Source organism: Mauremys mutica, chromosome 13 (assembly GCF_020497125.1).
Source record: "Mauremys mutica isolate MM-2020 ecotype Southern chromosome 13, ASM2049712v1, whole genome shotgun sequence".
NCBI lineage: Eukaryota > Metazoa > Chordata > Testudines > Geoemydidae > Mauremys > Mauremys mutica.
The window spans coordinates 7,656,754-7,728,842 of NC_059084.1; the positions used below are offsets into that span (position 1 = coordinate 7,656,754).

At 45.0% G+C, this 72,089-nt stretch overlaps 1 protein-coding gene across 1 annotated transcript; it reads left to right on the forward strand.

The window, feature by feature from the left end:
- The first annotated feature begins 8,932 nt into the window (after positions 1-8,932).
- GATA5 (GATA binding protein 5) lies at positions 8,933-34,218 on the forward strand. The gene is made up of 7 exons (XM_044985884.1): positions 8,933-9,172; positions 10,749-11,474; positions 15,211-15,386; positions 28,775-28,900; positions 30,347-30,434; positions 31,309-31,433; positions 33,290-34,218. Exons 2-7 carry the CDS (start codon positions 10,949-10,951, stop codon positions 33,443-33,445), a joined length of 1,197 nt encoding a protein of 398 aa, XP_044841819.1. The 5' UTR covers positions 8,933-9,172; positions 10,749-10,948; the 3' UTR covers positions 33,446-34,218.
- Positions 34,219-72,089: the final 37,871 nt, after the last annotated feature.

The following is a 72,089-nucleotide window of genomic DNA, read 5'->3' on the forward strand; positions in this document are numbered from 1 at the left end:
TTCAGCTGCTTTATAGCTCAGTCCTCACACGTACCTCGTCCAGTCTCTGCTCTCCTCCATCCCACCAGGCTTCCTTCCCAGCAAGCCTTTGGTCTTGATTTTCTCTCCAGTGCTACCTGCGGAAATTAACCTCGCTTGTAGGTTGCATTAGGCACCTGAGATCGACACCCTGTGAAACAGACAAAGAATTCACTCTAAACAGGTAGAAAGGTAACTATTTCTCTGGGGCTTTACCCTGTTGGGAAAATGTTGGTTCCCTTTTCTTTAACTGGTATTTGATCACTGCTCGGGGGCTGGGGGAAAGGCACCTATTTTATCCTTTACAATTGTTTAAATGCTTTCCTGCACAAAAGAAAGGAGAAATAAGATCATGTAGGCTCCTTATCTCGTTGAAGGCCAACACAGCAAAAGAGAGGGCGCAGTTCGGAGTTTAGCAAGACTTGACTAACGAATGCTTGAAATGAAGTGTTTCCTGAAGCCATCTTTCCTGTTTGTTTCCCTTCCACTTAATGTAGACAGGAAGAGAAAAGCGAATCGAGGTACAGTGTGTCCCCTGGCTGTTGGTTTGAAAAGCCTGGGAACGGTTTTAAAAGTGTGCAGTCCTTTCCAGGAACCTGCAAAGCCTTTCAGTGTGGAGCGACAACATACTCCATGGGGCTAGTGTAGATCTGGATTTGAATTTGGGGTTGTTGTTTTTTTGTGGCATTAGGGAACCAGTAGGGAACCATTTGCGCTCTAGATAAAGCAGGCACTGATCTCGTCTCGTGGGAGGCACTCCCATTAGGATTGTTGTGTGTATTTTCAGCTCGGGACTCTCTTCCTACTGCTCCGTTTCTCGCTTGTTTAACAGACCAGCGGCTCGCAGTTCTGCACACGAGCCTTTCTGTTTAAAGTGAATTGTGATTCGGAGCGAATGCCGGGTTAGTCTCGCTCCGCGTTGAAGGATTTTCAGTTTCACAGGGGAGCTGCGTGGGATGAACCAGGATCGATCGGTAGGGCACATCACCTGATGTGCGTTGTTTTCCGCTCTGCTCAGCAATGGCTGATGCTGGCGCTGTAACCTCATTCCCAGGGCCTGTCTTGGATGCAGAAGAAAGATGGGGCTTGGGTTCGTGACTTAGTTTATTGGGGGCAACTTGTCTTATGAAAGGAGAATCTCCTTTGCATCTGCTCTTCTTTCAGCGCACGCCGCTCCAGCTTCACTTCCCACGCAGACTTGAAGCGAGATCAGAGAGTTTCACTCCTTAAAGTCTAAACACCAGGGGTGTTTCTTCCCCCCGCTTCTCTCTCCTATCGGTGAAAGGCTCCTGGTGTCTTTCCCTTTCACCGTAATTGGAAGGCATGTCCCCTGACCTCCCAGTTCCCACCAGCCTCCTCCTTCCAGTGACCTGCTCCTGTAGCGAATGCCTCCCATGTCTAGGGTCAGAAAATATCCTACAAATCAAACGGGAAGTGGGGGTGGGGGGGGGGATTAGGACAACCGGGTCTGGGGGCGCCACTCAGTCTGTCCCAGAGCCATGAAAAAAACCTCACCTGGACAGTTCAGCTCCTAAATCTCTCTCTCCGCTTCCCCGACACTAGTGGGGTTTGCATCCCAGCAGCTGTGAATTTCACTTCATGCTGGGGGTGGTGGGTTTTTTGCCGCAGCTAGACAATAATCCGCACGAGTTACTGGATGCTCTGCTAGCAGGGCGGCACTTTAAGGCGCTTGGGTTTGGGCACCCCCACCCCTCCTTTGGCGGCTATGATCGCTCTGCAAAAAGAGCGGAGCCGATCCTCAGCTGGTGTGAATTGACATTGACTTCAGCTCTGACCGTTCCCACCATCTCAGGAGCTGCCCTCGAAGGTATTTCTCAGCTACACCTAGCAAGTGTGACACGGGTCCGGGACTATCTCCGCCACCCGAGGCCCCGATCCTGCTCTCAGGAGAGAGAAGTCAGCCCAGATCCTCGTCGATCCCTGCATGACACTGGCTGGCCGGGGGAGTCCCCACAGGTATAAACAGCAGCCTGCCCCAGACCGCGACTGAAGTTTTCTCTCCTTTAACTTCCAGTGAGCTTCCACACGGTGACATCCCCGCTTCGCTCACCGCTTCCATAGCGGTGAACAGGGCGATGGTTTGCAGGACCAAGAGACCCGCTCTTAACCCCCCCCCCCCCATAAACCACATCCAGCCACACAACCTGCCTTCCCTGGACTCTGCCCTGCCCGATGGACCGGGGAGGACAAAGCCCGGCATTAGCGGGGTCGTTTCCCCCTCTCTCCCCTGACCTAGCACCGCAATGAAGACGTGGCTGCGAAGTGCAACAGCTCAGGGGACGCTGATGCGCGGAGCGGAACCACAGGCCCATTCCTGAGCCTGGAGCCCCTCCATGAGCGGGAAGGTGCCAGCTCTGCGGGGACATTGTCAGCAAGGACCCTGCCCTGGTACTGAACGGAACCCGAGCCGGATCCCCGCCAATCCGCTGTCGATCCCTTCCCCAGGAGCTTATAAGAATGTCTGGACAGGATCTAAACATCGGCTGTGCCCCATTCCCCCCCCCCCACACACACACTGTCAGCTACACCCTGGCACGGGGCGGGGGGGCTCTCCCTGGGCTCGCGTTGTGCGGGGTCCGCCGCGAACTCGGGGAAGGAGCCAGGCTGGAAATAGGATGGGAGAGTCCTCCCGCTCCATCCCTTCCTGGGGCAAAACTCCCATTGAGTGCCCGGGGGGGGGGGGGGTAGGCTCCAGCCCTGCGCCTTTCCACGCAGCCCTGCAAAGCACGTGCCCCTGGCAGATCTTGTACCCGTGGGGATGTGCCGGCACAGGAGAGGGAGAGAAGCCAATTGTCAGGCAACCCAGCGCCTCGCGTCTTTCCTGTGACAGGGGCAGCACCTGCCCGGCTCTCCGGGCCGCCGCTTGGCAGAGGGGTTGTGTTCGGGGGGGAGCACGTGTGGTCCCGGGCAGCAGCTCGGGAAAGCGCGTGGGTCTCAGACAAGCAAAGAACACGCGTGGGGTGGGGGGGTAGCCTGGCCTTGACTCGCCTCCTCGGGTCCAGAGTAGCGCGGAATGCGCCCGGGATGGCGCCCTGGGGTCCCCTTTGTCAGGAGTGGGTTTGAGTCTGACAGTTACGTTCATGTGAGTCGCTGCTTCTCCCGAAGCCTGGGCGGAAGCAGCGGGGTGCTGCAGAAATGCAGAGGCACAGAGAGCGGAGATTGTCTCTCCTTATGCCCTGTCCCTCTGGCCAGTCATTGTTTCTTCAGAGTCCTGTCTTCGTTTGGCACCGCTCCGTCAGATCCAGGGCAGCCTGCTGCAGCCATACAGAGCGATTGGGGGAACTGGGCTCCAGCGGCGAGGGTGGGGCGGAAATGGGGCTGGCGGCATCAGCCTGACCCCCTGGGTACGCTGCCTCGTTGTAGGGACCGGTCCCCCTAGGTTTCCCTAGGAGCGCCCGGTCTGGAATCTCTCTCTCCATCCAGGCACAGGAGTGTGAAACATCCTGAACTCTCTGTTAGCCTGGCCAAGGTCCGGTCCATATTCGCTCAGAGGACAGGGTCGATGCACGTGGGATTCAGCTGTCAGGCTGAACTTCACTCTCGAGATCCACAAACCAGCTGTTTGATCTCTCCCGTCAGGTGCCTTTCTGCGTTCTTACATTATTAACCATTGTGGTTACAAGACATCCCAGCGAAGGGACCCTGCATTGGCTGACACGTCTGTGCTAGCCCCTATGAGCTCTCCTCTTCCCAGATGTGCTGGCCCCTTGCACACCCCGAAATTCAGGATTGAGGGCTTCTGAGTTTGGTGCAAACGGGTTAGCTTGGAAACGGTACCGATTTCCGTTTAAACCCTCCATGGATTCGAGCCCAGACAGGCAAACCTGATCGGAAACAGTGAGGTCTGCGCTCCGAGAGGTTCTTGATTTTAGCTCCATTGAGATTTTGAGAGTGGTCCTGCCATCCCTCCCTAGCCTGAGTAACTCTTATTCCCGCAGATTGTTCCACGAGAGCCAGTGAGGTCAGTCTCATTAGTGAGGATGGCAAGATCCTAGACCCTGCAGAACTGTGTCTGGTCCAGCCCCGGGCTCTGTTCCCAGCACCTGAGCTCCTTCTAGCTTTCCATGCGCCCAGCTTCTCTTTTCTAGCGGGCCATTGTACAGTAAACCCCGTGAATCGAGTAAGCACAGGGGCCGGTGCTCTTTGCCTTGCAACACCCGAAAGCCTCAGCTCCTGGGAAGAGACAGGGACTCTGCGCCACATCTGAAGCATACGCTTGGGCTATGGACTGGGGGTCGCAGACGAATTCTGACATGGCTCCAGAATCCTCCCACTCCAGCAATATTTAGAGACTTTTTAAAAAGCCCCCCGGTAACCTCGGACAGATCCTGCAGCTCCTTGGCTGACTGTATGTCGCAGATCTGTCCTATCCCCGCGATTACGGACCAACTAGCAGAACACGATCTTTATTTGGTCAATATGAGCGCCACATGTCCCATAGCTCCTTTTGGAAGGGGGGGGGTTGGTTTTGTTTGTTTGTTTAAGTTTGATGAGTTTGAGACGTTTGCACTTTTCAAAAATCAGATGGTCCAGAAACATTTGCAAAGACCGGTTTCTAAAAGTACAATAACGCTTTAGACTTTAAAATCACAGCTGGCTTTTAAAGAGACACATGGACCGCACAGTATCAAAAATAGACTCGCTATATACCCACGTAAGGCGCACATATAAATCCATATCGATCACGTGTATATATGTAATATTTAAACACATACATACACAAACTTAAATCTTACTTACTATATAGACAAACATAGAGATATCATATGTGCGTTGCATACATAACACGCACACATACAGACACAAAGAATACCAACGCACTGTGTATACACACTTCTACCCAGGTAAATACATAATACGCGCACAGATACACAAACATAGTACGCGCACAGATACACAAACATAATACGCGCATATAGACAAACAATTCTAACACTGTGTATACACAGATATAAACATACATAATACGCGCACATCTACACGCAAACTTACTTAATACTAACACACTGTGCACTTACAGAGACGTATCCATACATAATACACACACATATACAAACTAAAAACTCTCCACAAATATATACACATCTGCATATACACATAGGTATATTATAAATATAATGTATGTCTGTGTAACATGCATATGTAACGTGCATATGCTCATTCATGTGAGTACTCCGCATGCATAGATGCGGTGATGTGTACATACGTAATGCACCGCTGATAAATGACACACTTTTGTAGCTTAAACTGTGTGAATGAATCTCTTTTCCTTTAGGATCGTATTAAACCACTGAAATTGCGAGCGTTTAGGAAAGGCTGATGGAAACAATTTGGGGTTTGCTAAGCAATTATTTCCCATAGCCATATTTTCTGCCTAGAAAGACATCGAGAGAGAACTTTTAACCTGTGGGTTTCTAGCTGGTGCTTTTTATAATTATTTGGTGCTTAAAGTGACCACAGTTTTAAGGGCACTGTGTTCCACTTAATACCAATTATGGGGAACCACCGTAGACCTGCTTCTGTCCATTGTAATGGCTACCAGTATGTCTACAACATAATGAATAAGGGTCCCAGAGCCCTTAAACATACACACACGAGCATTAGACCACTCTGGTTTATGGAAATATAACCTTCTTCTGCAACAATTCGAATTGTGGAAGCAAGGGTACATAAAGCCATCTACAAGGAATCTAATTAAAAGTACAGCAAGATTTAAGTATTAATCTACATACATAATATATGTCCACATGTGTGAATCTATGTGTGTGTGGGGGGGGTTATATGTGTGTGTTTGTCTGAGTTTAGAAAACTTTATGTAAGTTTCCTTTAGCGTAAAGATTATATATATATAACGTTTGTATTGTACATATTGACATCTCTCTCTCTCTAGATATCGATATAGAGAGATGTCAGTATGTACATACAAACTTTTATATATTATATATATATTACGATTAAATATATATATTATATTGTTTTAATATTATTTTACAATCATGCTTACCCTAAAAGAAATCTTTCAAAAAGATTTTAAATTAAAATATTATTAAATAATGTTTTTAGTTTTAATAGTAAAATCAGAAAATTGAAATATTTTCAGTTATCTTCAAATTCCCCAGTTTTCCCCAGTTTTGCCGTTAAGGCTAATGGAAAGGTATTTGCAAAGGGTTTCAAAGGTAGCTGCTGTGCATATGAGAAACACAGACTGAAGCTCTGAATCTTCTATACGTTTTTTTATTATTATTATTTCTTTTCTGTGTACAGAGAATATATTATAAGTGGTAAATTGCAGAATCTTATCTCAATCAGCTAGAATGTAACACGTAAATAAATACACAGGTTTCGCCAGTCACATCGTATTATTCCGTGGTAAATATTTCGCATTCTTATACAAATTCATTTTGAATCGGAGATTTTTTATGCCTCCAACATATTTTTTGTTACTGTAAAATATCCAAGCTTAAAGCACACAATAAACCAAACTGGAGAAGTAACATCCAGATCGCATTACTTCCCTGCTGTCTATTTGTGTCTCTTTTCTAATTATTAATACTAGCATGTTTTTTTTTAAAACCCGCCTACTATTTATTTTTTATTATAGGATGTTAGCAATAAATTCCAATGCAGGAACTGGACCGATTGCAATAGGGGGCCCGATCCTGCATGCAGTGGGGGCTTCCCACTGTGGTCAGTGGGCGTTTAGCCTGCGCAGAGATCGGGTCCCTAGTTTGTTAGGAAGCGGTAAAGAATGGGGTGTAGTGGGGGATACGGAATTAAACCCCGATTTTTGTTTCCATTTGCGCAAAGGGGGTTGGGCGAGAGAGTCAGACAGATTCTAATGGCGTTAGGACTCGCTGCCCAGCATGAGCTGGTGGGGGGGGGGGGGTGTCACGCCTTCTGGATTGCTGCGTTGAGCTGATGGCTAACTAAGGTGTAATTCCTTGTCCATGGAGGGGAAAGAATTTCACAGGTATTTCAAGGCAGTCGAAAATAATCAGAGACTTCTTGACTCCCGAGATTAATTTTGCCCGCTCGCTCAGGTAAAGCCGGCTGAGAATCTGCCCAGCGATGGAAACAGAAAAGAGACTTTTTATTGGTTCCGTTGAACCGATCTCTGCCAAAGGGCTTAAAATGTTGAATATAAAATCAAGTTTCATTTCCTGCCATCCTTTGCTTATTACATACGATCCGAATCAACTCCGGGATTGTCTCTCTTCGGGACAAAATCCAGGTGGTGGCTTTGAGCTGCTTTAATATACACCGTAATAATAAATAACTATCATAATTAAAATAGTTGTTAAGCAGGTACAAGCTATAACTTGGATTTATATTTATTTAAGAGCCTTGTTCCTTAAGAGAGAAAAATCTAGAATACTTTATAACTCCGTGTATTAAATAAAAGGTGGCTGCGAATCCTACTTGATACTACACTCCCAATAAACAGTTTTCTGATTTTGCTGGGTTTTTCCCTTACAATAATAGCTCCTTGCTCTTTTAACCTCATTCAAACAGTGACACCTTGAACCACAACCCCCTATGAAGAAGAGGGATGTTTTCAAGTATTGAGTAAACTCAGGTTAAAATTCTGGTTTTCGAAATTCTTTCATGCTAATAAGGATAATAATTAACAACCAGGGGCTTGTTACTTAGAGCTCAGTTCTCTCCTTGGTTACTCCTGGTCTTCGGTGAAGAGTTTACTGAACAGTTTGTTCTGTCGTTTATTGAAATTGTCAAGTTTTAGAAATACATTTAGGAACGACCCAGGGCCCTATCGGTTCTGTCAGCTTCACCCCAGAGGCGCGGCGAATAAAATATTGCTACATCTTCATCCGGATCTGGGATTTGTGAGGGTTTAGTTCAATCGTTGTTTTGAGTGATTCTGTTAACTGGTAGTCGGGTTCTCTCCCCCCTTTCTTTATTATGTTTTTTTTTTAATAGAAGTTGCTGTTAAGGCAGAAATCACTTCACAGCTTCCTATATTTCAGTGGAGAATTCTTAGCTCGGTAGGAAAGTTTTAGATGGTTTTCATACTTGATAAGATACAAAGTGACTCTTTAAAAAAGTGCTTTGATTTGGGGTGAGGGAAGGGAAAATAATCTCTCCTCTGACACTTTAAAATGAGGGCACCAGGACGGGAAACCTTGTGCATTTGATGATCGTTATTTCTGCGGGAAGCAGAAACTTCAAAACAGAGATACACCGTTTCAAAGTCATTCCCAGAGCCTGCGATCTTTACTGGCGCTAAAACCCGCGCGTATTTTAACTCTCATGTCTGAGAGCGGATACGTGTTGGCAAAACAGCTCCCTCGTTTTCAGGTCTGAAAAGTCTGAGTGTGGGAGGGGTTGTGAGGAAGAAGGTGGCTTGTCCTTATATTCAGCGCCAGGATCAAACAAACAAACTGCCCTCTAAGCTCCTGGCTTTGGGAGAGACCCAGGTGTAGTCAGCAGCGCGGAGAATTAGGCAAAGGCAGGATCTAGCTTTCTAAAACTTTCTGGTTCTTAATAAATACGAATAAAATAATACGAATAAAATAAAAAAATATATAATTAATTAATAGCACCATCGACTCCGACAGGGGATCGACCCCCCTCCCTATTCCACTAACAGTGCGGCAAAATCCCTGCCCACAACAGGGGCTCCCGTAAGAAATAAAAACCTCAGACCGATGCCCCTTGTGCAGCCCTGCGCGTTAAAGGGGCGATTCACGCCCCGGGAGTCTCTCGCTTCCCCCTCCCATGGAAAGTTTGGCGCTGGAGGTTGGTTTTGGGAGACACCCAATCCTTAGAGAACGCCACGGCCTACCTAGCCGGGGAGGGGGGGGGGGGGGGGTCACGTGATCCGGGCCATACAATTGCCCTGCTGTAAAGCGAAGGGAACCACTTTAACTCCGAGATTAGCAGCGAAAGGAGCCAGTTAACGCAGATAGGGGAGCTGGGTCAAACCCTATCAGAGCGATACCACTCCCTTCAAAGGGGAAGGCGGCGGGGGGATTAAAGTCACCGATTCTTTACTGGGGAAGGGGGGGGTTCAAATCAGTCCCTCTTTTTGCTGGAATTTCCCCGAGGATTTGGATTCAGCTGCTGCTGAATTCCCACCCAGCCATGCACGGTTTTGCTCCTTCCCCGCTGCACTGTAAGTACTTCTCGGCGAATTTATCTGCCAGCTGCCCTTATCTCGGAGATAATGCCGGGGAGTCGGGAGGTTTCCCGATGGGATTCTGTTAGCTTTGCGAGGCAGCTAGTGATATTGCTCCGTGATTTACGTGGTCTCTGATTTAAAAAAAAAATCCCATTTTCAGAGGGTCCTTTTATAGAGGAGCCAGATTAGGATTTTTTTTTCGCTTCTTATCAAGGAAGCAGCAGGATCCTGATGTGGAGAGGAGCCTTTCCTCCCACCCCTGCGCAACAGGCCGGGGGAATTAGCAACACGTTGAATTCTTCGCTTTGCTTTCTCGTTCCGAAAGATCTTTGTCATGCCCCCCTTTCTGTTGCTCCCGTGTGCAAGAGCTGATCGGGTTAGCTTCCCACCGAGGCCCATTACTTACAGCACAGCCACGATTGCTGAGTTGTTTTTAAAAAGACACCGAATTTGCTGACTTCTTAAAATCGCCGAGGAAGTTGTAGGGTTGTGTTGCGACTTATTATTGTGGCTCTTGAGTAGACTGATGGCTGAAAGCGAACAGTAATTTCTCTTCCTGGCAGGGTTAAACACAAATGACGTTATTTATATGGCAGGAAAGTCTTCTAGAAAAGTGCTGATTTTATGTGTTGTGTTTGTGTTCATTATAGAATTGAAAAAATATCTTTAAAAAAAAAAGAAACCAAGAATCAGCTACAGGACAATATTAAATGGTTAAAACGACTTCAGGGTTTTTATTTGTCCAAGTCGATGTTGTAAAGAAAAAGCAAATCGCATTAGAACTTGGCGAAATGTACATGGGAAGCAGAATATTTGTGAAGAAATCCTTTTAAAAAAACCTCTTAATAACAAAAGTTAAGCGCATTTGTTTAAAACACAGAAGTACCCCGTTTGAAATACTATTTTATTTTATGTAGCCTAAATGTAACTTTGGGACTCTTGAGTGGCGTCTCTATAGATAGACACTAAAGCAAAATCCACAATATATATTATTTAGTGCAAAGCCAATATTTATATAAGTAACACTATATATTTCAATACATATGATGCGAAATATACACAATAAATATAAACTATATACGTTGTATATGATCGTGCCTATGTATGTCATTGTATGTGTGGTATAATTATGTATGTTGTATATGATTGTGCCTATGTATATAATTGTATGTGTGGTATAATAAGATATGTTGGATATGTGTGTTGTATTATGCAATATAATAATACCCAATATAGTGAATTTTCTCTGTAGAGTGAATTGTTATGGATAATACTGGCAAACTGAATAACTAAAAGGGGAATCGGATCTGAACTAAACATCTGCAGCTGGCAATAATCCAAACCTTTAATTCTCACCCGGTGCTTCTTCCCATCCTAATTCTTTTCGTCGTATTTTGCCGCGATCGCCTTCACCGAAGACGTGTTAAAACATCCCTCCTCTTGCAGCGGTGTCCGTGTGGAAGGACAGGTGCAAGAGGCTGCTGCGAACCAACCCGGGGTTTGGTTTTTTTTACGATATAATAGTTGTGCCATAAAAAAAAGTTCATATCTCGCTGCTTTCATGTTTCAGGTGCCTGTAACTGTTACTGAGCCGAGCCCGAACATCTGGAGCCAGCTGCAGGGCAGCCCCGCTTCTCATGCCAAACTCCCAGCCCTTGACATAGGAATCTTTACGCTTCACCCCCACAGAAAACTTCTGCGCCACCTGAGCGGCTGCTTTTCCCGACCCACGGCTGCCCCGGGCCTCGGCCCCGCTTTGGAGGATATAAAATGTATCAGAGTTTAGCCCTCGCCCCCAACCATGGGCAATCGGCTTATTCCCACGACTCCAGCAATTTCCTGCACTCGTCGGCCAGCTCCCCGGTGTACGTGCCCACCCCCCGGGTGCCCTCCATGCTGCAGACCCTGCCTTACCTGCAAGGCTGCGAGACAGCCCACCAGAGCCACCCCCTGGGCAACCACCCGGGCTGGGCGCAGACCGGCGCCGAGGCCTCCGCCTTCAACCCCAGCAGCCCTCACCCGTCCTCGGGCTTCCCCTACTCGCACAGCCCGCCCGTCAGCAACAGCGCCGGCCGGGAGGGAGCCTACCAGAGCCCGCTGCTCCTGGGCAGCGGGGCCCGCGAGCAGTACGGCAACGCCCTGGTGCGCTCGGTCAATGGATCCTACTCCAGCCCCTACCCGGCCTACGTGAGCCCGGAGATGCCTCCCTCCTGGACCGCGGGGCACTTCGAAAGCAGCGTCCTGCACAGTCTCCAGAGCAGGCAGGCGGCCTTGCCGGGCAGGAGATCCACTTTCGGTAGGTGACCGCCCCGGGCCCCGCTGAGCCCCCTTCCCAGCCCCCCAGGAGCTCTCCCTTCCGGCGGCCCCGGGGTGGGTTTAGCTATTTTTTAAGATGCAAATGGTGTGTAAGGCACCCGCTTCTCCAGCTTCGGTGGGCAGCAGGAGCCGCTCCCGAAAGTGCTGCTAGGAGCCTCGTGGGACCCGAAAACTCACCCCAAAGAGCCCAGCGTGTTAATGCAGGGCCCGGTCCTTGTGCCCAAGCAGCGCCTGACTCTGCCCCGCTGGCATGAATGGGGCTATCTGAGGAGTCAGGTGATGGGAGCAATGAGGCAGGAGAATCTGACCCCTGAGTTTTAAGTGAACCTTAAGGAAAAGATGGTTCTCTAGAAAGACCTCCTGTGTCTTTAGCCCTAGGAAGGGTCCAGTGGTGGAAACAGCTGCCCCCTCCGCTCCCCAGGCCGGAGCTGGGTTGTTGCCACGTGAATGCCAGGGTCTAGATATATATGAAGGGGAAAGAAGACGTTTAGAAAGGAGAGTAGTTTCCCTGGAGGACAGAAAAAAATGGAGGTTGTTTAAACGCCTTGCCTTTTACCCCAAATGATCTCTCCTTTCTACCATATCGACTTCGTGCCTTCGCCTCAATACTTGCCCTTGTGTTTGAATTAGGAGGGCAGATTTATGGCTCCTTCCCTTTTAAGTAATTTATTGTGGTAAATTAGTTTATATTTGAACAGACTCTTGGTCTCCTAATTCGCCTTCACCCAAACAATTCCCCAACTGCATCAATCTGCTGCCTCTGGAGAGACGGTGAAATCTAGTCAGGCGTTGAACAATAAAACCCGCTTCAATTCGTTTTTATCCACACGGAGAGCCCTTTTAAATCAAGTTCCTAGCCAACTTTCCAGCTTCTCCCCCTCTGCTCAATAAATAGGACCAGCTCTGGTTTATAACTCATGGGTCTATTCTTCTCCTAAGATTATGTTTTGAAAAGTACTTTAAAATCCACTTCAGGATCTCATCCTTATCATCTTTACTGCTGTGAATCGAATTATCTTATCTCTCTAGTGAGAACAAAGTAAACTAGGAAAAAACGCCTCCACTCCATGTTTCTTACGAACTTTCCCAAATTGCGGATCCTACTTTCTTCTACTGCACTTTAAACAGATGCTTCCTTATGATTTCTGGGAATCGTTTTGATTTGCCTTTGAAAGTCATGTACAATCTTTTTTTTCCCACTGAATTAGTAGGATCCCCTGATGACTTGAACTGTAACTCTCCAATGCGCCTAAAGCAAATGTTAATTCCATAGAAATCCCCCCAGTTTATAAACTATCCCCTTTTCTGCTGAGAGATGTGGGTTCCTCGCAAAGTCATTCGCTGTGCCCTGCGTTTTGTATGTTGTTGGCCTTCCAAAATGCAGTGTTCAGGAATCTCTTCTCGTTATTTATTTTTTGCTCTTAGATCATGTAAGCGAGGGTGAAGTGCCCTAACACAACAAAAAGTCCAAACTTTGATTTTTTAAGGATCGCTTCTTTAAGAAGTTCAAAGAAGGTGAAACCAGGAGTGCATTTTTATTTGGAAAGAAAACAGGCAATTTTCAAACCACGAATAACAGCTTCTTCCAGATGGGGAGGGAGGGAGTTATTTCAGGAAAAAAAATGAGGCTTTAAATCAACTTACACTAAGACTGAAATAATAGGGGTTGCTCCGTATCGCCGGCTTGTAAAATAACTGAGGCAAAACTCTACAGCTGGGAGATACACAAAGCTAGTCAGACAAACAAACCCTTTCACTTTCCCTTCTGATTTCTGGAAGAAGGGGGTCAGATCTCACTCTGAAATGTCTAGTCCAGTGCCTCATGAATATATCCTATTTGGGGAGTTAGATGGGGAAGTATACACGTGTACCTATGTGCAAAATCGGTGTGTGTTTGAAACCCAGGTCATTCTTGAGTGTGTGTATTTATAGGTGTGTGTAACAGATGTGCCTGTATGTGGGTATGTACACACACAGCACATTTATTTTATAGCCAACGTTTATTGTACATATATGTTCTATAGCCACATGCAATCAGATGTGTGTGTCTGCAGCCACCTACGATTTCAAACTCCGCCAGCGCTGGTACTGGGAGCTGGAAGATTGACTCGAGAAAGCTGACCCCCTCCCCCCCCCCCCTTCCTCGGCGAGTCTGTCATTTGTCAGCTCGAAGCTCTAGGTGTGATTGATACCCACAGGCCAGCATCCCCCGACGTTGTACATCAGCCATAGACATTCCAGCAGGCCTTCCCCAGCCTGCTTGTCGCCACCAGTCAGCAACCAACCCCGTTTGATTGAAATCAGGAAAGTCTTCCAGTTCCCTCTCCCCCCCTCCACCCTCCTCCTTTTATCATCTTACAATAACATCATAGCGATCATTTATTTTTACAACCGAGCTGGGCTGCACCCGGCCCGCTTCCAGCCACATGAGAAGCGGTTTCTGGGGAGCCCGCAGGGAAATGAAATCAGATCCATCTTCATTATCGCCCCTGGCCCGGGATATTTATTTATTTATTTTTAGAAATCATTAAATGATACATTAAAAGGTTAAATAAAAAGGAAAACGGGGGGCGAGGGCGGAGGCTCCTTTCTCTTTCTTGCCCAGATCGTGGAGACACGGGAGAGGGCTGCTAAAAGCAGGGATGGGGGTTAATTGAACTGGGTCCTGGCTCGCAGGTCCCCTCTGGTGCTTTGCAATGGATCCTCAGCCCAGTGAAGCCATAGGGGAGAGTCCTGCTTCAAAACCCAGGCTCCCACGAGGGTCGGCAGAGACGAACTTGGGCTGATACATTCGCCTGGATTTCTTCCTCGCGCTCCGCTGCGGCTGGAGTCAATGGGAGTTTTGCAGCTGACATCCCTGGGTCTGACACCTCTCCAGGGCATGAAAAGTGGGAGCCCGGCTGAGTGATGGGATGAGCAAACCGACCTGGCTATCGGCTGCCATCTCTGCTTAAGCAGAACTCCCCTATTCATAGCCCTGGGACAGGGCCCTCAGCTATTTCCGCCTAGGATTTATTTCATACGGGACAAATCCAGGACAGGTGAGATGAGGAGAAATCTTTGAAGCCAGTGGCAAAACTCCCTTTGACTTCCACAGGGCCAGGATTTCACGCGTGGGGTTTTCACCTGCGATCTGGAGGTGGGCAAAACGGTCAGGGACTCCAGTGGGAGTCGTGATAGGGCGGGATCTTCCCTTAACATCTTATTTCTGATCCTTATTTACCGTGGCTCTCAGTCACTCCCCAGGTTCTGTTTCCCTTCTTCCAGCGGAGTTTTTTCTCCTGAGTCGCGGTTTCGGTGGCGCCCTGGTGTGTTATTTTCAGTGGTGATGTTACAACTATTTGCCATGTAGGGATCCTGGTAGGCCAGAGAACAGCTAGGGACACACAGCACAGTCCTTTGCTGGAGCCAGGCGGGACGCCCCGGCGTATCTGACCCGTGGTGTCCCGGGGCTGTTTGCTCCTGCAAAGACTCGTAGGAATTATTCGGGACACCTGAATGCGCAGCAGCCCAGTGCTCTCCCATAGCGTCCCCCAGAGCAATCGGTGCTTAACGGGCCAGGGAATGACGTGTTTTGCCTTTTATTCCTCCGAAGACAAAACGGGGTTCCTTTGAGGACAGGCCCGCTGGCTCTGGGTCGCCTGGGATCCCGGGCCGGGGGGAGGGACCCTGTCCGGGGAAGGGGGCGAGCGCCTAACGAGCTGCCTTTGGGTCAGTTTCAGAGTACCTGGAAGAATTCCCCGGGGATGGCAGAGAGTGTGTGAACTGCGGGGCGATGTCCACCCCGCTCTGGAGGAAGGATGGCACCGGGCACTATCTGTGCAACGCCTGCGGGCTCTATCACAAAATGAATGGCATCAACCGACCGCTCATCAAGCCACAGAAGAGGCTGGTAAGGCTGGCAACCCCCAACCGCCCCTCTCTGCCCCCTGTGCCCCGCACCGCGCTAGGGAAGCGGGGATCTGTGCCCGCGCCAGGCTCTGGCTAGAGGGGGTGGTTCGTGCGCTCCGGGGAGCGGGGGAGAGGCGAGTGAGGTTCTTTCTTCTGGCCCCGGAGATGTTGCAGCTCCGAGGAATCCAGCTGAGACGTGAACTCGTCAGTGTTATCGCAGCAATCTCAGCCCGGTTTGTGCCGTTGGTCGGTGGCGATCGATCACGCCGGATGAGGATGATATTATTGTTCAAGAGTCGTTAGCTGTTATTGGCCGATGTAAATACAGCGAGCACACCCCACCCGCCCCGTTTGAGCTGTTGAGTAGGTAAAGGTGGAAGGATGAAATGACACAAACGGAGACATTTTAGAACCTACTACTTCTGGGCAAGTTTGCAAGAAAATGAACTCGCTATTTACACAGCTACTGCACCACGGGTGGTAGTCCTACAGGATTGATTTGAAAGGACAGAAAGCGATAGGCTAAGAAACCAAAGGTTGTATGTTTCCTCTGGCATATGATTTATCTAATCAGAATAGAGTGGCATGATCTCCCCTCACTCGTTCCCACAAAGAGAAATCCAGTTGCTTGCTTTAAAAATAATAATAATAAATAGTATTTGACAAGGGGTAAAACCCCTTAACCGACATCTAGATCTGAGAGCAGTTGGGAGCTTTCGTTTTGCAAGGTAGAATGAAATTAACCTTGGTAAGCGCGGGTTCTCTTGTCCTCTTTCCTCTCTGTCCACTTGCCTGGTATTTCAAACAAAGGACAGGGCTTCTTCCTAGACTGGGGAAAACCTTTAATGTCTGGGGCTGTATAAAAGCAGAAACTAAAGAGAGAAGCAAACTATGTCATGTCCCTTTTTGTTTTGTTTTTAATATGACCACCTTTTCATTACCCCGGGGACTGGCCTTTCTCTAAATATTTTGTTATCCCCTCTATCAACAAAAAGTCTGTTTAAATTCAGGGGAAGTTATTCAATGTTCATTTGACATATTTTGACACTGTTCTTTAAAAAGAAAAGAAAAAGCCTGGAGCTTAATTGGGATTCTAGGATACAGTGGCCAGTTAAAACAATATTGAGTGCAAGAGACCATTGTGTGTTTATAGTGTAGAAGAAGTGAATTCGCTGTTCATGTCAATAATAAAGTTATCGTTCCAAAGTTTTGCCTCTTGAGACCACTGAAATTTCCCCCTATAATGCCTAACAAAAAAACTCAACATATTTTGGAAGGCTACCAAAGATAGATTAAAATGATCTATAGAGTGTCTGACTGTGATCCTCTGTTGGGTTTTTGATCACTTTGGATGTATTTTATTGGGATAAATACATGTGTGCACATGTATGCATTGCTCTCTTAGAAGTAAGGAGTAGACAACTAAGAATCTACCAAAGGAAAATACAGCCAGGTTAGCTAGAGAATAAAAAATAGATATTAATGGGAATAAAGATCTAAAAAATGAGGGTCAATGCTACAGGACTGTATTTACATTTAAATGCTAACATGAGTAGCTGTGGTTTTCTGCCTCCAATGTATAAGGACCTCTTCAAGTGACAGGCAGAGATCTATTAGGACCCTCTAGTTATTTAACGTGCTTATTATTGAATGCAGGAATTCACAGCTCCAGACACATTGGTGGATACAGGCTGATCAATAAAACACATGTATGAACGCTGAGGATATTTTTAATATTGCTCTCAAATAGGAAAGGCCTGGTTCTGTGCATAGAGCTCTAACTAAGTATGCCTATCACCTTTCCAGAGCGCCTTGTGCATTTCTGGGTTTGCAGAAAAGTTTTCCCAGGTAGGCTGCCCAAGACCAAGAGAGAGGTTTGAGTTCTGCCCTAAACACAAGTTCCCCAGCTCCCACCCTGTTGTCCTGCTTCCACAGTCACAGTTAGTGCTAAAGTCAATGGATGTGTGCTGCCTGAATGCGGCTCTTCGAGGAGGCTGATCAGATATCATGGCTCGGTGCTAATTGAGAGGAGCCATTTTTCAAGCGAACACCTAAAAAAAAATGGTTGGTAGAAGAATGCCTGGGCCCCATACAAAGTCAGGAACCACTTTGATAGATTGTGGCTGAGGGTTGTTTAAATTAGCTGAAAAATGCAACCGGGGAGTTACTAAGTGGTGTGGCATGGGTCTGTCCTTGTGAAAACCTTGACCAAAACAAAGGCATTGCCTGTCGGGCACTAGCTAGTTGTGTGTTCAGTGAACAGGCTGATCTTGCAATTCTGCTTCAGGGGAATAGCCCCTTTGGAAGGTACAGGCTGGGCTCAAGGATAAAATGCCTACGGTCTCAATTTAAGGCCAGGCCCAGCTCCCATTAAAGTCCATCAGGCCTTTAAAAGATTGAAATAATTAATATATCTTAACAATCACTCTCCATAGTGTAAATGCCCTCAGGATAATAGGAAATTAAATGCCGTGCAACTAAGCAGTATTTTCAGATTAAATATGCCTCACAATTTCCAACCATTTTGATAATCACAGACACATAGAACAGGCATAGTGTCCGGTTAATATACAGTAGTGCATGCATCTCGATAGACAAACTGATTATCTATCCACTAGAATGCATGTTAGCCCCTCCTTCTAATTTACCTTTTAGACTGGGCTGAATACGGAACAACAAGTGATCACTGATCTAGCCTTACTTCCATTGAAGTCCATGAGAGCTTTGCCACTGATTTAATTGGAGCAGAGTTGTCCCTGGTTAAATAAATACTATAGGCTGGAATCACATACAGTCACTGGTGCATCTCTGGCTGTCAGCATTGGCTGAAGGATAGGTTATGGTTACTGTGTTCATTAGTTGCTGTATCTTTTCAGATTAAAACATTAATCTTACAGGTATTATACATTGGATTCCATCACAGTTGGGTCTCCTTGCAAGGGGGAGAAGGCATGTCTTTTTCATGTAAATTCACCTTTGATATTTTAATTTAGTTGTAAAAAGTTTCATCTTTTCACACTGCAGTGATTGGTAACAGAGCTCAGGGCTCGATCCCTCAAACTCTAAATCAGTCAAGCTAAACGCTAGTAAATGTTTAGGATGAGTCCTTAGTGAAATGAAGTTTCAGTTGGAAATAGATTTCTTTGCTAGAGTTTAGGGCATGAATGCTAATGTAAAGTCACTCATTTTTACACGTATGTCTCCAAAACTGCAAAGACATTTGCACGTGTTAACTTTACATGTGTATGTAATCTGTGCATGTGTGTGAAGTAAAGCATGTGTGCAGAATTAGGGCTTATAGATAATTTGGTAAAGACCTTAGTATTTTCGTATTAAAGACACTGTTATAGATATAATGTAAGAATATGAATAGGATACTACACTCATTACTCAGGTAAAACTCTTTGGATATCAATGGACAGCTTTGACCAAGAATTTACAGGATCAGATCCATATAGCTCAGGGATCCCTAAGAAGCCCATTTTCCTTTGCATGATGATAAATCTTACCAAGGTCACTATGCAGGGATTTTGGTTTTTAACAAAATATTTCGATGAACAATTACAATCTCTGTGCAACATTTGTGCTCAGTGAGCCTCAGTGTAAATTGTCTGTTTTCTATCATATTGCCACTGAAGCTTTGTTTACAAGTTATCCAGGCAGATGCGATTTTTTTAAATTAAAACTAACATGTATCAGTTAAACTGTTTTAGAAGTCTAGTGCCAATTTTTAATAAGATTTTTAATGGATTCCAACTTCTTATTATAACCCATTTCTTAAGAAAAACAACTGTTTTTAAAATGTAATTCTGCTGTATTTTGCTTTCTGGTATTTATTGATATCTTCAAAGCAGTCACTGGAGATAGTCAAGATGCTTGCGTCTGAATTAGAGCTGGGCAGGAACTGGTTTTTCTGTTTCACAGAAAATTCCATGATTTCAATTCTTTCCATTCCAAAATGGAACAAACCCCCCAAAATGTGAAATTTCCCCTTAAATCAAAATTTAAAAAAAATTCCGTGAATGGAAATGTTTTGTTTTGATAAAAATGAAACATTTCCTTCTGATTTTGCTTTTTTCTTACATTATACATAATATAATATCAAAACAAAATGTTTTTTCAAACCAGAAAATTAAAATGTTGCCTTCTCAAAATGAAACATTTTGACGTCAACAGAATGCTCCATCCCATTATTTTAAAACATAATTTAATTGAAATCCACGTTTCCATGGAATATTTTGCTTTCAATGAATCAGCATTTTCTGATGGAAAAACGTTCTGTCATTACTGCTGCTCAGAAGTTTTCTGTGTATAGTGTCTGTCTACTGGGGCAGATTCTGATCTCAGGTATAGTGATGTAAATCCAGAGCAACTCCACTGATTTTGAATAGTTTTTTTGTTGTGAGAACGGTGTAATAAAAAATACCCAGGGCCATATTCTGATCTGAATGATGCTGGCATTGTAACTGTTTTCAGAGCAGATGTTTCTCAGAGTTCTTTCAATACATATAGCAGATGAAATGGAGACAAATAAGTTGCACCATTATTAAGGGTGCATAGAGTTAGGGGAGGCTAATCTCACACCTTCCCACTTGTGTACTAGTCCAGGCTACCTAAGGACGCTGGGGCTATTTCCTATGCTGCAGGGGGTTAGGCCTGATCACTGCTCACCCATCCTTTATGCAACAGCCCCATCAGTAGAGCTGGTCAACAATTTTCTGATGCAATGGTTTTCTGTTGGAAAATGATGATTCAACAAAATCTAACCATTCCACTAGAATCTATCAATTTCACCAAAAAATCCAGTAGGAAATTATCAAAATGCTTCATTTTGACAATAATATACTAGAATGTAGTTGAAATGATCAAGTCAAAAAAGTTTTGATCTTATCAAAACTAAAGGGTTCAATGAGGTTGAAATGAAATATCTCAGAATATTTTGTGACGTGAACATGCAGAGATTTCGACTTTTTGTCCTGATTTGAGACAAAACCGAATTAAAAATCCTAGAATTTCCCATGGGATGGAAATTCAATTTTTCAACCAACTCTCCCCATAAGAGGAAAAGTGATCAAGTTAGAGATGGTTTCAGAGCTTAGTCCCACTTATTGCATGTTCTGAGCTCAAAACACAGATGTGTAACAGCCATTTGAAATGTCCAACATTACTTACCTACCATACTCCTCAGTGCCAGATTAGGAGGAACTGTTGTTAGTCTGTTATTTCTGATGGTACTTCCAAGCTGGGGGATGTAATGCATTTGCATATGTATATATTCAAAGCTCCAGGCTTGGCCGCATTGGGATATGCTGCTAAGGTTTTTTGTTGAAGTATTAGGACTTATTCATTGTTGGGGCTTTCCTGGTACAGGCCATCTGCCTAGCGCTGGGCAATCATTACTGACTAAATACTTTTAATTCCCAGTTTTTAGAGACGTAACCGCTAGGACTGACAAATGGAACTAATCTAACATATAGATAAACCCCAGTGCGTACAAGCCATCCTTCTTCTCACCAGCCCCAAATCTCAAGCTGTAGAGGTCTGGGGCCATGTGCAAAGTGTACTGCATGCAGGCCAGGTGTGTGTCTTAGGATTTGTCTACACTACAGAGGAAATTCGATCTAAGCTGCGCAATTTGAGTTACATGAATAGCATAACTCAAATCGACGTATCTTAGATCTACTTCCTGCAGAGTCCACACCACGCGATGTTGATGGGAGACGCTCTCCCATCGACTCCCCTTACTCTTCTCGATCTGGTGGAGTACAGGAGTCGACGGAAGAGCAATCTGCGGTCGATTTAGCGGGTCTTCACTAAATCGACCGCTGATGCATCGATCGCCGCTCGTCGATCCCCTGGTAAGTGTAGACAAGCCCTTAGTCTGTCTGGCAAGCTCTCACACAGCTCCTCTCCCTCACTCCCATCTCCCAAAGACTCCCTTTACCAGACACACTCATGCCTAGCCTCTCATTTTTACAGTCCAGGCAGTATCCTATTCAGGTCCGGATTCATGACCATGTGAAGGATTTTCTCTGGCCATGACAGGCCCTGGTAGGGACAGAGTTTTACACCTATAGGGTCTGATATGGCATCCATTGAAGTCAATGGCAAAGTTCTTATTGACTTAAGAGCTGCGGGATTGAGCTCCTAGTGAAGCGAACCTCATGCACCTCAGCCGTTTCGGACAGTTGAAAACACAAGATGCTCATGACAGCTGCTCTTTTTGCTGCAGCGATTGCTAGTGTGTTACTCCATTTGAAGTCAACAGGACCCTTGGCTGAGCAAGGAGGCTAGTACAGACTAATATCCTTTGGATTTGTCAGGAAAATAAATGGTCAGGTCTGATATATTTACATTTTAACAAGCCGCTGAGCATGTAACACCCATTCCCCAGAGGGCTAAACATGCACAGGAACTATTTTTCATCATTTTAAAGAAATTATTCACACACGATTCAATGCTGTGAACTGGAAAGGGAAAATATTGGGACCAGTTCCTGTAATCAACTCCACATAGGCAGACACTTGTACCCACCTGGAGGCCTGTGAACCAAAGTGTCTGATTGCAGCAGGGCTGGCTCCAGGCACCAGCTTAGCAAGCAGGTGCTTGGGGCAGCCACTCCAGAGAGGGGCGGCACATCCAGCTATTCGGTGGAGGGTCCCTCACTCCCTTTCGGAGCGAAGGACCTCTCGCTGAATTGCCGCAGATCGCAATCGCGGTTTTGTTTTGGTTTTTTTTGCTGCTTGGGGCGGCAAAACCCCTGGAGCCAGCCCTGGATTGCAGGATCAAGGGTTAGTCTATGGAAACCCACAACTGACATGTACAATTTCCATTGACTTCGGTGGGAATCCCCTGCACAGTGCTTTGGCCTTAAGAGGGCAGATTTTCAAAAGGACTTAGCTCCCATTTAGGCTCTGGAAGGGGCCAGATTTTCAGGCTAATTCAGGCACACAGCGCCTTTTTGAAAATCAAGCCATTAGTGTCACAATGGGAGCTGATCGATGCTGAGCCCTGGACAATCTAGCCCTTAATGTCAGAGTCACACTGGCATTTTTCTACTGGTATTTGAACACTGTTGTCCTTTTCTGTTATTCATCATATAAAAAAATTGGTTGTTCTGGTGATTTAAAAACAAAGTGACTGGTCCATCAGCAACCCGACAGCTGGAATACCAACCACTTCCTGCTGCAGTTACAAAATCCAGTCTCCAAATGAAGAAATGGCTCAGCCAGCATAGAACAAGCCAGTCTCTAGTCTCCATAAGCAAGATCATTTGAAAAAAGAATACAGTTCGGCTCCCATTCGTTCAGTGGCAAAACTCTCATTGTCTTCGCTAGAGTCAGGATCAGAACCACCTGGGAAACAGGTTTAAACCCCAAGGCATAAGGCAGAAGTGGGAGGGCAAAAAGGGGTGAAACTGAAGATGGCTGTGCTCTGGTTCTAAGGGCATGTCTACACTACAGCCACTTCAGCAGCACAGTTACGGCGCTGCAGCCGTGCCACTGTAGCATGGACACTTCCTACATGGATGGAAGGGTTTTTCCCCCATCCATGTAGTTAATCCACCCCTCAAAAGGAGGTAGCTAGGTTGACTAAAGAATTATTCCATCAAACTAGCCGGGTCTACACGGGATTAAGTCAACCTAACTACATTACACAGCTGGAGACAACATTTTTCATAGCCTGGAGCGACATCGTTTGATTGATCTAATCTCTAAGAGTAAACCAGGCCTAAGGGGCCCTGTACTGCCATTCCTATGTAACAAACCTTCCACTGATAGAAGCTCTGCAGAAATGCGTCCTAAGCAATTGTTAACATCACAGTGTCTATATTAGTTACCAACAGTTGAGTAAAGGAAGTTGGAGTGAGCTCTCAATACACTCCAGGAAACGGACCCATGTCTTCTTGTCCAGTTTATCCCTATTGTTTTCCCTTTGTTCCTATTTGAAGTCTTACAACAGACTTGGTGCTTGTGGTTGTTGTTATTTAATTAACTTTGAAATATCTGAGCTGAACAAATTCCACAAGGATTAATTTTTAAGATACATGTTGTCATCCTAAGTCTGATTTCTCCCTGCCCTCCATAAAACCATTGTTTACATTCCCCCCCAAAAAAGTCGAGTTTCAGGGTTTCACATTTGCTTTGATTTTGCTAAGTCCTAGACTTTTTAAAAAAATGTTTTCTGCACAGAATTTTTCTGTGCAATATCCCTGCATAGCTTGGTTGGTAGTAAAAGTGTGCTGTACTTGAACCAGTGAATTCAATGAAACACTGAAGTCTTGTTAAGATGAGGAACCATTGAATTACAGTCCCTTACAGTGTATAGCAATATATACATTGTAGTAAAATAATGCTCTGTTGTTTGTATCTTATGAGCTTCATTCTGGAACCAGCCTAGACAGATATTCCACTATGTATTATTTTGCCTGCTGGATATGCTGCTTTTACTATGCAAAGTTGCATTAAAATAAAAGGCATATTTTGCACTAGAGATTTCAATATGACTGCACAGTACAGCAGGAATGGTATTTAGCAGTTTTGTGTACAGTAGTGTAGTCATGTATATGAAGATACGGTAAGTAAGAATAATACAGTTGCTAGCCCATTTTAGATGATACGGCAATGTTCTGTAAGTAGCATAGGCAGCAGTTTTGTGACATATCATTTTTTATTTCTGACATGAACAGAATGCAACCCTATTGATTTCCATAGAAAGCTATATTACTTAGTGATGGGCTGGGATGGAATTTTGTTTTATAGAGCATCTTTCATAGTCAAGGGATCTTGAAGCACTTTACCAAATAATAAGTTAGGCCCTGATCCTGAAAGCCCAGGCAACTGTGCATACGTGAGTAGTCCCATTGATTTTAATGGGACTGCTCATGTGTATAAAGTTAAGCTAATGCACAAGTGACCCTGTCCCACAGGTAACAAGCAGCTCGGAGCCCTGGCTCAAACTGAAGCCCCGGAATGCCTGAAGCACGATTCTCAGCCTAGGTGGAGGAATCTCTTTCTCTCCAGCAGGGCACAGTCCTGCAGCATGCTCAGAACACGCCTAATACCTGATACCTGTCAGACCCCACAGCAGAAAGGCTGGATGCAGGCCTCTAATAATGCAGTTTGGGGTCGACCAAAACTATATGCAAATCCAAGTCAAATTTGGCGAACGGTTTCACCCAAAAAAAGAAACGGAGAATTTTTCCCCCGAAAAAGTCAAAGTGTTTTGTTTTGACATTTTCAAAATAAAACGTGATGTTTTGTTTAGAAATGTAGGTGGATTTTTTTTGAAGGGTAAAAGCACCCAAAATGAAACGAAACAAAATGGAAAAAATGGGGGGGGGAATTGGTTTGGGTCAAATGAAACACAATATTTTTCAGATTCTTTTGGTTTGGCTGCCAAACCAAAAATATCAATTATCTGCTGGCTCTATTCTTAACTTGGTTCTTATTCAGTGAAAACGTCCACTAATTGTAAGATTGGGCCCTTTCTGAGGAATCAACTATTGTCCAAGTTACTGAGGTTGTAATTTTTTTTTTAAGGCAAACAGAGAACTTTTCACTGCAAATGTGGCACAGAAAAATACTACATGGTTACTGCTGCACCTCGTGAAATAATTTCAGTAGAGCATGAATACGCACATGGATCTGTTGTATGCAAGTTATTGCACTATTAGCCAAAAAAACCCAACAAAGAACAAAAAGGGAATTAAAATGATTAAAATGTTCTTATAATAAGAACAATGTTCTCATGAAAACCAATAACACCAATCACATTCTGAGCTGAGGAAGCAGGTTCGTTTGATAGAGAAGTTTCAGAAAAGAGTTAAAATAGCCATAATTTAACTCTTCACGCGTAGGTAATTCCACTTATAACATCCTTCGGGGACCTTGACTTGGGGTTTGAGCTTAAATACCATGTTAACTGATGGGTATCTAGATCTGTGCAAAATGTATGATGTGTTTTGATTAACTGTCTCATCAGTTTCAGTTCATGTGTTTTCCCACCCCTTGAGTTTTAGGCTCATTCAAAGCTAGAATGGCAAAGGAACTCAAATTAATAATCCTCAGTTCTTATATGGTGTTTTTTTATCAGCGGATTTCAAACTTGTGTGTTTTGCAACACTCTGCCTTGTGTCTGGGTTTGTATGGTTTCATGAGACATCTCAGTGATCCAGATTTCAGAGGTTTCACAAAGGTTCATTTGACCAAGAAGACCTACCAGTTGCCCACCTGTAGCAAGCTGTCTAATGACCCTATTCCCCCACAGTTATGCCTGTCTAAAGTGGCAACAAGTTTTGCTGAGTTTTGATTTGATGGTTTTGGGTTTCAAAGGTATTTTCTATGAAACTCCCCTGCTTTCATTTCCATGTTCCGAGTCTCTGATGGCTTTGTGGTTTTCTGTAAACACTCAGACAGCTCCACAGAGGGCCCATCCTCTGTTAATTCTGAGTTTCTTGGCCCAGTAGCTCGGTCAGACCTTCATGTAGCTAACTTTAGCGTACGTTTTATTAAATATGCTCAGACGAATGATTCCAAGAGCTTTATCAGCAGCAGTTGGCTGTCAAGTGCAGCCCATGAAGGGCTTTTTGTTTAAGTGTATGCTACATTTATATAAATAAACACTGGAGTACAATGTTGAAGTCAACAACTTCCTAGACAAGGTCAGAATGCTACAATGGTGGACTTGGGTTGGAGGCGGGGAAGGGCAAGAACGCTCTTTCTTTTAAGTAAACTGCTGGGAAATTAGCAATAACATTTTGTACCTTTTGTCCTTCAGTCAGCAAAAGTAGCCTTGACTGTGTCTTTCTTGCTGCAGTGGAAAGTTAAATCACAATGGGCAACTTCAGAGAATGTTTAAAGTTTTTTAGACCCAGTATTTTGGTAACCCTGGGCCTGATCACGCTCCCAGTGACTTCCCTAGGAGAAGGAGATGGCCCCGTGGTCTGTAAACTTATTTGAAACAGCAATTTATTAAAACTATCTTATAGTTGGTTCTGAAATGCCGTCAGTTACATATTACCCACTCTACCATCACAGAACTGCTAGGTGACTGATGATGCAAAGATTACAGAGTAGGAAGGATTTTCTACTGAGTTAGGCATTGAACTGGAACTGAGGAGATGCGGTTTCTATTCCCAGCTCAGCCACTGACTTCAGACTTGCTTTAGTCCATACAAGAGGGTGTAACTTTTAGTCTGCGCTAGGGTATCACACACTAAATGACCCAGGTGGACCCTGCTGGTGCACACTAACGTAGTATCATTTGAAATCGGACCACAATAACGTGAACCAGGGAAATTTTAGTGCGCACCAGCAGGGTCTACATGGGCCATTTAGTGCACAATACCCAAGCACAGACTAAAATTGACACCTGTATGGTGTGGACTAGAATGCTGTGTTGACAAATTCTTTGTGTCTGACCTTGGAGAAGTCATTTCATCTACCCGGTGCCCCAGTTCCCCATTTGTTTAGTGGAAATAGCACTTTCCTGTCTCGCAGTGGTGGGGAGAGAATAAAATCCATTAGTGATTTGAGGCCCTCAAATATGAGGGTGTTGAAGGCTATAGAAGTATCTAGATAGGAAGACCACTTTGGTGCCATGCCTAGTATTGGAATTCAGTGGTTAGGACCCCAATTTTCACTCTGACCTCATGTCATGAGACCTACTTGATCATCCTGGGCGGTGGGTCCAGCCCCTCAGGTATTACTGGTCCTGCTAACACTTAAGGGTGGGACTTTCCAAAGCTCTCAGTACTGGCCTTACTCTACATCCAGTCAGTGGTAGAAATCCCTCACTCTTCAGCGAGGACAGCTAGGCCAAAACCCTCCCCTTAATACCAGATGTGGTCCTTACTATTGTGGGTCGGCCCATTGGCTTGCTGTATGTGCTGCTTCCATGGGACTATTGATGATAGGAGAGACTAGGGGACTGTTTGCAGGCTGGGTTGTGCCAATTCTGCAAGGTGCTGATCTCCTCCTTCTCTGGCTGAGTTAGCTGAGGACGCTCAGCTCCACACAAGACGTGAGCTAGGCAAATGGGGCCCAATAGGAGTTAAGGAGGTATATGTGAGGGCAGGATTTTGCCCAGCCTAGGTATATACCAGCTATAACATGACCCCATCCCTCTTCCTCAGGTCGGAAATTGCTAGGGAAAGATTTTGAACCTCATTAACTTCTTCTCTGTGCAAAAGTAATCCGCTCGCATCTCAGAGTTATGTTTTGACAGGTTATTTTTTGAAAAATAAATAATGTATAAAGGAATATAATGAGTTGCGGAAGCTGCTTCGCTTAGCAACCAGTGACTCAAAGCGCGTTCCGTCCCTTTGCCTTCCCTGTCTTCTGAAACGCAAATCTGATCTGCACTTTCCAGCTAACCTTGTAAAACGTGTCATTTTTATTCCGTCTCCCTTTACCCAATTTGTCACAATGCTTAGTAATGATATGAGGCAATAATGGAAAAACAAAACAGATTTGGAATTCTTTGTTACTTGCATCACCCAACATCCATCCCCGCGATGAATTGACGTTTTTGTCCCCAGGCTCAAACACCTGAATGTGGCGATAGTCCATGATATTAAATATGGCACCAGTATTACACTTACTGAAGTCTCCTGTTCAAATAGCTGGAATGCCTAAAGCTAAGAGACCTTAAAATGAAACGCCCATAAGATGACAAGCTAAAACCCTGTGTTGAGAGCTCTGAATTTCCCACTAGCTGAGAACACGATTGACAGAGACAGGCCTGCTGCTTCTGCCAAATGTTTCTGCTTCCAGCTAAAGAAACATTAGCTTTGGGACCTGTCCTGCAGTCAAGCCACCCACAAAAATTGGAATTAATTGGTGTTTGGAAAGTGCTTTGGGCTCTTTAGATGAGAGGCAGGAGATGCAGGAAGTTCAAAGGATCATTCTTTTTTTATGAACCCCTCCCAAGCCCAGACACCACTGATGATTTACACCACGGATCAGTCTGGCCCCCATTAACTTTAACAGTTAATTTAAATCGACAGCATTTTTCTATGGCGTTTGCAACATTTCTGCTTTCAAAACATGGATAATAATTCTTATAAGACCCGTCTCCCTCCGAGTGGATCACTTGGAAATTATTGCACCATGTTATGAAATATTAGTTCTCGGAACATATTTATTCAACATTAGTGGAAGGGATTAAAAGGATGTTTGCCAGGTTTATCAAGCTCCATAAAAGAACGTTTGCAAATCAAAGTGAGCTCACTGGACTGCTATTTCTTTGATGTGAATTTTGTTATCTTGTGCATTTAGTCAACATTTTTCATTGTCCAGGAAATCAGTGTAATTTGAGATTTTCCTTTTCTCCTTGCATGCAAACTCTTACTTTTCTTTTTTTTCACGTGTGTGGGGGTTTTTTTAGTCTTCATCGCGACGTGCTGGTCTTTGCTGCACTAACTGTCACACAACCAATACTACCCTCTGGAGACGGAATGCAGAAGGAGAACCAGTCTGCAATGCCTGCGGATTATACATGAAACTCCATGGGGTAAGGCACTCGTTTATCCTCTATAGGAAACCATTTTGTCTTTAATCATTTCCCACCAGGTTTAAAATATCCTGCTTTCACTTCCTATTGGAAGGGGCAGCTTTATCCAGTCCAGGAATTGCAAAGAATTCAGAAAAGAGCTAAAGGAATGATCTAAGGTCTGGAAAACATGGCTTATAGTGATAGACTTAAGAAACTCCGTCTGTTTTGTTTATCAAAGAGAAAGTTAAGAGGTGATTTTTATCGTGATCTACAAGAACACACATGGGGAAGACATTTCTGATAGTAGCTGGCTCTTTAATCTAGCACAGTGGTTCCCAAATAGGGGCGCGGCTTGTTCAGGATAAGCCTCTGGTGGGCTGGGCTGGTTTGTTTACCTGCCACGTCTGCAGGTTCGGCCAATCGCGGCTCCCACTGGTCACTGCTTCAGGCCAATGGGGGCTGCAGGAAGGGCGGCCAGCACATCCCTCAGCCCACGCCGCTTCCTGCAGCTCCCATTGGCTGAGAACGGTGAACCGCAGCCACTGGGAGCTGCGATCGGCCGAACCTGCAGATGCGGCAGGTAAACGAACCAGCCCGGCCCACCAGGGGTTTACCCTGAACAAGCCGTGCCCTTAGTTTGGGAACCACTGATCTAGCAGAAAAAGGCATAATGAAATTCAGTGGTTAGGAGCTGATGCTAGACAAATTCAGATTAGAAATAATGTGCACATGTTTAACAGTGATGATCATTAACTATTGGAACAATTTACCTAAGGACGTGGCGGATTCTCCATCACTTCAAGTCTTTAATTCAAGGTTTGCTGTCTTTCTAAAAGATCTGTTGTAAATCAAACAGAAGTTATGGGCCTGATGCGAAAATTACCGGGTGAGGTTCTCTAGCCTGTGTGATGCAGGAGGTCAGAGTAGATGGTTATAACAGACCCTTCTGGCCTTAAAATCTATTAATTTTAAAGACAGTAAATGCTTCTTTCCTGTCCATTATCTCAGGGACACCAGTGGTGTGGTGGTTTGATGATGTTTATCCACTCAGGGCAGGAACCACTAGTGAATTGTCCATAGACCACAAAACAGACTTAGTGCTTCAGCCTGGGCCAATTTGAGCCAATGCCCTAGAGGTTAACATCTCCCTATCCCATGACCATTCCCCGTGGGACATCCAGTGCCCCACACACTGGTGTAATTTAATAAGACACACTTGCAAAGGTCACTAATAAATCAGAAAAAGGAAAATAGGAAATAATGGGAAAAAAAACAAAATTTGTGTGAAAGCCTCAACTGTTCAGCCCTATACATCTTCCAGCCAAGGCCTGTTGTGGAGAAAAATAGCACTTAGTGAAGGACAAGGTCTTTGCACATGCTACAATATGTAAATATAAAAGCAACACGCGAGGTAGAACTCAGTACAATACAATATTAATGATTCCAAACTTTGTGGGTGTCAAGGTGCCACGACCTCTGGCAATGAAAAAGGAAAGCATCCAGACAAGGAAAAGGAAGCCTAAAAACATTACCAAAGGCAAAACCTCAACAGGTATGGTTCTTTTATTATATCTCCCTATGGCTTAGACCGTAAGTGGGGCCCAATGTTGTCAGTGATTCTACAGCTCTGGAATTGGCTAAAAAATGAATTCCTGCTACAGAATATGCCTGCAGAATCTAATCTTTCCTACAAAGAAAAAGAGTGTCTTTTAGTCTTTATGACGGGAAAGGAAATCCTCCAGATGTGAGCTGATGCAGTGTTGTTTCCCAGAGCCTCAAACAGGAGTACCATTCTTCTCATTGGGCTGTCCACTCATGTTGACGATGTAAATGGAAGTGCTGTTAGCTATTTCACTGCTGGGCATTTTAGAAGAAACATGCGGACACTGTATCCCTTGCTGTTGGATGGATGGAGCCTATAGGGGTGGGAGCAGTAGGGCAGCTGGGTATTGTCAAGAGTTGCTGGGGCAGAGGGATCTAGGAAAGGTTAAGAGATTATTTAAAAAATTCCCCTCAGAAACACTTAAGAGTATGTCCCTCCGCCCGTGCTGCTTCCAGCAGCCCCCATTGGCCCGGAGCAGCGAACTGTGGCCAGTGGGAGCTGCGATCGGCTGGACCTGTGGACGGGGCAGGTAAACAAACCGGCCCAGCCCGCCAGGGGCTTTCCCTACACAAGCGGCGACCCCAGTTTGAGAAACACTGCTCTAGCGTGTCACTTTCCAATCAGTTTTGGTTTTGCTGTGTTTTACCTGAGAAACAAACAAACAAACTACCACACAAAAAGTACTCTCATGCTACAATAATGCCATGAGATAGGAGATTCTCCCCTAAAAAGTCCAGGCAGCTATTAAAATATAAATGAGTTTTTCTTTGAGAACTGACTTATGTGTATGTTACTTTATCAACTTGTAACGGTTATCTTTCAGGGTCTACAACTTCAGCCACTAACTCCCCTTCTTCCATTACAAACTCAGACAGCACCGTCACTTTAAAAACCGAACCCAACGTGGCATCACAGTACCCCGGACAAACCATAGTGTCAGTCTCCCAGGTAAAGCTTGAGAACAGAGAGCTATTTGTATTCGTTCACATTGATTTTTTTGACTAGCTGGTACAGGACTAAGTAGTTTAATTGTCTGTTGCTATAACAAGCCAGTTTCATAATTAGACTCTCCCATCCACACCTCAAACTGTCTTCTAACCCATAAATGCACCTTTTGCTCTGGAAACCATTAGGCACAGATATAAAGGGTCACCACAAGTTTTATAGTTTGCACAGAGTCCCGTTCTACCCTTCTAAAGAGTACACAGCTCCAACTCTCATTGATGGCAATGGGAGTTACATCTAGGTAGCTGGGCTTGATTCTGATCTTGCTCCGTTGTAAATCAGGAATAACACAATGGAGTCAATGGAAAACCAGTGTAAGTGAGATTAGGAACTTGCAGAGTTCTTGACAGCTTTCTAGTCAGACAGGTATATACTCACCTGTGTGGAGTTTTCTTTATTGTTCTGCTGGCAATTAGAGGTGTAATTAACACTCATGAAAGTGCAGCGCAGAGTATTCCCTAGAGATCATTGCGTGTCAGACACATTTCCTGTCTCACGAGTTTGTCCGAATGGGTTGCATTGGGTGCATGGATTGGTGCTTTGTTTCTCTGGTGGAAGAGATGGCTCTAAATCAGGGCCGCCCAGAGGATTCCGGGGGCCTGGGTCTTCGGCGGCGGGGGGCCCCTGCTTCGGCGGGGGGGGGGGGTCCCTTCCATTCCGGGACCCGCTGTCGAAGTGCCCCGAAGACCCACGGCGGGAGCCCCTCGCCACCGAATTGCCACCGAAGCGGGACCCGCCACCGAAGTGCAGCCAGGTATTCGGCGGTAATTTGCCAGCGGGGGGTCATTCCGCCCCGGAGCAGAAGGACCCCCCGCCAGCAAAGAACCTGAGCGGAAGAAGGTCCAGGGGCCCGGGCCCCACAAGAGTTTTCTGGGCCCCCTGGAGCGAGTGAAGGACCCTGCTCCAGGGGCCCCGAAAACCTCTCATGGGGGCCCCTGCTGGACCCGGGGCCTGGGGCAAATTGCCCCTCTTGCCCCCCCCCTCTGGGCGGCCCTGCTCTAAATCAAAATGTTCTGACTGTGCATCATCTTTATATTGGGTCTAACCAAGCCCCTGAATCTGAACATGTCTGAATTGAAGGGAAGTTCCGACTGAGATCCCAACTGTGAGACTTGGTGCCCTCTCTAGTTTATAGTAGGGGTTCTTGGTTGACATTGATACGTTTGATTGGTGTTATGATTATAAAGAACATACATGTGCCCAAAGGTCTCTGAACGGGACACAATTCATCAATCAATCAATCAATCAATCACTCAGTTGAGCCTGGTATATCACAGGCTTCTTCCAGAGAGCTCTGCTAAAGCACTTTAGTCTTAGAATGAAGCAATTCTCTTGTCTAGTTCCAGGGTTCTCTTGCACATACAATTCTGGTAGGGTCTAATCTATCATATTAATGATCTGTCGTATTCATACTATTAAATTATGACAAATGTAACTATTCTTTTGCTAATGACATGGTGCGAGTAATGGGTTTATCTTACATCCCCTTAATTCCAAATTGGAACAGTGTCAGCTAAATTGCTGGGGTTTTCAACTGAGCCTAATGAAGATAGGCATCGAATTCCCATGACGTTTCGATGGAAGTCAGACACCAATTCCCTTAAGTTTCTTTGAAAATTCCATCCTAAGTGATTAGCTAGATGATTTTAGAGCTAGAGTATTGCATCACTGATCGAAGACAAATATAAATAAATAAAAGTAACTGTAACTCAATGTTCTCATTGAAACTCCTGCTTTCAATATATATTAAAATACATCTGTGGCTTTATAATAATTTCTCCTTATTATAATCTTCATAGGCTCAAAGCCAATCGGATGACACACTGGCCAGCGGCCATTCCGAGTTCAAATTTGAACCTGAGGATTACGCCTTCACTTCTGCTACCATGACTCAACAGTCAGGACTAAGCATTCCCCTCCGTCAGGACTCTTGGTGTGCACTGGCATTGGCCTAGAAACGAGGCTTCCACTAAAACACTTTGGACCAACCTTTCTACCTTCCCCGCTAATGGATAACAGGCAAAAGGAATGGCTGCCTTAGAGCTTTAGGACTGAAAGGTTTCAAGTAGTCAATATATGATTCTATGTTCAAAGACAGATTTCTCTCGGAAGCTGTGAGTGAAGGCTTAGAAAATGGTGGCTGTCCTTGGCCAAGTTCATTCTTCCTGACTGACGGGTTCGGTGGTACTCACTCCTCTAACAGCTTTCACTCTGCAGAAGTGAACTGGAGACGCCTCCCCAAAGCAAAAGAAACGGGGATGTCTCTCTTTTCATGAGGAATCCTTTATCTTCCCGAGACGAAACAAATAAATACATCCCAGAATCTATGTTTATTCACGATTATTTCTCCCTTCTATGACTCCTCTGTGTGCAATTTCTTCCACTTTCCTATAAAGACTGTGATAATATGGCACCAAGTAACTTAATTCTATTAACACGTAAACCGTGTTGCCTTCCTTATGTTTACTGGCCACGGCAGGAAAGGAAAAAAAAGACCCTGTTGTTTTAAACATATACTGTTTTATATTAAAAACAATCATCTCTATAGAGCATTAGCTTCTGAAGCATTTACTCTCTCAACACTGATCCCATGAGTCATCCATGAGATAAACACGCTGCTCTTCCAGTTCTATCTCCAAAGAATTTTTTTTTCTTTTTAGGCAAACCATGTGACAAAAATGGTCAAAATAGATTCCGATAATAATAATAAAAAAAATCTTGAAATGTCCTTTTTCTTTTGGGTTATTTTGTTGTTGTTTCCAGTATTGCCAACTCCAAGCATTCAAAAATCACAAGCAAAGCCCCTAAAATCATGAGATCAGCTTAAATTCATGAGCTTTTTTTTAAAAATCTAATAAATGTGTGGTTCTTTTTGTTTGCCTTCTGGTGTAGGACTGTTTAGAGTTCATGTTTTCAAGCTTTTCTCTTAAGTACAGGCATTACTTACAGACTCCTATGTTGGAGAACTCAGAGCTGGGATTATGGTCTGGGAATTGGCTCTGTAAAATGGCAGCCTGGTCTACACTAGGTCTATTTTCAGTGTGCATCCTGAGTCATGACTTCTTACTTTAGGGAGAAAATAAATTGTTCCTACTCTTTACTCCTGCCAGCAATAGAGAACCCTGCAGTTACAGGTGCATTGACATCAATGAAAGACTGCCCTTGACTTCAGTGGGAGCCCTTGCCATTGGCTTGCATGTGCTTTTGGATCAGCTCCTTAGATCAGGTGGTCTTATCACATAGGGTTCTCTATTCCTCTTGGTTGTGCAACAGCAAGACAAGTCAAATTGCCATGAACCCATGGAAATGACGTTGGTGGGGCCTCGTGGAGGAGGTAGGGAGCTACATAGTGACATTCACCCCAGCGCATCACCGCCCTTTGGCCCCTACAGCTGCCTTGCCAGAGCAGCCTCCACCAGGGCCTGGGGAGAGGAGTGAGGGAAGAGCCCTTCGAGCTCTCTGGTCCAGGGCTGGCCAACCTGGGGCTCCGAAGCCACATGCGGCTCTTCAGAAGTTAATACGAGGCTCCTTGTACAGGCACCAACTCCGGGGCTGGAGCTACAGGCGCCAACTTTCCGATGTGCCAGGGGGTGCTCACTGCTCAACCCCTGGCTCTGCCACAGGCCCTGCCTGAACTCCACCCCTTCCCGTCCCCTCCCCTGAGCCAGCTATGCCCTCGCTCCTCTCTCCTCCCCCGCCGCCTCCTGCACTCCACAAAACAGCTGATCGGGAGGTGCGGGTCCACAAAACAGCTGATCGGGAGGTGCGGGGAGGGAGGGAGGGGGAGGTGCTGACGACGGGGCTGCCGGTGGGCAGGAGGCACTGGGAGCGGGGGGGGGGGCGTGAGCTGATGGGGGGCTGCTGACGTATTACTGTGGCTGTTTGGCAATGTACATTGTAAATTCTGGCTCCTTCTCAGGCTCAGGTTGGCCTCCCCTGTGACACTTATAACTCACTTAGCACCTGGGAGCTGCCTAACTTCTCCTTTGCAGCTTTTGTGAACACAGGGGATGTGCTTGGTTGGGGGTGAGCTCAGGTGGAGAAGAGTCAGTGCTGGGGGGTGATCAGAGACACCCCATTTTTGAAAAGCAAAAAAACGGGGGGAGGGTAGAAGTTGAGTAACATCATAAAAGTCCTTTTCCAGACTCTCTTATTTCTCACATCTAAATTAAAACTCTGCCTAGCTGGATAGCTATTTATGGTCAGGAAGCTGTCAAGCAATAGTCCCTTAATATAGACACAGACTGGTACAAGGCTTCCTGAAGCCGCTCTTCCTCCTGTCAGAAGAAATGGATCACTCGATTTTTATTATAAACAACAGGATAAATACAATCTGAGGAGAGTGAGACCTGGCATCAAATCATGTCTCATCTGAAATGGAGCGTGGAACTTTTCCTCCATTTAATCCTTGTTAGAGAGAAAGCAGATACTCCAAGCAACTTGGGGAACATTAGTCCCCTTTCAACTTTGCTTAACTTCAAAAGTGACATAAAAACCCCATTCCCTCTAGGAAGCTAAATAGCTGCCGGCTTACGTTGGCTTTGCCCTTAGCTGTCATTTAAAGAGACTACGGATTTCAATCCAGCCTTTTATCTAAAACCCAAACGAAAAATATTTTGCAGTTTGTTTTAGTTTAACTCAAAAGTCTTATTAGCTTCTCAGATCAGGTGAAACTTCAGTGCTGCAGAGCGGCTGGAAGAAACACTTTCCCCCTTTGTAACACTCTTTTGTTAAAGTGAGTTAAGAATATGCTCCAAACGGACAGTCTGGGTGACATCCTCAGCTGGTGTAAATCTGTGCAGCTCCCTTGGCAGCTGTGCATCTGCTCTGATTTACACCTAATGATGTGGCCCTCAATCTCTTGGCGCTTTGCTGGGTTTGGCATTAAACACAATGAACTCTATTGAGATAAATGCCTGACAGGCCTCCCCAAATTTTCCCTGCTCATTGGTCCCCGCCAGTCAATGCTGCTTTCACCTGTCTGGGGAGCTGGTGTCTTTCTAAGCCCTGATCCCTGCTGGGGATCTGATTCTCCAGTGTATCTTTCCATGGTTTCACTGTATCTGCAGAGGAGCACGTAGTGGTGGTGAGCTATCCCTGGGTCTCTGCTTTCAAGTGCAATAGGCCCAAAGCATCATTCATTTTGTGTTGAAGTCGGAGGTGATGGAGGAGGGGGGTATGCTGGGTTATGTGCCCCCTCCTGATTTGCTGGTTGGTTTGTACTGAGCATACTCAGTAACACTGCTGAAGCCAGCTGCCCTCACTCTGCTTCCCCCCCCCCCCCCGCCAACGCCCCCTCCATCGGCAGGCATGGGTCGTCTCTGATTGGAGTTTCTAATGCTTGGGCTTTGGTCCAATTTCAGAATCAAGAGTTTTTTTCTGTTGCTTCTCAGGCTGACCCCGACTGATCCTGGAGGCTCAGTAAAAGTAGGGTGTGGCTCGCAAGAGGCTTTAGTGTTTTTTGATTGGTTTCACTCAGCTCGCAGACTGGGCCCTTGACCTCAGCCCTGGCCGATCGTGTTCAGAAAAATATCTTCTGCCCTGCAACACTTTTTTGTACTTCACCATTCGTGACATTGCCGACTGACTCAATGGCATGAGCTTCCATTGATTCCGTCTTCCCCCGCGCAATGGAGGAAGAGTTCACCTGATGAGTTGTACCAATCCTGCAAGTTCACCCTCTCCTTCACTTGCCAGAAGATGAGACGGACTTCACTGCAGCTTGGATAAACTGCAAACAAAGGGATGTCCAAAGTTTGGTGGATAGGATTCTACCATTAGATCAATGACCCACTGACACTATGATTTCCATCACGCAACACTCTATCTTGGATATTAGGAAACACTATTTCACTAGGAGGGTGGTGAAGCACTGGGATGGGTTCCCTAGGGAGGTGGTGGAATCTCCGTCCTTAGAGGTTTTTAAGGACCGGCTTGACAAAGCCCTGTCGGGGATGATTTAGTTGGTGTTGGTCCTGCTTTGAGCAGGGGGTTGGACTAGATGACTTCCTGAGGTCTCTTCCAACCCTGATATTCTATGATCTTGACCCAAGTGCTCCTATGAAAATGGAGAACTGGTGTTCTGAGCCGTGATCTGCAAGAGTCCTACCTCCCTATTAAAGAGGGGGACAGAATGCAACATTCTGGTCAGTTTCACGCAGCACAGAACATAGCCTCGGCTGCTGTAAATCAGTATAATTGAAGTCAATGGTGTTATGTTAATTTACACCAGCTAAGGATCCAGTCCTAAAAGTTTCCTTCAGACTCCTGGCAGACTGCCCCTCTGGCCCTGCCTCAGGCAAAATGGAGGCACTCCCTGATCCCAAACTAATGCATTTGGCTGGGCAGTGATTGAAAGCAGCAAGTGGAAAAAACACCTTATGCGAAATTAGTAACGTGCTCAAACCACCAATTAAATCCTGAGCTGTCCACAAAAGAGGGGCATCTGAAGAGACAGTGTGAGACGATACCTTCTACAGACAATAGCAAGGGGTTCTTGCTTTTGCTTGTGTGCGTGTGAGACCCTGAGTGGGTGTCACTTGAAAGGCAGGCAAAAGGAGGCAAACAATGCCAAGATGTTGACACCGATGGCTCCAGCAAGGTTATTTATTGCCTGATTGTCAGTGCATGTTGACTGTAAGCCTGGATAGTCTCTGGCCTGATGGCTGACAAAATGAGACGATATGACAAGAATGAGATAATTGCGATGTGCGATGTAACTTTCCTTTCCTGCTGGTCCCCTGCACTTAATGATGCGCATCTTCCACAAGGCTCCTTGGCCACGTTTCAGGCTGAGCTTAACATTTTCCCCCCCATTGACCCCAGTTTTTTTGATCAGGGAATTGCTCCTGCACTGTGTGTTTGCAGAATTGGTGCTGCAGTCCTTCTGCACACAAAACTGCCACCAAGTCAAAGGCCTGGGGGCCAAGACCTGAAATGCAGCACAGCCAGCTCTGTGCCACTGCACTGAGGGCACTAGGTCATGGAAACGCTCCAGAGAGACCCGTGCTCTATGAAGACCATGGGGCAGTGTGTCATGGTAGCTCTCTCCATCAGACCATGGAAGAAGGCGGAGGATTGTGGGCAGGACAGGGCCAGGTTGGAAGAGGATTATGGGGCCCAGGTCCTCAAAGGTAAGTAATTCCCTTTGATTTCTTTGAGGATCTGGGCCTGGGTGTTGCCAGTGGATGATGTCAGAAGCAGCCATCTCCACCAGTGGAAAAGCAGGACTCTCACCAGGAGCTCACCTTTGAAGAGTTGCTGCTTCAGTGTCTGCAGAGGGCGGGGTTTGCAGCCGCCCAGAGGGAGCAGGAGCGAGGTGTTGGTATTAGATGCAGCCAAAGATCCATGGGGCATGTTGCTTCTCTCCCATGGATTTGGGGCTGGCCTTAGCAGGGTGACCGGAGTTCCAGTCCCAGTTCTGATGCTGTGTGCCCTTGAACAAGCCTCATCCCCTTTCTCTCCTGCTGTTTCCCCTCCAACGCTCCCATCTGTCTTTTCAGTTTGGATGTTATCTGTTCAGGGCAGACATTTTCTTACGATGTATGTACAGCGCCTAAGTCAAATCCTGGCTGAGGACTCCAGACCATTGTGCCACCAATAATAACCATTGCAAATCTGTTCTTTATCCCATGGCACTCATGTCCTATGCTCTAATTTTATCCAGCCTGCAATGGTGCAGTGAGTCACTTGCGAGGCAGGTTTTTCCTTTCCTAAACAAGCATCGCTGGATCCCCTGAATGGCTTGGGCTGCAGCAGAGAGCTTGGTAGCAAGAGCCTCTGCACGACTGTGTGCCTGCCATCCTGTGTGTCACCATCTGTTCGAGTGGTGTTGCACAGCTGCTTTTGAGCTATCACTTGCCATTGTCCAAAGATCACCCGGCCAGATGAGTTTACAACATGACTACAGTGATCCGTTTCATTTTGCACTTGATGCAGATGCCACGGTGTTTTCACCAAGTCAGCAAGTAACGAATGACGCACTCGAGCCGCTAAAAACATATTGTTCTTGTTTAGGGTCGTATGAATAGCACAATAAAATCATTGCTAGCCAGCGCAGTTGCTTTCTTTTAATCGTTTCCTTTATTCTTCTGCGTGGAAAATGGAAAGTTGGCGCTAAATTTCTGGTTCCACTTTCTAATTGGGTGTGAGTTTTACACTGGGTCTAGATCTCACTACTTCGCATTAGGAAGCCCTTTCCTGCGAGCTGTACGGCCGTTCAAATGGCAGTGAGCGCCTGTCTGAGGGCTCTGGCACGTGGAATATGAGTCATCCGACAAACAAGCCTGGTTAAACTTGCTCCTTGTTAGAAAGCCTTTATTTAATCAATAGGGCCAGCGCCTCAGTAGCTGTAAATAGGTGTAGCTCCATGGAAGACAATAGCGTTATGCTAATTTATACTAGCTGAGAATCTGGCCCATAATGTTTCAAAGTGGGTTAGTTTAGTGGCTTCTGCAGCTACGAAGGCGTCCCTAGCAGTGGGATGAGAGGAGCCATGCTGGGCAAGAGGTGCAGGCTTTGGAAGAGTTAAACAGCCAGGTGCACCCCCATGTATGAGCTGGAGTCATCTCCAGGGGCCTTTCCCAGTCATGAACATGGGAGGGGAAGGGGTAGGACCATTGGCTCCATAGCTACTCCCTCCCTGCAGTATGGATGAGCTTGCTAGTGCCGCAGGGCCGGAGTTGTCTCAAGGTTACAGTAGCAGCTGCCGAATGGCTCCAGAGCTGCTCTGTGGCACAGAGAGATGAATTCCTTCTGTCACAGCTCATTCACCTCTCCCCGGCTATTCAGCCTAGGACCTGGGTGCCAAATCAGGGGCTAATGCAGCCTTGTCAAATCCGAAACAACCATTCCCTGGGCCAGGCTTTTTGGTTTTGGACAGGTGAGTGGAATATCCTCTGCTTGGTGTGTTATTTATTCCCATCCTCTGAACTTCAAAGAGCCGGCGGAGGAGCTGGACTTTTCTATCTGCGCTGATACATTTTCTTGCCAGTTTTGAAAGGCAGAACTAATTGGCCTGACCCAGGGCCAGAACAGGTCAGCCAAGGCCAGGAGAGTCTGCCCCACCCAGCTCTCCCAATGCCCAGCAGCACCTGGTCTGGGCTTCCCCTGACGTCATTCTGCTGTGGGGCTGTAATGAAATTCAGAGGGGGCCAGGCGTCGGGTGATGGGGGCACTGAGGCCAGGCATCAAGGAGGGGGCCACAAATTTTAAATTGCACAAACCTGGCAAACTGTCTTTCACAATACAGCAGGTTTGAGAAAGACAGACAATAGCAGCCCTGGGAGAAATCCTGACTCCACTGAAGCCAACGGAAAAAGTCCCAGCAACTTCAGTGGGGCCAGGATTCTATTCCAAACCCTGGCAACCAACTTCCTTTTGCATCACAGGCCTGATCCAAAGCCCAGTGAAGTCAGTGGGAGGCTTTGCATTGGTTTCAATGGGCTATGGATGAGGCCTGATGAATCCAAGGCTTCCAGGGGCCTACTAGGGTCTCAGCGCTCAAAGGTTAGTATTGCTTTCTGCCACCCGTTTGTCTATACTGAACCTACATGGCATATCCATTTCTCTGAGGGGGCCCTCTACCCCACGTGGAGTTCTGTGGCCCTGCCCAATTCCCTCTCTCCCTCCCTCACAACACACTCACACTTCAATCCCTCTTTCACATGAAGCCCTCATTACACGTGATGAACCTGCCTTCTAGATCCTAATGCCCTTCCTTAATTATTTGTTGATCATCTCCTACAGGGCTGTACATCATCACCTCAGACCTCTGTCAGCTCCAGGAAAGAGGCCAGAAATTAAATCAAACCCTGTGTGATGGGTGCAGGAGTAGATCTTTCATGTCAGGCCACCACTGCTGGACTGAGCTTCTGCTCCTTTAAACACGTGTCTGAGCTGGGGCTTTAACATACGCAGTCCCTGGCTTTGCTAAAAGAATGGTTTGTAAATCCACACACGGCCTTCACGTTTGGACTTATGCTGAGGTTCATTCCCTGCAAGTCCAAAAGAAAGGACAGTTCCAGAACTTCTGTGCTCCTGTGCCACGTGTCCTGCTTTCCAAAGCCCCCAGTGGACTTGTTCTTCCCCAATGCTTTTACTGTTAAACTGGATATTATGCAAAACAAAAAACCAACACACACGAAAAGAGAGGAAGAAAGCACTATAGGCAGCATTACATTCCAAATCAATGTGTTGGCTCCACTAAGAGTCAGAGCTATTTACTTCTGCTGTTGATAAACCTGAAGTGAATATTAACTCCTGCCATTGTATGCGCTGTTGAGGAAGATAAACAGCATTGTCCTTTTACTGCATGGGGGGATTCTTCTTACAAACTGTTTTTTTTTTTCCTGAGGGTGTTTCTCCAAGAACCTCTTGTTTGCCATGAATTTACATTGAATTGCCCAGAAAGCGCTTAGTGGAGGTGTGCTCAGGCACAGCACCTTAAGAAAAGTGCTTTTATTTCAAGGCTGAGCTTTCTCCAGTGGAAATTTGCACTGAAGGGCCCTGCTTTGCCTTCCTACTGTATTCAGGACGCTGGGTTTTAGTTTATTTTCAGGCAAAAGAGTGGTGTAGGAGATAGGTACTATGCCCCTAAGGTAATATATGTCTAAAGCAGACAAGGAAAAGGGAGAAAGTGCCAAATTACCTACATACTGATATCTCAGCCATAGGACATTCTGGTCTCATTGAACCTGACAGTGTTACAAGGCCATATTTTTGCATGGGTGACCTGTTCTTGTAGGATTTTTTTCAGTGTAATAAGGACAAATTAGTGTTGGAATCTCAATCAAGGCCAGGGAGGTACAGGCATTAGACTGATTGCCATATGCACAGTGGGATTTTCAAAGACGCTCTGTATTTCCCTTTCAGTTGGGAGCAGAGCTAGACCAACCCTGCAGGCTTTGGAAAATCTCACCTTCTGATAAGAATCCTAGAGGGCCAGGTCTCCAGCCAATGTAAATGGATGTTGCTCTGAAGCAAATATCTAATCTTGTCCTTGTGTGTGTGTTGTTCAAGATTGTGGGAGATGAGAGAGGGAGAAAGAGAACAGAGGATGAAAGAGAAAGGGATAAAGAATTAAATGATTCCCTATTGTCTCAGGGGAAGTAGAGAGAAATATTAAACCACTGACCTTTTCTGGGTTTTGAAAGCTTTAGGGAGGCATTCAAATATTATGTGATGAGTGCAATATAGAAGCACCTATAGATAGGAAGAAAGAAAAAGACAAGTGGATGGATCTTTTGGAATGATTTTCCCCCCACCAGTATATGTAATGCAGACAGAGCGAGAAAAATCTTTCTATATCCACCTCCATGTTCTTTTAATATGCCAGGAATGATGCTCAGGGTTATTCCACGCTCCTCATCTTTGAGTAAGGCAGAGATGGTATAGCACTGGGTAGCAACCTGCCGCCAGATCAGGAACAGACACTGCTGACAACTGGACACAGGAGATCAGGCTCCAAAGTAAGAGCCTGATCTTGCAAAGACTTGTGCACGTGTTTAACTGTCTGTGCTATGAGGAGTCCCATTTACTTAATGGGATTACTCATGTGAGTAATGTTACACGTGTGCTAAAGCATTTGCAGCACCAGCAACACAGTGTGCAGCCCTATGCTGGGCAGTTCTGGCTACCTCTGACAGGTAGCTGAGGGTCTGTCTCTTTTACACTTTCATGACACTTGAATAGCTTGACATGGTGATAAAGTATCCTTGAATTGAAACTTCTGGTTCTAGATTTATCCTCACTGGTGAAGGGAAGTGCCAGGAGGAGAAAATTGTTACTTGAAATGTGCTGATGAATGGTTTATGCAAATGTATTCAGTCTATGGATGGTGCATGGACTATTCACCCTGACTATGGCTTCAAATATGTTGACTTCAGCACTCACCAGTGCTTATTTACTGTTGTTTCAGCGGTCACCTAAATCACATGCTCGTATTTCTGGGTAAGGACTTGGCTACACTACACAGGTTTGTCGACATAAGTCAGGTTGCATTGACAAAACAGTGGAGGTGTACACACAATGCTCCCCATGCCGATTTAACTCTCCTGCTACCATCTCGACGAGGGCCACAGAGCTTTTTGCAACAAAGTCAGAGTGACGTAGTGTCAGTGTAGACACTGTGCTGGTTCATGTCGCCCTAAGTGGCCTCCAGGAGGTGTTCCGCAATGCCCATCATGACCGCTCTGGTAAGCAGTTTCTACTCCACTGCCCTGCAGCCAGGTACACAAGCATGCACCCCCTCCTCCTGTAAAGCCATGGCATTTATTTTTGCTCAGCGTGGACAGCTCACATCACATCTTCCCCGCTGACCATGCCAGCTTTCCGCAGCAAACAGGCTCCTTCATGTAGTACACTGGAGTTGCTGGAGCTGTGGGGAGGGGAGGCTGTGTAGTCCCAGCTCCAATCCAGCTGTAGGAACTTGGACATGTACGAGCAGATTGCTCGTGGCATAGATGAGAAGGGGCACGAAAGGGACATGCAGCAGTGCATGCTAAGATAAAGGAGCTGAGGCAGGCGTACCAGAAGGCAAGAGACGCCGACCGTTGCTCAGGTGTGGTGCCTGAAAACATGCCACCTCTACAAGAAGCTGCATGCTATCCTCAGCAGCGACCCCATCTCCACTGCCAAGAGCCTGTGGATCCTCTGGGAGGACTGGACAAAGTGATGGATGAGTAAGTCCAGTTGGAGCAGGATGTGGGACAGGCAACAGGCTCGTCTGGTGGCTTGGCAAGCCAGGACCTCTTTTTGACTCTGGAGGGGTCTAGCCAGTGCCAGTAGTGTATCTCTGGCCTGTCTGAAACAGGAGAAGGGAGCTCCAGTAAATAACCGTTTTAATTTGATAGTGCACATTTACATGAGGTAGAGGTGTCCCTAATTTTGTTACATGGTGCACATGGGAGAAGGGATCGAAATTAACAACACTAGGTATTTTTTGCAACTGCTTCACATTCCTCTGTACAGCTACGCACTGAGAACCCTGCGGAAAAGTTTGTTAATGCACATTGAAATCGCCCGGGAATCCTCCATAGAGATCTCTAGGAAACTTTCCTGCAGATATTCTGCAATTCTCTGCCGAAGATTCCTTGGCAGAGCTGCTTTGTTTCTTCCCCCATTCTAGGAAACTTTGCTGCACCAATCGGCAAGTACTTCTGCGGGAATGAAAGCAGCACCTAGGCGAGCAGCATATGGACCCACTCTGAAGCTGCACGTATGCAGGAGATGCACCCTTGCATCTTCAATTACCCTCAGTAGCGTGATTTCAGCTTCAATCACCCCACCTGTGGAAAACGGTGCCAGTATTCAGCATAGTGTTCCTAGGTGCTTGTTCTGATCCCCTTCTGAAGCCACGCAGACCCTTTGTCCCATCTTGCGCATGTGCGCACTCACACACACGCACACTCGGGCCAAACTCACCATGTTTAGTGCTCTCGCCGTGTTGTGTGTTTGTGAAGGGAAAATGAGAAAGAAGTGCATCTAACTTTTATGATTCAAGACCATGAGTGCCCACACAATACTGACCCTGTGTATTGTTTCTTTTGCTTATGCAGCTGTGCCCTTGAGGCCCAGCTCCTACACAATAGCAGAGTGCCTCTGTCAGATGAGGAGGTGAATGGAGAGGAGTAAGGAGGATATTTTTCTGGAATTGCTGCAATCGTTGGATCAGGTTGATAGTGAGCACCAAGCATGGAAAGAGACAACAAATGAGAAACTACGAATGGATAGCTGGGATAGCAGACAGGCTCAGCAGTGGATAGTAAATCTCATGGAGGACCAAACAGAAATGCTGAGATCCCTGATTGCACTGCAGGCAGAACACATGCATGCTCAACTCCCCCTGCAGCTCACACAGAACAACCTTCCTTGCCCTCCCCAAACATTCCTCTCATGTTCCTGCTCATTGCAGTACCCCTTGCCCTCCACCCCTAGGGACATTTTCCATAATGACAGCTGGACTTACACACAGCTGTGAGAGCCTCACTTCAGAGAGTGCTGCTCACTGTCATGTCCCTTTGAAGAAATCTTCATCTGTGTATTTCGGTTTAATAAAAACCGAGTCTTACAAAGACAGTGATTTTTTATTTGTGACCTACATGGGGTTGTTGCAATATAAATTCTGGTTGCAAAACAGAGGAAATTTCCACATTTGCAGACTACAGTTAACACTCAGAGAGGAATCATTACAGGGGTCATTCAAGGTGGCAAGTAAGCAATGCCTGGCTCAAATCATTACAGAAAGACACATTACTGGGACTCATTATCAAAATGCTGCTTCAAAGCCTCCCTAATTCAAATAGCTCCCCCCAACACATCCCCATTGAGCCCCCCTAATAGTCCTGGTGTCTGGCTGCTCAAAATCAGATGCCAGGTCATCCACCGCAACGCTCCGCATCTGGGGAAAACTTTTCCCCCTTGGCTTCACAAATGTTATGCAGAGCACAGCAGGCTGCTATGACCATGGGAATATATTCCTCACTGAGGTCTAACATGCCAAAAAGGCAGCACAAGTGACCCTTTAATCTGCCAAACGCACATTCTATGGTCATTCTGCACCTGCTGAGCCTGTTGTTGAAGTGCTTCTTGCTGTTGTCAAGGTTTCTGGTGTAAGGCTTCATGAGCCATGAGAGTAAGGAGTAGGCTGCGTCTCCCAGGATCGCTATGGGCATTTCTACATCCCCTATTGGAATCTTCTAAAGTCCTTGCATGCAGCTCTCTATACAGGCCAGTATTCCTGAAGATGCTTCTGTCGTGCACCTTCCCTGAGCACCTCGCATTGATGTCAGTGAAATGACCCCAGTGAACCATCAGCACCTGCAATACAATGGAGTAGCGCTTTCTGTTGATGTACTCCATCGCAAGATGGCCTAAGGACAAAATTGGGATATGCGTGCTATCTATCGCCCCGCCGCAGTTAGAGAATCCCATTGCTGCAAAGCCATCCACATTGCCCAGAGTCACAGTCCTTCGTAGCAGAAGGTGATCAATGGCTCTGCACACTTGCTTTAACGCAGCTCCAATGGTGGACTTCCCAACTCCAAACTGACTTGTGACTGATGGGTAGCAGTCTGGAGTTCCCAGCTACCACACAGCGATCTCCATTCACTTTTCCATCATTAGGGCAGCTCTCCTTTTGGTGTCCTTGTGCTGCAGGGCAGAGGCGAGTTCCGCGCACAGTTCAAGGAAAATGGCTTTGCGCATATGGAAGTTCTGCAGTCACTGCTCATCATCCCATAACTGCATTACAATCCAATCCTACCACTCGGTGCTTGTTTCCTGAGCCCAATAGCGACAGTCCACCATGTGCAGCTGCTCAGTGAATGCCAACATCAGTCTTGAATTGTTTCTTTCCATGGCACACAGCAGGGCAGGCAGCACGGATTCCTGTTCAGATTTGTAGTTCATGACATACTGCAGGATCGACTGTGTTGTGTTCATAACACTTATCACAAGACTGGTGAGCAGTGCAGGATCCATGTTTTCCGGTGGAGTTAATGGGTGCAAAGCTGTGGCCGCGCTCTGCCGACACAAGGAACATTGTGTGAACACGCACAAGCACTGTAACTACAGCTGTTTATGATCGTCAACATAATTTAAGTCAATTTAACGAGTGTAGCCATGGCCTTAATCCCAATCCCATAAAGCCTTGGCAGGATGGCTGTACACTTATGTAAATCCCTATTCATCCAAGCATTTATGTGCCAAAACATATTTGCATGAGTGTTCACAGCACTTTTCCTTTCTTATTGAACACCTTGCGGGGAAAAATTTTTCTCAGCCAACTGTCTGTGAAGAGCAAACAAAAGAGGCCCAAACTATCTCTGGAAGAAATTAGGACTTAATTTTTATTTGTTATAGTATCGTCCCCGCTCTGATTTGGACTTGTGCTTAGAAATGGGCCCCAATCAAACTCCGCCACCACCCAAAAGAAATCTCCCTAGATTGCTGAGGAGTTCAGCATCCAGTTCTGAATCTTGCAGCTTAAGACTTAACCTTTTTATAACCTAAAAGCAAGACCATGGAGGAAATTTACAGCCTGTGTCCCTATCCCATGCTTAAGTTAGTATTCCACCCTGCTGCAGAGCAAGATAGCACGCAGAGAACACCCCTGCAGAGCTGCCTGAAAGATCAATTAAGGAAAGAAAGGGGGCGGGGAAAACAGCCCTAAAGCTGTTGTTATTTCAGGTGTAAATATCACTTTCCATCTGTTCTCTCTTCTTGAGTAATAAAAACGAATGGCACCTGACTGTGACATTAATGTAAATAGTAAGCATTTACCTACAGGAATTAAGTGTAACATCTGACTTGAGCTCTGTGTTTAAGTGATGTTTCCTTACAGAGTATTGATATTAAAATAATTGATAGGGAAAAGCACACCCCTCTTTATTTGAACTGAAAGACCAGGATGAAACAGCCAGGTCGAATCTAGGGTGGGGAGTGGGGGGTGGGAAGGGGTTAATCATTTACCCTGTATAGGACAGTGGCTGCAATAGAAGCAGTGTATGCATAAGGATCTACAAGCATATAGCCTTAAATGTGGAAAACCAATGCTTATATGGCACCATAAATTGGCCTTTTCGGGGGAGCAGCCCATTCAGATCCACCTTTGTTTGTTTAGTAGGAGAGTATGGGCCTATGAGTGCTAGTGACACTGGGAATACCCTGTATGCTGCTGGTGATACTCTGCTGCATGCCAGCCCGCACGGCTGTGTCTATATAAATTTTGATTATTTATAGGTAGAGATCACAGCGTGACTGTGATCACAGAGCCTGACCTTGTCATCTTTCGTCCCTGATTAATAACCCTCCAGCAACAAACAAGGGTGGAAGGTTTCCACAGTAGACAATTGTTAACATTGTGCATTTAAAAATAAATGCTAGTGCTCCTCTTAGCCTCACAGCTTGCATGGGAATTTACTGAGAAGAGCGTAAGTTTGTTTTTCTGCTGTCTGAGAGCATTTAAAATCTATTATATCATCATCGATTAAGGGCCATTAAGCAACCCATCGCTAGTCAGTTGGCCTTGGTGCCTGCCAGCTGATGGGACACCATTGGATTTGTCCTTCAATTGGTGCATGTGATAGATAATGTGGATTAGGCCCAGCTCCTGAAAGGTATTTCGGCACCTAACTCCTAGTAAAATCAATGGGAGTTAGGTGCCAAAATATCTTTCAGGATCTAGGCCTTAGGGTTATGGCGACACTACCCGCCGGATCGGCGGGTAGTGATTGATTTATCGGGGATCGATTTATCGCGTCTAGTGTAGACGCGATAAAATCGATCCCCGATCGCTCTGCCATCGACTGCTGAACTCCAGCAGTGCGAGAGGCGGAAGCAAAGTCGACGGGTGAGCCGCGGCCGTCGATCCAGCGCCGCGAGGACGCGAAGTAAGTAATTTTAATTTGATCTAAGATAAGTCGACTTCAGCTACGCTATTCTTATATCCCCCCACCCCGCAGTGTAAACCAGGCCTAAGTCTTTTCAGAATTCTAGCCCTTGTCTTTTGTTCCCAGCCACTCCAACACCAAGGAGTATGATTGTCAGCCGTTTTAAACCAGGACACTTTGCCTAATATTAAAATACAACTAGAAAGGATTTAGCCATTTCTTAAATATTAATAACTCACTTCTGAGCATCAGGTTTTAATCACAATGCTCCCACCATCAAGAGCTCTGGCCGGAGGTAATTGATTTTGACACTTATGTGCCTTTGGCTTTGGGTAAAGATGTCTAACTCACATCATGGTCAAGTACTTTCCCATAGAACCCCGTGTTCTGCGCAGCCCTGGACACCATAATTTCAGAGTGGGGTTTGCACGGGAATTTTGAATTCTTGGCAAGAACTTAAGCATCTGGCAAGAAAAAAAGTGAAATGTCACTAGAATTCTGTTCTACCTGCCTGTCTACCCAGGTTCTGCTATTGCTGCCCGTCACCACAGTATCTGACTAGATGGGCCTGAACCAACCCCCATCTCTAAACACCCCCCCCAAAGTTGGGGGGATATTCAAAATTCAAACCAAGCTCCAAAATTTCATAAGTGGCCAATACCTTTCACACAAGGGATGAAATCCTGACTCTATTGTAATCAATCAGAGTTTTGCCATTGACTGCAAAGGGGCCAGGCTCCTAAAGTGAAGTAATAACAATAATTAACGAAGCCCCACAACACCCTTCTGACACAGACAGTTATTGATCATATCTGCAGTTTACTGGTAAGTAAACTGAGGCACAGAGAGGTTAAGTGACTTGTCCAACGTCAAACGGTAAGTCAATGGCAGGAATTGAAGCAGAGCTTGGTTTTCCTGTCTCCTGTTGCTGTGTTCCAGGCACTGAATCAAAGACTCAGGCCAGAATTGCTCTGAAAAGCGCAGACCCTACAGTAGGGGGTGGTGCATAGCTCCAGGGGTGCGCTATGACAGGCATGATACTTTGCAGTTCGTAGTTGTGCACATGGAAGGTCAGCAGCCAAGTGAAGAGACTGGAATAATCCCATTGCTTTAGGCTTTGTACCCCCCTCCATAAAAAATACTGTCCTAGAATGCAAGGTGTGAGCGGTTGCTCAGTACAGTCAGTGGCCTGTAGCATATGTATCTCCGGAGCCTATCCTAGTACCAACAGCTTGGAGCAGAACTCCCTTTGGACTGCAATGAGGAGATCTGCTTAAAAACCAGGAGTTCTACGTGGCCCTTACTTATTAGTGCCGTGGGTTGTTTCGAAAACACAAAGGTGATGTTTAGGTCAAGTTCTATTCTGTTCTTATTAAAACACCCCCAACATATTGGTAGTAAAGAAATCCCTGTCAAAAATTAAGCTGTTCCCTTTAGATGTCCTGATGCTCAGCCAGGCACTCTTTCTTTCTAAAAATATTGTTTCGGGTTAAAAGGCAACAAAGATCCTCCATCATTTTGTAGCAAAAAAGGGGATTTAAAAAAAATAGACTAAATTTGGAAAATGTTTAATAACAAAAGTTGCCTTAATTTAACAACAGCTTTTATTAGAGTGCACTTGTCCAGTGTGATTAATGGACATTTTCCTTTGAAACTATGGGAGTCTTTCCTTGACTCTGAGAATGAGTAGGTTCCTTTAACTTCCTACAGGATTTATTGGTGAAAGACTTAATACAATTCAGCACAAACATTTTAACCTTTCCATCTAAAACGCTGAATTCAACCGTTTCCTGAATGTGTATAATTGAAAAACCTATGCTTTCCTGGGTCAAGTTCTCTGAATCATTTTATGTCTCTTTGCTCCTATTGACTCTTTTAAGAAAACACTGCAGGAGGGTACAGCCACTTTCAGATAAATCAGAGATGTTTACTTTATGAACTGGGGAGGAAGTGAAATACTCAAATAAAGTTATGCAGCTACGTGCCAGAAGCTAACTGCCCTCTTAAATTTTCTTGTCGTCTTGAAAGAGCCTTTAAATAAAATTTATGACCTAAAAGAACCTTTACGTAGTGCTAAGATCCCCACGGTCCCTCTGCCTTAACTTGGTGTTCTCTGCAACATCTTAACATGAGGCTCCTGTTAAGAGTCCTGTGAAGAATGATGGTGTTGCCTGCCGGGGTTGAGGGCATGGCAATTACACCTTCCAGGTGTAGCCACTAGAGGGGGACAAGGAGCCACAACATAGCTGTTACATGTTTTCTTCCAGTCTGTCCCACATGAGATTCACACCCCTTGATCTCATTTTGTAGTTGGGGTGCAAATGAACTCAAGTCTACATAGAATCAAGACTACTGAGTTTTACTTGGTTTTATACTACAGTCACAGGAGAGCAGGAATTTTATATGATTTTTATGTTAAGCCAAACATTGCTGACTTTGTTATTACATATTTATCATTTCTATAGGGACATATATATATATATATATAGACTAATAGAAACAGAGCCTGGGTCCCTTTTCCCAATATACTTATCATGCACTCACCCAATCCTGCAAACCCTTAATACCAGCTGTAGTTGTTACCTTTGTGAGAAGTCTTTAATTGGTAGTCAGCTCAATAGCCAGTGGTAAGCACACCTGCTAGTGAGCACTACAGCTGGTACATAGCACTTGGGCTCCAGCTCACCCTTACCAGCAGGCCTCTCAGAGAACAAGTCTGATTTTCAAGTTTATGCTGACATACGAAAATAGGTGAGTTTCATTGCAAATATTTTACACATCTCTAGTGCTTGCTCAAAGATGTTGCTGTATTTCAGGGGAGTGTTTCTCTGTTGCATTTAGGGTGACATTTCCCCGGGTGTAGCCTGAGGACTATGCACTTCTTACCTCCCATTAAGTCTTCACAATAGGGCTCGAGTGGTGCATAGGTTCACTAAGGGGTCATAAACTATTGAAAGGGACACCAGCCAGTTCCTAAACATTTCAGTTCCCCTCACCCAACCTTTGGAAAACTTCAGATCCAGTTTGGTTCTCCTTACTGAAGTTCTGATCCATCTTTAGTCCCCCTCCATCCACCCCTGCAGTATATGAGCACCTGACATATTTCACTTTCTGGTTAGAAATGCTGGGCAAATTTGATTAAATTTTACTTGAATTAAAAGTAAAAAAAACAGCAGAGTGAATTAGCCTTGTGCAACCCACACTGCTTTCCCTGCCTGGTCAGGAGTTTCTTCAGCATTCATTCCACTGTAATAATGAATAGCTACAGTAATGTGACTGACACGTTAAATATCCTGACTTGAGCCAGAGAGATTATAGGATGATAAATATTAAAAGGCACATGTAAATGGTTTGGATTTCCTTCCCCGGCCCTGCTGCTCAGCTAACGATGCACAGAAGGTCAGCAGTGCTGCCGCTCTCTGCTCCGGCTGCCAATTCTAAAGCAGAGCTCCCTGGGTAAACGAAGCTGGGGCCGGAATGCAGCAATGGAGTTGGCTGCAGCATCCCTCACCGAGGCATATGGCTTTAATGTTTATAAGCTCATCATGTGGCGCGGGATATTTCAAATTCATGTCCAAATACAACACTTTGACAGATGCTTTATATATTAAAAAAAAAAATCTCAGCATCCTTCCACCGCGTCTCCTTGGCAGGGAGGCTGGATGCTGGAGTAGGGCTGCTGTTCTTTCTGGCACATGACACATGATTTTTGAACACATGAGGTTAGCCATCCCTTCTCGTCGTACACCAGTGTGAAAGCAGAGCATGGCCCAAAGTTTCACACTCAGCCTGATCACCAGACGCATAGGAATGACTTTGGGGGAACGTCATTATGCCCTCGGAGGCTTCCATAGGGGTGGCAGGAATCCTTGGTGCAGCTGGGTCTCCCTTCCTAACAGCAAGCCTCTTGGCACTGAAGGAGATGAAGCCAGTGGTCTATTAAGCTGGAGACTTCCCCCATCTCTAATTAGTGAGGATAGGACTGAGTGGGAAAAGGCTCCTCTAACACCAATGTTTATTTTCTTTTTTCTCTTGCTTTTAATTTAAAGTGGTGGCACGGGGCGAGAGAGAGAGATCACTGTAGGGGAGGCCTTCTTGATGCTAGGCAGGGGTCCTACCATGGTAATGGGAAGGACCATCCGCTAGTTAAGGCACTAGGCTAAGAGCTGGGGGGATCTGGGTCTCTGGGATCAAGTCTCTGCTTCCCCCACAGAGTCCCTGTGTGACTGTGGGTAAGTCTATTTAGCCTCTCTGAGCCTTAGTTCCCCAACTATTGAAAAAAACCAACCAGGGATAAAACCACTTCCAATCTCACATGAGGGCTGTGAGGATAAATCCAATAAAAGCTTTGGGTGGTGCTCAGGTATTCTGGTAATGGAGGCCATATCAGTACCAAAGACAGATCGTTGGAATTGCATTGAGACTCAGCAAGGGAAAAGGAAGCATGGGGGAGGTGTAGAAGAGAGCGTGGTGAGGTATGGGAGAATTCATTTACACACATCTCCTCCTGCTATTTTGCCGCCCCAAGCACAGGTCCCCGGTCCCACGGATTCGGCGGCACGCCTGCGGGAGGTCCGCTGAAGCCGCGGGACCAGCGGACCCTCTGCAGCATGCGGCCTAAGGCAACCTGCCTGCCGCCCTCGCGGCGACCAGCAGAGCGCCCCCATGGCTTGCCACCCCAGGCACGCGCTTGGCGTGCTGGTGCCTGGAGCCGCCCCTGCAATTCCCCAGCAAGGCGCTTTCACCCTCTCTTTGGCCTTCTTGGTCATTCTTCCATGAAGCCAGCATCCGGCTAGTTCTTGCTGAACTGCTCCTTTCTCTGGTAAGGGGAAACATATGTGCCATTTATACATGTGCACTACTCAGAGGGGGAATTACTGGGGTACAAACTCCTCCCCCTGCCCCCCCAAAATAGCCCAGTCAGAAAGTGTAAAACAGAGCTGGAAAGTGTTAAGAATTATTATAGAAGGTGAAAGGAAACATGGGGGCAGAGAAGAGTTCACTCCCAAGGTGCAGCCTCGCCTCCAGCACATTCTGTACAAACACCAGGATCGCTATCATACGCTAATATTGGATTATGGTCATTACACTGTATAATGTGTCACTGATAAAGGGAGACTTTTTTTCTGTACCAGTCTGTTTCATTTTAACATGTAGGGTATGTTAAGTGAAGGGAATATTTTCCCTTCTGCATCAGTCTCTCACTCCGCAGAGGTCAGTTATAGGAGCTCATGTGCAAATGGTACAGCCAGAGCATAGAAATGAAACTCTTTTTGTGGAACAGGAGCCCATAGGACACCATGAAACATGTAGGGGAACTTGATAGATGCACCTGTGCTGTGAACAGCTCACAAGCAATTCATAAACCGAGGCTTATTTGCAGAAATTATATGGGGCATACTTTTGAATAGCAAAAGACATTTCAGAATATTGGCAAAAGAGGCAAAATCCACTGGATAAATTATTCCTTATGTATTCTTTGCCCAGCTCTACTTACAATAAAATGATTTTTGGTGCATCGTTAGTGGAACTGATACATTAATTCTGCTTTGTAATTCCATTAAAACCAAAGGAACTTTAAAGAAGGAGATAAAGTGATGCTTACTAGCACGTAATAGCTCTTTCTGAATTGAGTTCTAATTAACTCATGAAATAAAATGCAAAAATATATCACAGTTAACATTCCACATTCATTTCCTACTGAAAATCATTCATTCTAAAAGCTTTGCTAAACCTTTTCACGTCCTCGTCAATACTATCCACCAAAATGACAGAGGAGACAATAGCAACTAAAAATATCCCGAAGACAGGAATTTGCCAGTAATATTTTTAAGCTCGGTAGATGGCTAAGTTATATATAGTAAATACAGGCAAGTGGGGTTAGTTATATGAATGAAACTTGTATTTTTAGCAACATTTAGCCGGATAACTAGTTTAACCTATTTACAATTTTAACACAAATATTTATTGCTGTGCACGCCACCTTTGTGCTTTTGAGAAATATCTCCTGTGGGATTTCTGAAGATTCCCATGGAAGCTCCATGGTGTCATATGTGTTATGTACATTGTGCATGATTTCTATAGGATTTTTCTATAGACATCCACAAGGATAAATAGAGGAAAACACTGTAACATAATTCCAAGGGGAACTGACCTGTTAATTGGGAGTATTTTCCCTCCCTCAGCCCCCATGTAGTTCCCATTTAATTGTGTGGGAGAAAAGGGTGCCCAGGACTTTGATTCTGAAAGCAAGTCAGGAAACTTCGACGAGGATGTGTCGTCACCCAGACTCATTTCTCTTCCCAATTCTGATTTCTTAGCTGTTCCACTTCCTTTCCTTTCTGCACCACAGCACGTACAGCAAGGCTTGCGGACTGGACTCACCTTTCAGCCTTCAGCTAGTGTTGGATGCTTAGCTGGAAACACAGGAGAATCCCTTGGACAAAAAGTGAACCAACAAAGTAGGGTCTGCGGCTCCCTCTGCTGATTCTGTCTGAGACAATGAAAAACATTGCAAGGGGCAAATTCCCCATGAATGAGGCCTAAATCGCAGGTGCAACATATGCCCATGCCAATCGGGCCACCCGTGTGTGCAAATGGCTTCGCATGCACGTACTAGAGGTTTGCTCAAACATGCCCAATGAACAGTCTGCGCTTATTGCAGCTTGCAAATGAGGCCCCAGTCTTTCACGACTTGACCCTGCAGGTCTTACATGCTCTAGGGTCTTCTGCTGGTACCCTCCCTGTGCCACTGAATTGGGGTCCTTTGGAAAGATTGCTGGAGTATCCTATAGAAGCAGTTCAAAGTGCTGCAGCTGTTACTGTTGGGTTGGAGGCTATTACTGTTGAACACTGTGTTAGGTTCTCATAAGGGGCGGTTTTGCCTGTATGGAGAGGAGATGATTAAACTGCCTACAGATTTTTTTTTAAAAGTCTCTTAGTGACAGAGTGATAGATATTTACCTGCGAGTGTCTCAATGCCAATCAATAATGATCAACTCTGGTCCAGAACTGTACCATTGAAATCAATGGGAGTTTTGCCACTGTGTTTATTAGGAGTAAGTTCAAGCTCATAATGTCTAGCTCGGTTCTTTGTATTTTTTCTATAGATCCCTTTAATCCTTTAGCAACAATCTGTGTTTTCTAAAAAGCTTTTGTCTAAATCCACTCAGCGTGAGAACACAATGGAAAAGAAATACTGCTTATAAACTGCAGCCATCTGCAATCTCATTGCCACTCAATCAGCAACACCCTGTGGATATTTGGCTCTCAAAGATTAGAGGAACAAAGCAAGAAGAGAGCAGGTTTCCATGATGGTGGAGCATACAATATTGTTGTTATTACTCACGCTCCTCCATATAATTAATCATACGATGCATTATTCGAAGGCAAACAGAGTTTTGATTCATTATCGCTTATACATACACAAAGCTGGAGACACATCAGCTCTGTCAGACATGGTTAATCTTTGCTTCAGTTATGTACGTCTGGGTATCTGAATCATGCAGATGGCAAATGTTCTTCTAAAATGTTTGCACCACCAATTTGTTCATATGGGCCGGATTTGCAAAGGGATTTAGGCACCTAAAGAGACAAATAAGCACCCCGTGGGATTCACAAAAGCACCTAGCCAGATTACCTTGCTTAGGCACTTTTATAAGCTCTACTAGACCCTTATCTGCATCTTTAGGTGCCTAAATTCCTTTGTAAATCTGGCCCCCTGAACCCAAACAAAACATACAAGCTGATTTGCTTTCCATTGTCTTGCTTTTATAATTAAAGTCAATGCAGTGCTCATGAAACATATACTATACTCAGCACTGGTAACTAGAGAGCTCTGTTTAACTACAGACTAGTTTTGTGTTAACAACAGCACAAGGCATCTTACCTGCATTCTAAGAGGGCAAAAAGATAGTTTAACTGTAATAACTCATTCATTCCTTGGACTCTTTAAATAGAGCTGGGTAGGGAATGCCTTTTCCCCCTGAAAAAAAAGAACTGATGAAAACAAATTATTTTTACCCTCATTGAAAATTTTCTTGGAAATTGTTTGGGTCTTCACCGAAAAATCCAAAAAAAGTGCAGATTTCATTTTCTTTTTTCAATAAATTTTTCATTTTTGGTGAATACAGAATTTTTGGGGCAAAAATTTCCATTTAATCTAAAAGCCATTTTCCGTAGCGGTGAAAAAAACAACAAACTTTAAATTGAAATCTATTAATCAGCTCTTCTAAAAAGGGTATCATTTAATACCAGTTGCGGAGGTGATTTTTGTGATAAACTAGGAACTGAACTAGTAATTACAGTTTGGTCAACTACCATAATTAGTGTGATTATGCAATTGCAGCAGAAACACGTGTGAATGCCCAGTTAGTATGTAGCTACAAAACTGCATGTGAAATCACCGTGACTGCATGCCTAGTCTTGGTGACTATGCTCACAGTGTAGCCTCGTGAATATATGGGTGAAGATCTGGGCCATGATTTTTGAATTAAAATCTCCTAATTCCTTTTCTGCTGTGCCTATCAAAAAAGGAGAGTCCAATTTCAGGCTCAGCACTTGGAAGGCTTTGTGGTCAGACTGTAACATTTTGATTGTGAGTGATATAAAATGGAGTTTGCTTTATTTCCTAATTAATGGCAGTACATATGGCAATACTAAACCCAATTGCTTCAAACAGACTTTTATATTTGCTTGGAGGCAATTTCAGAAATATGAATAGTGTAGCCAGCAGAATTTGATGGATAAGGACCAAATGTATAAGGATTTTTATTGACTCCAAGATCATATCACTAACTGAAAAGAAAGAAAGAAAGAAAGAAAGAATCCAAAAACTCACTGAGCTGAAAGACATAGAAACCAATATAAAGTAGCTAATAAGGCCTCTTACTGATAGTGGGTGTCTTGCGTAAATAATGGAGACACACTGAGTCAGTCCCTCTGCAGCAGAACTCATTAGAAACATGTACATCAGCCCACAGCAATTACTTTGATTGTTCCCCTGCTGTTTTTTCACAATAAATATCCACAGAGCCACTAGAGTTGCAGCCATTCCACTCACTTGCAGACATATGGGAGTACTGAAAACAGCAATGTGCAATGTATTTACCACTTAGGAGCCCACTCTTGTCATTTTATATACCACCTTTCAGGCAACGCAATCACCTACATTAGTGGACTAAATAAGCCCATTCAAACAGGTCAAGATTTAAACATCCACCTCAATATGGAATGAGCAAGTTAGTTAGAGGTACTGACCCCCCCGATCATTTGGCACACATTGTATTTCACCTAGGGTTTGGAAAAGGGCTGCGAGCCTATTGAATAATAATAATGATAATACAATAATACCTAGCTCTTCCAGAGCTCCTTTTATCCATAGATCTTCAAGCACTTGACAAAGGAGATACGTTTAATTAAGCTGATATTAATGGGCGATAAAGGCACCCAACTTCTCTCAGGATCAGAACCCTAGAAGTGTAGATCTGTGAGTGTCTGACTGGTGAGCATGTGAGAGGTCACAAGAGCAGTCAAGGGACAGAAGGAAGTCATGTCTCCTTTGGTCCAGCCAAGCCCCTTCCGCCATCAGCAGGAAGGCGGGTGAGGTAGGAGCCCCTATAACTATTCTACACCACTGAAGAATCAAGGATGCTTCTGTCATGCTGCCTGGAGCAGCTCACAACCGTGAGTACCAACCTCAGGGCAGACTGTCCAAGCGGGGCAGACACCCCAAACTGGCAGTGTGTTCTATAATTAGAGTTCACCAAGCCAGTAACAAATGTGCACTTCGATAGCTCCTTCCACCCCAGCATTTCAGAGTGTTTTAGAAACAAGAATTAATTATGCCTGATAACATGCTAGTAGAAGCATGAATTTCTGCTTCGATAGCCACCTGGATATCTGCAGACTAGAAGGGCTGCTCCCCTGGTCCTAGCCTCCCCTCACCCCTACATGCCTCCCCACACCCACAGAGACTTAGCCATGTGGTGGCCATATGAAGGGTCTTCTGTAGGCTCCTATGGAAGTGAGGCCGCTTTCAGTGTTACTCTGCTCCTCTCTGCTGAAGCTTCAGGGACCGTTTTGCTTCTGTTTACTTGTTTTTCTCCCCTCCCTTCACACAGTGGAGAGTGAGGACCCAGGGCAATTATCCAATATTAGCCCAGTCTTGTATAGAAGGGAGCGCTGGATAAAGTATGCAGGTGTGGCCCCTACACCTAGAAATGGGGCTCAAGGATCCAAAAGGAATCTGATCTGAAAACCACAAAATAATATTAGGCCTGAGAGATGAGGGAGTCTCTATGTGAAGTTCAGACTCATACAGACTTCCCCATCGACCGAGGGGTTTAGCTATTGAGGTTTGGCTCATCTCTTGTCCTTTACTGCCCAGTGCCGAGTCATAATTTGAGAGGTAAGGTACCAATATCCAGGAAGGTGTCACGCTTTGAGGGTTGAGTGGTGATAGCTGTAGCAGCTCCTTTAATAGCCTCTTCCACTGGACTAATGCCTGAATTTAAGGGTTGCCTAACAACAAATCAGGAAAAGACAATGGTGCCCCACTGCTAGTGCTTTTATTTGAGCTTAAGAGTTACACGTTTTATTGTAAATGGCTTATTAACGAGTTCTATAATATTTATATGTTGGTGAAATTTTTTAAGAATGGTTTATTACAGTTATAAATGGCTAACAACTTCTAGAATTGTGTTTGCTTTGTTTTAAGGGCCACTTGCTTCATTCTAAATGGTTTGCTGGTCTTACCTCAAGCCATTTAGAGAGAAATGTGGAGCACTTAAAGCAAAAACGTTGGCAGCAATCGTTGAATCGTTATCACAGTTCTTTGCGGTAAAAGTGATAGGCCAGATCATACAGACTCCACCCAGGCACAGTTCCCATTGACTTCACTGAGACTTTTGACCGAGGCCCTGATCCTTCAAATTCTTAAGCACATGCTTGATTTTACACACGCTAAGTAGAGTAGTCAATGGGACTACGTACAGCATGTAAAGTTAACATGTGCATAAGCCTTTGCTGGATCGGAGCCTGAGTGTGGGCTGCAGGTTTGGCCTGCTGTTGATAATACAAGGTGTTTATACATTGCAGTCTGTTCCCTATAGCACCTTATCACATGCAGTAATATTTAACCTGGACTCTGAAATTCAGAGCCAGGCCTCACACTGAGATGTTTGCAATATTTAACAGAGAAATATATGCTGTGTGAAGCTTGGACCACTTCATTGTTGCTGTTATTGTGTGTGAAACTGCAGCACATTGCTGGCTAAAGTGACTCAGTTTAAATAAAACACTATATAGTATTCTGAATCATCATCCCCTGTATGCAAAAATACTGGTACCAACACCTGCGTTGTAAAGCACATTTCTCTTTTGAATCCTGCATGGAACCTGTGAGCTTGGAGAAGACATTTTAGCTCTTGGCTGAAAGGCAGAAAAAGTCAAATTCCGTCTCCCCCAAATTGTTGGGAAAAAAGTCAAATTTTAGAAAAAGACAGCGAACGAATAACTGAGAGAAAAGGGCAATAACCCTTCTTGTTGACAGCAGAATAAAACATACATGTAATAATAAAAGGAAGGTGGAATGTACCTAGGGCTTACTTGATTATATCATCTCTTCTATATTTCTGCCTTTTTGGCCAGTATTTTTAAAGCTATTGTAGGTAAACAGGGGAGCCAATGACCCCAGACAAACAAGAGGAGGACTAAAGCTAACACAGGGGCATAAGCGTTCATGACAGTGATGGAGAGGCACTCGCAGGGGGAGTCAGCATTGGAAGAGGTAGGTAAATAGACTCAAATCCACCTGTTTTGAAGTTATGATGGACTTTCTCTCCTTCTGTTGGCCTCTTGATCTTCCTCTTTTCCATGGGTGTTTTATAGCCGTATTAGATTTAGGTGCCCCAAATACTTGATCTACCAGAGACAGGGCAGCTGCTAAGTGACTTACTCCTGAAACCGGTTGCGGTTAAAAGGTTATTTTGTACCTTCGGGGGTTGTTCCAGGTGCCGAAGTACGAATAATACTTGATACCTGTACAGCACTTTACAGTCCACTCTAGATTATGTTGACTTCTAAAAATGTTTGCTTAACTACAGACCTTACATAGTTCACATCAGTTAAGGCAATGCCAGGGAGACATTGCCTCCTTGGGAAAGGCTGGAAAATGGGGACAAGCAAGGGATAAGGGCAAAAAATTATCTTGAAAAATGTGAAGAACGAGGAGCCAAGGATCGTTGAACAGAATCCATGTCACTCTCACCCGTTAAAGATTCAGCACACAATCGGGGCAGCTTTGCTCAAAAGGGTTAATCTTTATTAACAGCCCCGAGAATGTCCTTCAACTGGTATATAAACTAGTTCAAAGGTTTTCGAGAAAAACAACATACCATAAACCAAAGGGCAGCGCTAATTGGAAGCAATGTAAATTACTGTTAAAACAGCGATAGGCTCGTGGGGGGTTAATAACAGGAAATTAAATTTCATTTATGCTAGCACAGCATAAGGCCCATCTTGGCACATAGTGAAGCAACAGGCACAGACAAGCCACTGTCTTTTACTAACCCAGATTCACTGGTCATGGTCAGTGTCTCCAAGGGACTTGTCTTTGTTCCTGATCGCTATGAGCACCCTTGAAAGAAACCCTGCTTGCTCATTTTTTGCCCTTTGCTACTTCTGTAATGGAACTGACCCTGGAGTTTCTCCTTAGATAAGGGACACAGAGCAGGTAAATGGCTTCCCCAAGATCAAACAGCAAGTCGCTGGCTGAGGTGGGGGGTGGAACTGGGCTTGCCTGACTCTCAGGCCTCACCTCAAATCACTGGACTCATCTGCTACCCACACAGTGAGCAAACACTCACTTAAAGCACAGTGACAAATGGGGGAGACTGAATATTGTCTAGCCTTACAGATTAGGCAGTGTTATAAATAGACTTGTTAGAGTCTGATTTTAATGTGTACGGCGATCAGTGCTTATTTGAAGCATTTTTTATTTTTATCAGATAAAATTTTCACAGTTACACAAAATTATGGGGTTTATGCATTTGTTTAGATTTGTATTGATTTAGATTTTTCACATTTGTGAGGAATCAAGGGGAGGGGGTCAGACAATAATTATTCAATGACAGTAGACACAGCTTCAAAGTTAAAGCTTTGCATCCATTAATACACAAATTGTCAGCATCACATGTCAGAATATACAAAGTAAATATCCTTAAATCAAACTCTAATAAGTTCTCATGCAGCATTTTTCTAACTTTCCCTGTCAGTAAATTTCTATTTTTATCCCTGGAAATCATTTTTTCACAGCACCACATGTGTATGGTGAGATTGATGTTTACCAACATTTACTGATAAAAATCTAGTCCTTACAAACCTAGTCATAACCAGGGACCTTATACATCATTTTCACTATAATCTCATCTGTAACTTGCCTCGTATCACTTTTCTGCTTTATAATCTGTTGCTTTCATTTGGGTCATCTTCATCAATTCCTTTTGCTGCTGTATGACAGTTGTTTCACAGTGATACTAGAGAAAAAAATCTTGTGTCATACTCCTTTATTTTCACTATAATGCCATCATTAATTCTTATTCAGATAGATAGATAGATAGATAGATAGATAGATAGATAGATAGATAGAGGGGGTGTATAGGGATAGATAGATAGATAGATAGATAGATAGATAGATGGGGTGTATAGGGATAGATAGATAGATAGATTGTATGGGGATAGATAGATAGATAGATAGATAGATAGATAGATAGATAGAGGGGGTGTATAGGGATAGATAGATAGATAGATAGATAGATAGATAGATAGATAGATGGGGTGTATAGGGATAGATAGATAGATAGATAGATAGATAGATAGATAGATAGATAGATAGATAGATAGAGGGGGTGTATAGGGATAGATAGATAGATAGATAGATAGATAGATAGATAGATAGATAGATAGATAGATTAGATGTTAAAGTGATGGGACAAATCCTCAACTGATATCAATTGTCCTAGCTCCATTGAAGTCAATGACAATGAGCTACGAAAGTTTACACTAGGTGGAGATCTGCCCCAAAATGTCCAAAACCTGTTGCTGTTTGTTACTATATCCTCTTAGAAGATCTCATCCATTTCTCAGCAACAGAGAAATAGGAATTGAAAGAAAAGTCATTGTACCCAGTTTTACTCTTCGTGAAAACCAAGGCTAACGTCCAAGAGAAGTATGACTGAGCCAATTAAGAAACTTTGCAGCTTCCCCCATCAGACTATACAAATTCCACTAAGTGTAGGTCAAATTTTAGGCCTGAGATACTTGAGTGTCTCTTTAAACAGGAATATGCATTTGGTTCTCTCTGCTCCTGTTTTTAACATATTTCTCAACAGGAAAAGTCCTATTACTTGTCCCTTTAGCTCTCTGTTCCCTTAATGATGTAACAACATGATGCTAATAACCACAGAGCCATATTTTGGGTTACACTGGGGACATGCCTACTAGCTCTATCATGGTTTACTGCTTGCTTAACAGGGCTTGTAATTTATTCCTCTGATGGGCTTGGAGACTTATTCCTTGGCTGTATGAATAAGACAGGTTACATTATATATATATATTCCTTCTGTTAAAGAGTCCCCAAAATAAAACTGGATGCAAGTGCATATTTGGGCCTGATCCTGTAGGCCTAGTGCAGGTACTGAGTTAAATGGAGGCTTTGCTCACATATGGACAGCAGGGTGGGCTCTTGTAAAGAGAACACTTCTCTAGGAATAGGAGATAGAATTAGAAATAGAGGACCAGATCCTTCCCCTTTCTGGCAGCTTTGGGTTGCTCAGACTGTGCAGAACAGCTGGCAGGCTGCCTTAATTCCCCTAGTTCAGGTCCTCCAGTCCAGATGACCTTGGACTCCAGTGACCCCAGCAGGTAGAATGGTCTCTAGAGGACGGTTATTGCTCTAAAGATACTCTAGCAGCTAAACTCGCCTCTGACCCTGGGCCCTGCACTGAGTTTGTCTCAGCCAGACTAAAGGAGCTGACTCAGAATATCTAGCACGTCTGTCTCTGGCCACTTATCTACAAAGTTTATGCCCAAATAAATTGGTTAGTCTCTAAGGTGCCACAAGGACTCCTCCTTGTTTTTCCTGATACAGATTAACACAGCTACCACTCTGAAACTTATCTACAGAGCTCACTCTTAGAACTGTAATGATTCTGCCTCAGATAAAAAGAAAAGGCAAGGTGGGTATTTGCATTATTCTTTATTCTTAGGTTTCAGAGAGGTAGCCGCGTTAGTCTGTATCAGCAAAAACAACAAGGAATCCTTGTGGCACCTTAGAGACTAACAAATTTATTTGGGCATAAGCTTTTGTGGGCTAGAACCCACTTCATCAGATGCATGGAGTGGAAAATACAGTAGGCAGGTATAAATATACAGCACATGAAAAGATTCTTAGGGAATGTTGCACACACTGAGAGAAAGTAGCTGGCAGCTGGGAGGCTTTTAATAGTGACAATACTATCAATCAGCATATCTATGTAGCCAATGGTCTGTCAGTCTTATTTTCTCTTTCTAGCATCCTCCCATCCCTGTGATACCTGAGCTGCACCAAAATGGCATTCAGTCAGTCTGGAAGGCCATGGTTTCCTCCTTATTTCAGGAAGCGAGGAGAGAAAGTTCATGATTATCATTTAGCTTATTTTCAGCTATGGAATGATTAAGCTTTACAGCACTTCTTAAATCCACGTCAGGGCAGCGGAAGCCCCGAGAACTGGTAAACTCTGTACTTAGTGCAAGAGAGAGGTACCGCATCCTCTAGCATAAGCCACGAAGAACAACACGAGTGCCAGCCAGATCCACTGGAGAAAGAGCTATTTGTCACTATGTTCCATTATTACTGCAAACTCCCAGTTGGGTGCTAAACATCAAGTGGCTCTTTTTTCCATTCCGCTTTTAGTGGCTTTTCTGAGACACTTAAAGATCCGGCTTCTTTTTATTTCTGCTGTCGTCGTGTTTGTGAGACTGTTGGTCTGTAGGTTTCCCTCCCACTGCAACTATCTGTCACAGCCGCTGACAGAAGTTCCTGTTGCTTGAAGTGATCAGAAGGCTCTGTGAAGCCAGAACCACAGGGGTCAAGTCCAGGGTGCCATGTCTGAGAGGACGTTTCTTAGAATATGATCTTGTGATATTTCGGACCTGCCCTCGATGAGTGAGACAGAAGGAGGGAGAGTGGGGAGGGAGGGAAGAAAGCTAATTAGAATATGACCATGTCCTTTATTCTATGTACATTGTTTATGCTCATTTGAATTTTTTGATTTTCTCACCAAATGTTGTTACCTGTGGAGACCCCCAGACCCAAAACTGAGTTTTTGTCTATAGGGGGAGAGAGAGGGTTTTCTGCATCGCAGTCAGAGCTCTGCAGATACCAACTTCTTGCCCTTCTGACTCAGTATCATGTAATTCTGCAATAGCACTGGAAGCTCTGTGAGGGCTTTGCAAAGCTGCAAACCATGGGCCATTTTGCTGAGAATTTGGTGAAGCGTTGGCCTCCCATAAATTTGCAGGAGAAAAAGGACAAAGGCAAAGAATGTAGGACCTGATCCATCAGCCCCTACTTAGGTGAGCAGTCTCACAGAATTCAATGGCACTACTTGTGTGAGTAATAACTACTTAGGCAATTAAGGGTTGCAGGCTCAAATTTCACCCAGAGCTGGGTCCAGGGGCTACGAATAAGATGTAGATGGCTTCAAACAGGTCAGACAAAAGAACTGAACTCTGCCGTGGGTATCTACCAGCCGGGACATGATTGCCTCCAGCAACAAGTAGCCTGGGTGCTAGGTCCGAGAAGCCCCACCCTCATTCCCCTGTATGGGAACACCCAAAGGAACTGGACTGGGAACTGGTGTGTGTTGGGCTTACTTCCTTTGTTAGCAACTTTTAACCATCCTGCTGAGGGAACTCCACTGTTTATGTGAGACAACCCCAGTAAAGAAAGCCTTTGATATACACCAAACTCCGTGAGTGTTTATGGGAACCTGGGGACTAGAGCCTGAAGGATCCTGTGGTTGGATCCCCAACAGTGCATGCCTCTGAGTGCATGGTATATCCAGCATGATACCAAACTTATAGGCGACTGGTGTCCCCCAGAGTTGCAGCATCTCCCTGCAGCGGGGTCGATCACTGTGTTTTTTAGCAAATTTTCAGTGTCCTGGAGCACTCATCATTTTATAGATAAAAGGTCCTCTGGCTCCTCTTTCACCATTTCACTGAAAGGATGGTTTAATCCTTAGCAATATGCTGTCCCTGGAAACAGGAGAATGGGATTAATTTAGCAGCCAAAAGCCTTCCTGCTGCTAGGTGTAACAGCTATTAGAGTGAATAGCCATTAGCCTGTCTATGGAAAGTGAGTGAAGACCCAATCAAACTTGTATTGTTTCAAACACATTTACTTAATTAGTTTCTCAAGACAATGTTCTGCTTTATCTGATATTCAGGAAATTGTGTCTGCCATTTTCATGCAATCTGTGGGGCCCTGGGGAGGTGAGAGACCCTAGATCCCTCTCTGTCTCTAGTCAATTTCACTGGCTGGATTTCACCATGGTTTTTGGTTTTTTTTTAACCTAACACCTCTCAAGATCCAGCAGTTTTAGGATTAGAACCAGAAATAGCAATGTTTTGTCTTAATTTTTTTTTTAAGGAAACAACTTAAGAGTAAAGGCTAAGAGGGAGATCTGGAGTAATGTTAGACACTCTAGAAAATATAAGAACTTAATAATATTTTTTACTTACATTGGGCCAAATTCTCTGTTGGTTGGTGTTATTTCCCTGAAGTTAATAGAGTGACACTAGAAAAGAATTTGGTCCTCTATACTTTCTTACCTACAGAGACAACAAAGGAAAAAAGAGATTCATTCTGCCCTTGCTTACATCTCAGTAAGAGCCCCCTGTGTTCATTGGAGGGCACCATTATCAATTACACACATACAGCAGTGGAACCAAGGGTTTTGCACAGTGTTTCTCAAACTGGGGTCGCCGCTTGTGTAGGGAAAGCCCCTGGCGGGCCGGGCCGGTTTGTTTACCTGCCCTGTCTGCAGGTCCGGCCGATCGCGGCTCCCACTGGCCACAGTTTGCTGCTCCAGGCCAAAGGGAGCTGCTGGAAGCGGCATAGGCCAAGGGACTTACTGGCCACTGCTTCCAGCAGCCCCCATTGGCCCGGAGCAGCGAACTGCAGCCAGTGGGAGCCGCGATCGGCCAGACCTGCAGACGGGGCAGGTAAACAAACCGGCCCGGCCCGCCAGGGGCTTTCCCTACACAAGCAGCAACTCCAGTTTGAGAAACACTGGTTTTGCATTTTCTCCTGTATCAAGGAAATCTGTCACTTTAAGGGCAGGCCCAGGTCTAGCCACCCCTGCTCCAAGGTTTTACCTCTTTAAGGACAGCCATTCTGGGACTTGTAGTCCCCAGAAGGATCATGTGATCAAGTTGGCTGCAAACCCTGCTGGGTAATAGGGATAGGGCTATATAAGGCTAACTTTGTGGTTAGCCTGGGACTGTGAGAGAGCTGAGGCAAGATGTGGGATGGGGCTCTCCTCAGGGATGTGGCCTGTGGGAGAATAGCAATCTGGCAAAGGTCTGCTGGAAAGAGGTGGGAGAAAAGGCCTGAATTCAGGAGAGGGCTCCTGATGTTCAGTGGAGGCCTGCAGGGAAGGCCTGGAGACAGGCAATGTAGGAAGCAGGACATGGAGGACTGAAACAGGGCTTGGAGATATAAGGTCCCAGGGCTTGAGGCTGGGGTAGAAGGAAGACTGACCTGGGCTTCCCTGTGGGGGTGTGGAAACACCCTCAAATGAGGGAAGGACTTGGAGAGGAAGATGTAGGTGGGGGATGGTAAATTGGTGTTATGCCTTGTAGAGGGGAGAAGATAGGTAGGCTTTTGGGGGAAGCCTGTGGCCCAGTGAAGAGACTGGAAGGAAGATTTTTGGACTTCCCTTCTCTTAGAAGAAGATGGCTCTAAACTGGCCAAAGCACTAAAACCTCCAACTTCCTGAAGCCACTAAATATGAGAAGGGAAACTGAGGAACGTATGACCTGATGTTGGGCCAGGTAAGCTGCAGTTACACTTATCCAAGCAGGTAATGTGACATTTCTTTCTCACATACATACTCCCTTCGCTGCTCACAGCGGGACTATGCCAAATTAGGGCGTTCAGGCAATAGTTTTAAATTGGTTGTTATCCTTTTGTTTTCGTTATCGAGTGACTGTTTTGTTCATGAAAGTGAAAACCAGGCCTTGGGCATGCAGGTATTGCATAATCTCTCCTCCACCACCACCCTAATATGGTAAACTCACCTCAGTCCTTCTCAGCAGAATCTGGCCCCCTCCAGCCATGGGCTTCTCTCTCCAACAGAAAACAACAACATCTGTGTCAAACTGCATGATGCCTCCGTGATGCCTCTGCAGTCAGACACCTGGACTAAACCAGAGGTGTTTGATTCATCAGTTTGGGACTTTGTGAAATAAAAACCCAAACTAGGGGTGATTTGGCTCCTAGGTCTCGTGTTATCCAAACCCCAAAGTACTGGCTTGTTTGGATCTATCTTATTGATGCATTTATGCAGCACCTCGTGCAATGTGGTCTCATCTGTGAGTGTGGTTTTGTAGGCCCTACAATTAAATACATTTAAAAATATGAAATTTTTAAAAAATGGGTAAAAATGGTGGTTAAAAACTGGCAAAAAAATTTCTTACATAAAATCCTCTTTGTTTTGTCTTTTCGTTGTTTGTGTTGCAAAACAAAGCCCCCAGGTTTAGAGGCAGGACCTGTCCTTTTTTCAAGTCCAAAAACTTGGAGATGGGTGGAGTCAGCTACGTGATTCTAATGTTGGCTTTTGTTAATCTTAAGGATGATCAAATCCTTCTAGTATAGTATTGTTAATGTACACTGAACAATGTATGGTACTTACCTCGGCATTTCAGCTCTAATAAAACCTTTCAGCACAGTGCTATGTGATAGACTGAGTTTGCAATACTGTACTAACGTAACCCAGTGACAGTGTCTTCCTGTAAATGTCCCTCCCCTTGGAAAAGGGCTGAGTTAAGACATCTCACGTTGTCAGCTGCTGCTGCGCTTTCAGATTGGAGTCCTTGTATTGTGTTAGCATCGCAATGAGCCAGTGCAGAAGGTGGACTTTGGCTGGGGTAAATAGCAAACGTGGTAAGAACTTCAAGTGCCAAACGCTCCATGGGGACTTAACCGGCCATTTGTGGGAAGTAATTTCTGCCTGTGGTGTGTTTATACTGAGACATGGCCATAGCCTTCTCCCTTTTCTCCTCGGTGGCATGGGTCCTGGACTCCCCTAGAAGTGTCTGGTGCCTCCATCCAAAGAAGCCTCTCCTAGTGCAGAGAGCACAGAGGGCCTGGCCCTTGGGATAATTTTCAACACCCAATCTCATACAGGAGAGTGTCAATTGTAGAACCCCAAAATAAAATAGCTATCCCTATTCCCAGAGTGAGCAAAAAGGAATCAGGGCTTTATTAGGTCTCAGGAACTCAGGATGAGGGACAACCGAAAAAAGAGTCAGGATAATAAAAGACAAAAACAGCAATACATAAATTCTACCCCACCCAACATTTACAGCCAGCACAAGCCATCTTATGCTCTGTCCCAGCACCTGCCTAGGCAAATAGGGAGTTTAGGCTCCGTCTCCGATGGGTGGTGCAGCGCTGAAAGCACAATATCAAAAGAAAGAAATGGGGATGTTCTTACAAAGTATCCACCCCAAGGATGGCCAGGTTGTCCCTGAGGCTCTCTGGTCTGGATTCTAATGTGCAGTTAAGCTGGCTCTTGGTAGCCTGACCATCACTCTCTCCTCAGCCTCCTGGGTTTCTGGTCTCTGCTGAGATGATGCTGTTCAATGTCCCAGAAATCCCCCAAAAACTCAGTCTCCCCTTGGGTAGGAATGTGGAGGGTTGAAAGATCCTCCTGGGCTGTGATGTTTCAATCTCTCTCTGCTCTGCTTCAACAACAGCCAAAACCAAACCTGACTTGTGGCTTATGATAGGTTCTGGTACTGTTCCTACCCGATTCTATCTCCACCCTGGACCCTAGGCAATCAGGGAAAGGGAGTCCTGCACCTCTGTAGCTATTGCTGTATAGTCCAGGGGTGAGCTGTGTGTTATTTCAGAAGTATCCCTCAAAAGGGGTTACACACACAACCCATGTGCATTCCGTTTGTGCTTAGCTTCAGTTTCATGGACATACACAAGAGGATTTTGTACGTGGAAATTCCATCAGTTGCACTCAAGTTTTTCAGCAGCGTCCCTGCTGTGAAAAGGCATGCATGTGAAAAGGGGTAAATGTACAAATAGACTGACTTTTGAATATGTGGCCATTGGTATTTAATCAGTGCAGTGTATCTTTCCCTGAAAGCGTACAGATTGCTACCTAAGCTTTTTGTAGAACAATCTCCACAATACAGCACAGCAGGCTAGTGAGGGTGAGTTAGCTAATAGTTGTGAGGAGTAGGGAAGATGAAAAGTGTTATGATACAAGTAGATGGTGAGCCAAGCCTGTAGCTCAAATGGGATGTAAGTGGTTCATAGCCTTTGTGGTGGCCCTGTGTACTCGGTGAATTTAACCCATTCTCTAGATGTCCTGAACTTCTTTTTTTCTCGGTGCCTGTTTCGGTAGCCATGAGAGATGTAACATTGGACTTTATCCAAGGCCTCAGGCAGTGAAGTCCCAGTTCCTCCTCTCTTGATAGCTCCAGTTACACAATTCCTTCACACATCATATGGCGCAAGTCACTGTCTCTGCTCAGGAAAGCACTCTGCTCAAAGGCAACCTGAGGCCTATCTTACAGAGGTGAGGGGTGATGTTTCCACAGTGGAGTTGGTAAGCTGGGTTCATTACAGACTTCCTTGTTAGTTATTTCATCCAGCAATCCTTAGGGAATCAATGGGACATTTAATTACTATTTGATTAGTTAATAAACCTCTTTTGTTTGCTGTAGTAACAATTGATTTTGAGGGAATTATTTCTATTACAAGCTACTGGCAATCTTAAATATTTAATTTTGTTTCCCGTCATTTCATGATCAAATTTCTACCAATCACAATTCCTAATTCTTAGTATATAAAGCATACCAAGGAATTTCTTGTCTGTAGTGCAAGTTTCTCAAGCACATGTTCCTTCTTTCACTTCTATTAATGTGACAGGGATATTGGCCAGGCAGGAGCAGCAGTCACTTGTATGTATCCTATGCAGTTGTTTAATGTTTGTTCTTTAATAGGCAGCTAATTACCAACTGGAGAAATCTCATGATGTCTGGTGTTGTGTTACAAAGGTCTGGCCTATGCTAGAAAATTAGGTCAATTTAACGCCATTGGTCGGGGTGTGAAAAATCCACACCCTGAGCAGCATTATTACACATAGCTAGCGCTACTACCTCTCAGGGGGTGGGGGTGGAATTACCTACCTAAACTGTGTCTCCTTTGTTGAGCCAGATTACATTGAACCATGGATGAGCAAGAGGAAGAGGGAATATGGAAACTTCTCCTGCCATGCACCACTGCACAGGAACAAGGCACAGTCTTATTCCTTGAATTCCTGCTGTGTAAGGACCTAGCGATTCTAGGCCCAGCTACAGTGCTAAAAACTCTGTTGGCAATTGCCCCAGCTCTGTCTAACAGCACGTCTAAAAATGGCCCCCGTCTTGTGTGCTTCTGCACTTCCCTTATCTTAAACAGCAATAAAATAATGGTCAGCAAATTTAGACCTGATCATTCTTTCTTTTCTGACACTACAGGTCACATCTTTCAGCCCTTGCTCACATGGATATTCCCAGTTAAATCACTGGATCAGCTCATTTGAATAAGGCCTACATCTACTGTGAGATGAAGGGCTTAATTTATTATAAAACATCCAATGGACTGACCTTTCCTTCTTAGTGATTCTCAGTCACCATTGTTTGATGTAGATGAAAATAAGTCAGATGAAATTGACATGCGTTAAACTTAGCATTGTATGACCATCAATTCTCTGTTAGAGAAAATGAAAGTGTTGTAATTTACATAATTCTGTTCCTACTCAGTTCTTCCTAAAGGAGAACAAAGGATTAAAGAGTCTGCCTGTCTGGAGGTGCTCTTTACCATAGTACCTGCACACCTCCTAGGTATGGAAATAAGCAGTAATATCCCTCTCCTCCTTCCCAG

Excerpts from the sequence above, each read along its gene's own strand:
- GATA5 (XM_044985884.1), top strand. The coding sequence starts at position 10,949 with ATGTATCAGAGTTTAGCCCTCGCCCCCAACCATGGGCAATCGGCTTAT. Across the intron at positions 28,901-30,346 it reads TATACATGAAACTCCATGGG|GTGCCACGACCTCTGGCAAT; the intron begins GTAAGGCACTCG and ends GTGGGTGTCAAG. Across the intron at positions 30,435-31,308 it reads CAAAGGCAAAACCTCAACAG|GGTCTACAACTTCAGCCACT; the intron begins GTATGGTTCTTT and ends GTTATCTTTCAG.